This window comes from Benincasa hispida, chromosome 1 (genome assembly GCF_027475165.1).
Source record: "Benincasa hispida cultivar pf3 chromosome 1, pf3_genome.v1.1, whole genome shotgun sequence".
NCBI classification, from domain to species: Eukaryota; Viridiplantae; Streptophyta; class Magnoliopsida; order Cucurbitales; family Cucurbitaceae; genus Benincasa; species Benincasa hispida.
This window is the reverse complement of record NC_143478.1, coordinates 32,871,851-32,943,939: the sequence shown is the minus strand read 5'-3', so window position 1 is coordinate 32,943,939 and position 72,089 is coordinate 32,871,851. Positions and strand designations below refer to the sequence as shown.

The window sequence follows — 72,089 nt, the reverse complement described above, 5'->3', positions numbered from 1 at the left end:
AAATGTATCTATAAGGGGCCTTTTGTCTAAAGCTTAGACTGGGGTATTTAAGTTGACAGAAAATTAATATCCTTACCTAGGAACTGACTTGGAAAGGTGAATTAGATAGATTTGTTACAAGTATGCAATTATTGGTTAACGTTTGTTAAAGTGTTTAATTAACCTTAATAAAAAATTGTTTAACTATCCAAAGCAAATGTTGTTTTTGGGCAATAAAGAGTTTAACCAAATAATTGCAAATTGTTAGAGCTTATGATCTGTAGGTATATAAGATCCCTATACTAGCTCGTAATTTGGTTTAGTAAATTGAGTATTCTTGATGAGATTTGAAATTAGGATTTAGAATTTGAAATGTTCAAATTCAATTAGAGTTTCTATTAATTGTATTCGATTCAATTGAAATGTTTAATTTTATCAAAATGAAACAAAATGGAGAATCGATTAATCTTTAAATTATGATTTAATATTAATTATATGAAATTAAATTCATAGTGAAATTGGTGTTTTATTAATTTAATATTAGATATTAAATTAACAAAATTAATTAATTGAACTAATTTTTATAAAACTATTAAACAAATAAATTAGTTTATTTATTAAATTGATTTTAGAAATCAATTTTGAAAATACAATTTGAAAAACAAAAGGTAAATTTCCAAAAATTGAAAATCTCTACTAAAGGTGCAAGCACCTTATTTATCCAATTCCACTCAATTCATGAAGAAGGAGTTGGCCTTTATGCAAGCTTTGAGATTACATGTTGAAAGTTTTATAAATTGGAGTGCTAGGCTGAATGATTAGCCATGCATTCAGAATTCTACAAAAATTATGTAGAATTTGAAATCCTCAACAAAATCCTCTTCAGTTCTATCAAAACTAGCTCAATTTAATGTTTCCACCACACAATCCTTGCAAGAGAATAGTAGAGAAGATCTTTATGGTGGTCTACTTGAAGGTTGAAGCATCTTTTCGTGGAGTTCAGTTGGTTTTCAAGAAGATTCATCAAAGGTATTGTGTTCAACAAACCCTCTTGTGAAATAGTTTTTCTAAAGCATGTTTTAAACTCAAATTAAGTATAATTAGAGTGCTTATTGATTCTGATTTTCTCCGTTGCATGTTAGTTTACTCTATTAGGTATTCTATACAAAGAAGTTTGTATAAGACTGGACTACGAAATGACTAGTCTCATTATATAAGCCGTTCATAATAGAGATTTACATTTCACCAAGATGATCATAGGTACCATGACCTAAATCCTAAGTGAGTTGTGAACTCCTACTCATGAAGGCGATCCTTTTATTTGTATAGGTGAGAGTGACTATAGGTAACATGATCTGAATCCTAAGTGAGTTGTGAATTCTTGCTTATGAAGGTGGTCCTTTTATTTGTATGGGTGAGAATGACTAGATCGCTGACTTAATAAGCCTACTATTTTGGGGATTCGTCTGATTGGGGAGCTAGAAACACAACTACACAAGAAGGAATTCACTTCTTTCCCAACGTCGGGGTAAGTAGATAAATTGTTTCCTTAAGGGTTGATTCCAAGGCTTGAATGTGACACCACACCCTCTCCTGGCTCGAGAGAGGTTTGGTCATAGTTGAACTATGATCTATTGTTGATTAGAGGGATCAGTGGTACTTGAGGAGTTAGATGTAACTATAGAGACAAAAACGATAATTTTGGCTTAGCTGTACTTACGAGCAATTTGTGAAGGGTCATTGTACTATTGACTGGTTTTATCCAATGGAGAAAGAAATATATCTATAGTGCGAAGAGTGCAACTGTCAGTCTTTAGTGGAGTGCTCTACAGTTAACGGATGGTGAATAATTTAATTAATTATTTACGTACGGTTGAAGCTTCAAGCTATAAGTCCATGAGCTCCCCTTTGTGGCTCAATGGGAATTAATGAGACTAAATGTAACAACCCAAGTATGTATATAAATATTACGAAAATTATAAATTTTAATTTTAAATTAAAGACTAGTTGGAGAAGACCAATTTTAAATTTCATCGTTAGATCAAAAGTGGTACATAAATAATAAGGAAAACACACAAAACATTAGTTTGGTAATTAAACAAATAACAAAGTAATAAAATTTCTAAGAAATAAAATAATGATGATATGGGATGATTTTTAAGCAAAAAAATCTAGTAAGTTTAAGAACAAAATAAATATAATAAAATAACTAAGAACATTTGAAAAATATCTAGATAAGTTAAAATAATAATAACAATAATAATAAATAATAAAAATTGAATTGAGTTGAGTTGGTTAGAAAAGAGATAACAAGAAAATTTTAAATAATAATAATAAAAATATAAATAAATAAATAGATAAATTGGTTAGTAAGAGAGATAAATATAAAAAAAGAAAAAAGAAAAGAAAGAGAGAAAGTCAGTTTGATAAAAAAAAAAAAAAAAAAAATGGGCTGTGGAACACTCCTATAAATAGGAGTGGTGGGTTGAAAATTTGAGTATAAACATAAAGGTTAAAGCAAGTTTTTTTTTTTTGGGAGTTGACTAATTTAAGTAAGTCTTCTTCTTTAACATTTAAGAATTTCTTTTTTTTTCTTTTCTAAAACTTTAATCATGAAAGATAAAATAAATCAACAATATTATTAAGGTAATAAAGTTTCTCTATAAATTACAAACATCAAAAGAATAACTTAACAAAATGTATGAAATTTCCTTACTACTACTATTATTATGTTATATACTATTAATATCACTATAACTAATATTATTAGTACTATTACTATCAATATAAATATTATTACTGTTATCAATAATATGATAATATTATTGCTATTATTATTACTGCTACTATTATATTCTTCTTCTTATTATTATTATTATAATTATTACTACTATTAATACTACTACTACCAACATGACTACTATTAATATTGTTATTATCATAATTGTTGTTGTTGTTGTTGCTGCTGCTGCTGTTGCTGCTATTATTATTCTAGTACTATTACTATTACTATTATTAATATTTTACTATTACTATTTCTATTATTGTTATACTAAGACTATTATTATCATTATCATTATTATTATTCTACTACTACTAATATCATTATTATTATTATTATTCTATTGTTACTATTATTATCATCATCAGCATCATCATCATTATCATTATCGTCATCATCATTGTTAAATAATTAAGCATAGTTATATTAGTATTCCAAAGATTTAATAATTATAATTCTAAAAATAAGTAAACTATGTTCATCAAATTTCCTAGTTCAATAGTCTTAAAACTAGTTTTAATCACAAGTGTTCTTTATGAAATCTATAAGACCAAACCATAAGGAATAATTATGATCGCAGCCGATGTAAGTAGTTTATCTCACCCTCTCTTTAAGTGTTTTATAGTAGTGTACCTTTATTATGTTGCATAATTATGTTATTGTTATGTTGCATTACATGTTTAAAATACATCGGCAAGGGACCCCATGCATTATGTTTATTCACGATGATGAAATAAGATTACATTTTAATTAGATAAAGGTTATGCTTCCCGGGCTAGCAGGGCATGTATGGTTGCACCCTCTAGACCCAATTCTATGTCAAGATTATGCTAGGGACTAGCAGGGTATGTATGGTTGTACCCTCTAGTCCAATCTTACGTTTATGCTAATGGTGGATGTTGAATGTGACTCTGGCCCCTGCATGACCCGCTAATCATCAGATGTGTTAGTTTTCGCTTAAGTCCTCATCTTCCTACCAGGATGGAGGAATTTACGTTGGAAGCGTAACCGACCACCTCATGTTATGATATGTTTTCGGTCCCAATCATATGTTTTCATGACATGTTGCATGTGATTGTGCATTTGGTCACTAGCTTAAGTGAGAACTACTTACGGGATATATTATATACTCATCTTATTTTATAGACTTTGTAGGTAAGGATATAGCATAGGTGGCAGGACTGGACGTCGCTCAAAGGGCCAACCATTAAACTTACTATTATGGCCATATATGCATTTTGTATCACTACGCTGATGTTTTATGAATTCTGATGTTTTGTAAAATAAACATTTTATACAGTTTTCTACCTAATTAATAAAATTTTAGATATGTTCTTTTGAAATTTTTATCAAAAATTCATCTCATGATAGAAAAGTCTAAGTATGCATGTCGTAGCGGTCGGACCTTATTATGTAAAGGTCAGGTCGTTACAATAAATTTTTGGATTAACTTGAATTGTTCAAATTAATTGAGAGAATTAATTATATGTGATATAATTAATTATATATGATATAATTACTATAATGTATTTGATACATTATAATATAAAGTTTATTTGAGAGGAAATAAATATTTGAATATGATTCAAATATTAATTATGTGAATTGGATACATATAATTAAATTTAATATAAATGTGATTTATATTAAAAGCCATTGGTGAGAGATAATTGAAACTATAGGTTATAATGTATTTGATACCATTTAGAAACTATAGGTTATATGTTATATTTGATATAACATATAGTTTAATAGATATATTATATAATAAGGTAGTTATCATATAAATATATATATTAATTGATTTATTAAAAGTAAATATATATTATTTTATTTATTTTTTTAAAAAAAAATCATTTTGGGAGAGAGTTGTAACGTCCTCCTCTTCTTTTCTCTCTATCACGTGATAGTGGGGTAGGTAAGAGGGCATTTCTTTTTCTTGTAGTGTTTACACAGAAACAACACAAATTCACATAAACGTTCTGAGAAAATCTGAATCCCATCTTCTCCTTTCTTCTCTTAGTCTCTCAAACTCCCTCTTCCAAAAATCCGCAACGCCCACACACTCCTGGATTCTCATCCCAGAGAATACAGTAGAAATTTCGTGATAGTGTCCTATTGATCGAGGGATTCTTCTTGAAGAACGAATCTTCAAAGGTAAGGGTTTCTAAAACCCATTTTTCTATTTTTAAAATTCTCCAAGCATGTTGTGTTTTTTCAATTAAATGCATACTATTTCTATTTGTTCTCTGTAAATAAAACGTTCCATAAATTTTGGGATTTGGGTCCAATGGTTCCTTTAAGGGGGACGAATCTAAGGCGCCTTGAGGCCAAACATGAGTCTCATGTTGTCAACTAATGATGAAGACTGTGGGATGTGTTGGCACACATCTATTACCCACTTACTATAAATACTTTCTCTAATTCACCTTGATAGTGACCCATGTAAACACCATTCGTAAAGGGACATTGTAAGGGATCGGATCCCCTAACGGATGTGTTTCGACGAGGAACACATTGCATTCCACGATTCGAGTTTAAGCTAATAGAATAAATAAACACGTAAATTAACATACTTTTAGGAAAAGGATTAGAACGATTCTTACCTTTGTAGATTCCCTAATGCCACGAGTGAGTCTCTCCAAGGTTCCAACGAACAAATCTCCAAACGGTCTTGATCACGAGTAACTCCTTGAACGATCTTGAACACTACCACGAGAGAAACTTCATTATTCTCTTAGGATTCCAGTAGAGGATAGGTGGTATCCAACTATTGGGAAAGAGAGAGAAGAATAGTGTTTTTTTGGAGAGTAGAGAGACTTAGAGAAAATTCTGCATAATAATACTAGGGAGTTGTGTATTGTCAGAGTTTCTCTACATGAGACTATAATGTGTGTATTGCAAAGGGCCATAGAGAGGTCTTTATATAGGGAAGGGTCAAGGCCTTTCCCTAATATATTTTTCTTTTCCTAATATATATTTTTATTTTCTATAATTAATTAAATAACACTTATTTGATTAAATAATACTTATTTGATTATTTAATTTTAATTTGCACAATAATTAAATAACCAATTATACAGTAAACCCAATTTAATGTATATATTTAATTATCATATACATTGCATATATATGTGCAATACCTCTCTATTAATTAATTCTTTATGAATCTAATTCACTTGAATTAACTAATCTGAATCTTATTCAAATATTACTTTCCAATTTAATTAAAGATCACATCCATAATTAATTATATATTAATCACATTAATATATAGTTTCCTCAAATTAATTTGAATAATTCAAATTATCTCTTTTAAGTATCATCTAGTGAGCTAATGAGGGGACCTGGTGGACCTATAGATTAGAAGCTCAAATGATATGAGATTAATTAAGTAAACTCATTAACCAAATTAATCAATATCTATTAAATGTGGGTACACTTCACTAAAGACCCATAACTGCACTCTTCTCACTACAACTATATTTATGTGTCCATGGATATAGACCAATACTAGCAAGTTAGTACTTCACAAGTGTTGGTAACACCAATTGGGTCAAATTATCATTTTACCCTTGGGTTACCTCTGAGTTCTTAAGTACTAGTGCTTCTCTAATGAACAATCTGTTTATGGTCCAACCAATAAACATAAACTCCTCTCGGGCCAATGAGAGGGTAGGACTCTTTGTTCAAGTCCTAGAGATACCACTTAAGGGAACACTCATCTATTTACCCTTAAGGCGGGAGTGAGTGAATTCTATCTTGTATCGTTTTGTTCCCAGTTTTCACTCGGTCTTGTCCCCAAATGGTAGGCATATTGGGTCCACGATCTGGCCACCCTCACCCATACAAGTCAAAGGATAATCCCTCATGAATAGGAGTTAATAATATACTCAGGGTTAAGACTAAGTTGCCTAGGTCATCCAATTGAAATAGAAACCTAACTAGTTAATGGTGTTACATCTAGTGGTTACTATTTCACGATTCAGTCTTATGCAAACTCAATGCATAGGATACCCCCACTTGTGGGTCATCTACACGAACACGTTGGATCATTGCATTTGTATCAAATACAAAGTGAGTTGTATCTATAGTGTTACCAAGATAAGATACCCAACCTTATTCCTATACTATAGACCATTTAGGTTGTATCTTGAACATTGATCCTTGTATGTCTCTATATACAGTTCAAGATTCGTAGGACAACCTTGGATGTTAGTTTATTAGATTTAGGGTTATTAAGACAAAGTAGACAAATAACACAAACAATAGCCTTTATTGAATTAACAACGATAACTCTTTATTGATGACGGTCAATTAATAATGTTTACTATCTACGAGTTTTAGGGCATAAAACTCAACTGAGGCATCAAGGTGCCTCGAGGTCAAGCATGAATCTCATGGTGTGAATTACTCGAGAACGAAGGAGAATCAGACATATCATACTATATCATTTATCCTCCCACTAAGTATTATAGGATTGAAAGTTTATTACTTAGGTAAATTAGGCTAAAAGACTTATCTAGGTCTTGTTAAATTTGTCCAATATAACTCTTATATTGGATAGTTTAACAACGTACGTTTATCATTTACTAAAAATTTTAATAAATTCTAATAATCTATTGCATGCTTATAAAACATTTGACTAATTCAACTTTCAGGATGGTTCCCAAGTAGGGGTGTTCCATTTCCGTCAGCTTAAATACCCCAATCCTAGACAGAATGTTCCTCAGATCAATGATCCCTTATAGGCAAATGTTTTATAAACTTAATATTTTATTTTCTCATTTTAATCTTATCAAAAGAAAAATAAAAGATTTATTTTAAATCTAATCTTATTAGAAATAGAATTTGAAGATTAATTATTAAACCATTTAAAACAAATTAATTAACTTATCCTAATCGCAGTAAGCTAGCATACAATTAAAACATATGCATGTATTATTAACTAAATATAAAAATTTTATACAAATTAATAAAACCATATCTCATGCATATTACATTCATTAACATACACAATATAACTCTTATATTAATGTTAAATGAATAACTATATAGTAAGACATTTTTTTAATCAAACATTAAAACATATAATATAACACTTATATTATAATTAATCATGCAAACTATATAGTATGGTCATGTATGTGCATGCTTTAAAAATTAGTCTAGACTTTAAATATAGCAATTATATTTAAATATGATGCATGCTCATGTCTTTTCATTAATTAATATTAATGAAACTTTATGTCCACGCCCCAATCGTCCCCCTGGCGGAATATGTGCTTCTAAAAAAGTATGCTAATATATAATATAACACTTATATTAAAAAAAAATGCATGACATGCTTATTAGAACATGTAACCATATAATATAATACTTATATTAAAATGATGCATGAGTATGTATATCCTAAGGTGGGATTTAAACTATATGGCATATATTGTGCAACATATAATTAACATTAGTTTAATCATACATCATATGCAAAAATAAAATTAAACAGCAAAAATATACCAAATTTTGGCATCCTAAAAATTAATTAAATTAATATAATGAAATTATATTATTTTAATTGAAAAACAAATAAAAAAAGAAAAATGAAACTGTTGCAAAAATCGCTCCACTTGAGGCTTAAACCCACGACTTGGCAATCGTTTGCGGGTGCGTCTTAGCTTGGAGCATAGCAACGCTCTGGAGAGCGTAGCTATGTTGGTGTTTTGTTGTCGTAGCATAACGCTACGTTGCCTCCAACGTTGCTATGCTACAACTTTCCATGACAGACATTCAATAATGGACAACAACAGTATTGCTATGCTTTCACCTAGCGTTGCAATTCTGGGCCTTTAGTGTCGCAATGTAAAGCATTGCATTGCAACGCTCTGCTTTATGCTCCAATACAGAATGCTTTTCTCTGCTTCGTTCTTCGCCTGTTTTTGCTTATTTTTCATTGATCTTCTTATCATCTCTTGTTCCTCAATCGACGTACACTTATAGACTCGATTACAAAATAACATGCCCAAAACAACGGGCCCTTACATTGATCTTATCAATGCAAAACTGTAATCTAAATGCCAGAATTGGAAATTGCCTATTTTGCAAACCCATACATCAAATGCATAGAAAGTTACACACCTCTTCTCTATTTTCAGTCCAAAACAAAAATTAAAAGCACGATTTGACTCTAATACCAATTGAAGGATTCAAATTCCCTTAGTGGAAGCACGTAAATGCGTATGCAATCAAAATTCGTTTTGGAACTCGTGAAACATAGAGACATATACATTATAGGATAAACATAAAATAATATAGGCATGCTTTTACATAGAAGAAGGGATTAGAAAATCTAACCCTTGAAGACAATCTTCAATGCTTTCCTCTCCATGTCACAAACAATTTGTACCATGAACATTCCCCTCAAACTCTGATGCTCCCTCCAAGAACACAAATAGATACTACCACCGAGGAAGGGGAGCTAAAACTTCCCACCGCACATCTTAAAAAAAAAAAAAAAAAAAAAAAAAACTTCCTATTGGGATTTATTCTTAATTTATTTAATTTAAATATATATTAAATCTTATTTAACATATAACTAAAGTAATAATATTAATTAGTTAACAATTAGTTAATTAATAATTAAATATCACATATTTAATTTCATTTGATTCATATTCAAACCATATGCTCTCACATAACCTATAGATTTAATATGAATCTGATTCATATTAATTTTAACCTATAGTTTTAATATGAATTTCATTCATATTAATCCTAACCTATAATTTTATGTGAATTTCATTCATATAAATAATATTTGAATCATATTCAATTATTTATCTCTCTCATATTATAAAGTATAATTTTGAATCACGTCCAAAATTAACTTTTTTATATCTATATATTTTATTTCAAATTTTAAGTTTTAATTGTAGTAGCCATCTACTCCCTTTTCAACTCTCTTTTCTTTCATTCTCTTTGGTTGAGTTTTTTTGTCTCTAAATTGAAGATTTGTTAGGGGAATGAAACATGGATTTTGAAGAAAACTTAATTATAGATTTCTCCTCCTCCTCTAATTTTTATGTAAATTTGTGAGTGGATGTTGTCTTTTTCTCTTCTATTTCTCATTTAATTTTGTGGGTTTTCTTCTCCTCCTCCTCTTTTCCTTTATGGATTTTCATTTTCTTCTTATCTTATATTTTTAGATAGAATTGTTGGTTCTCTTCTTCTCTTCCTTTTTTTTTTCTTAGATGTGAATGAATTTGTAATTTTGAGGTGGGATTTGCCAAATTTTTTTTTAGGAGAATAAAGTTGAACGCCACACACTGAATGAAAGGGAGATGCGTAGAAAAGATGACCAACCCGACCTGATTCTACTAAGTTTTGATCCGATTATAATTGGGTCAAGTTGGGTTTTGCACAAAGCTGACCCAACTCGACCCATTTTCACCCACACTATTTATAGATTTCTATGAGTTATTCCTAATCTTATTGAATAACCCTTTGCAGAGATTTTTTTAATTTAAATATTTGAGAATATTTGAATAAAATATTTATCCAAATAATATCTCATATTTAAATGGTTTAAAATATTTAAATCATATTTAAATATTTGTCTATTGCAAAATCTTTAATTTGAATATCATTTCAATTAAATAATTAATTATTTGAATCTAATTTAAATTAATTAATTAATTCTCCCTCCAATTATTTAATTCAAATCTTATTTAAATTAAATGACTTAATTATATGGATCTTATCCAAATAATTAATTAATTATTTTAAAATCATTTTCAAATAAATTAATTTTCTCATCATCTATTTAATTCGAGTCATATTCAAACAAATTAATTCTTCATATTATAAAGTTATAATTTGAATCTTATTCAAATAAACTTTATAATAATAAATCATATAATTAATTATATCCAATACAATTAATATTTTCCCTCATAAGTTTGAACATTTCAATTTTTCTTTCAACATAGTTGATCCTTTTGGTCTGTGAGCTAGCAAAGGGACCTTATGGACCTAGAGATTATTAACTAGACCCATAGTTGAACCTTTATGCACTGTAGGACAAGTTGTGTCCATGGATATAATCAATATAAGCAAGTTTGTTTAAATTACAGCTGGGTCAAATGTCCGTTTTGCCACTGTAATTACATCTTTTCCATAAGTATCACTGGTTCCTCTAATGAATAATTTGTTTATGATTCAACCATAAACTAAGTCCCTTTTGGGCCAGTGAGAGGGTGGAACCCCTTATTCAAGACTTAAAATCAGCACTTAAGGAAATTGCCCATCTACTTACACTATGGGGGAAAGAGTGAATTCCATCTTGTGAAATTATGTTCCCAGCTCCCTATTTAGTCGAATCCCCAAAATGGTAGGCTTATTGAGTCCTTAGATCACTCTCACTCGTGCAAATCAAAGGACTGACCTAACAAACAGAAGTTCATAAATAACTCAGGATTAAGATCGAATCGCACATGATCATCCTATGAAATATTAATCTCATCAACTAACGAATTTACAAAGAGAGATTAAATATTTCACGGTCCAATCTTATACAAACTCTTTGTATAAGATACCTCACTCACATGTCTCCACATGAACGGTTTGGATCAAACCATTTGTAACTATCACGAAGTGGGTCATATCCGTAGTATCACAAGGATAAGACACCCAATCTTATCCATATACTATAGACCTTTAGGTTATTTCTTGAATATGATCCACATGTATGTAAACTACGTACATGTTTAAGACTTCATGCAATAACTTTAGATTTTTCTAGTTAATGGATATATTTATATCACTTAATTAACAACTAAATTAATCAAGTAATAAATTACGAGGCTTTAGGGCATAAATCCTAACAACCTTATCTATATACTATAGACTATTTAGATTATTACTTAAGCATGATCTATCTGTATGTCAACTACATACATGTTTAAGTTACATAAACAACATCAGATCTTTCTTTAATAGATTATTGCATAAAATAATCAACCATTATTTCAAATAATATATTAGCTACAAGGCTTTAAGGCATACACCCCAACAATCTCATTCTAGCTTGAGTTTCAGGATTTATCTCTATTTTCATGTACTTGTGAATTTTCGAACCGAGTTTGATTGTGTTTGTTAGATTCAATTTTGATATATATTATATTATGATCATATTATAAGACGCTTTGTGAAATTTTTGGTTATTGCTAGAGATGTCCATTTAACACGCGGGATCAGAGCCTCATGGGGCCCTCGACAAAGGTGGAGAATGGGGGAGGGAGCAGGGAGAAATTTCTCCCCATTGACCAACACACATATATATATACATATTAAACTCACATTGGGTGAGTTCACGATGAGTTTATATAAACTCACTGTGAATTTATTTTAATTAACTTTTTTAATTAGTTTACTTTAAAATGCTTCAACAATTATTTTCTAATTTTCTTCTTAATGTTTTTATACTTCAATATATGTATAATGTTTTTAATAATTAAGAATTTATTACTCTTAAGACCTAAATATTGTAATATTTAAGTGGAAAGCTTAAGCTTATAATTTTTTATTTTATTTTTTTAATTATAAGATTAGATATTTTAATTATATCTTTGCATATAAAATATTGTTGTTTTATTAAGAAATTTTATAGTGTTTATTTTTAATAAAAAAAAAGTGTATTGAAAATGACCCGATTTAATATACAAAATTTTATAATGTTCAGAATAAAATTTTACAAAATGAGTAAATTAAAAAATAAAAATGAAAAATTTTTCCACCAGGAAACCCGATCCTCGCGAATTTCCCGGAGGGAATCCCCGTTTCAATCCCCGTGGAAAATTTCACGGGGATGGGAATTGAAATAAGAGGGCAAAGCTGGGGACGGGGAAGGCTTCCCCATCACCGCCCCGCCCCATGGACATCTCTAGTTATTGCTTTAGATTAACATTTGATATGTGATATTTAATCTTATGTTGATCGCTAAGAAGCGATAAGTTATGGTAGCTTGCGAATCAAATGCAATAAGTATTATTCTAACCAAGGATTGAATCAAATGTAGTTATGTGCTTGAAAATTAAATGTTCAACTTAACTTTGTCCTAAACCTTAATGCAATTAGGACAAACTTAAAATTGCATGCTTTTCATCAATTCAATTTAGATTAATTAGTTGATTAGAATGATTGATTGGCCTTTTCAATTAGTTTGGTTAGGTGTAAGCAAATATTTTATTCTGGTAATGAGAATTCGATGATCGAGTGTATTGAATAGATTTTCATAATAACCCAAGCTAGGTCCTTTTCACATATATTTCAATTTTCACTTTGTTCTGTTTACTTTTATGCTATTTAAATTTTATTGCAATCAATCAATCTCAAAACCCTCCTTTCGATTATCTAGAATTGTAAACCATTTAATTTGAAAACTCTTCGTTATTTTGAGTTCGACCCGTGCTACCATTACTGTAATACTAGGTAGAAACGGTTATATTATTTGATCTAGAATTAGGTGACAAATTTTGCCGACCACATGGTCGGTTAATGATTTCAATCATTGTTAATTAGTTATAATTATTATCATTATCTCAAATCAATATATGGTTAACAATGATTCAACCTTTTTGTTAAAGAAAAACCAGCAATTCAACTAATTTAGACATGTACAAGCTAAAACATGAGAGCATAACTCTTTGCTATAGTTTGTTTTCTCAAAAAAAAAAAAAAGAAAAGAAAGAAAGAAAGAAAGAAACCTCATTTGATATAGTTTAACTACTATATATAATACTTATGTTATACCCGTAGATCAAATTTTCAGTTGAAATCTTGAAATTTCGATCTAAATTTCAATATCGCGATAGGCTCGAAATTTCGGTAGAGGGTCAATTTCGATTTTCTCCAAAAGTATCTAAATTTCGAAAATTTCATTGATATTTTAAAATTTCCATTGAAATTTCAAAATTTTGAGTTTTTTAATTAATTATTTATTTTTTTACAACAATTGACTATGTTAGCTCAAGTGAAATGGAAGAAAGTTATTTCTTTTCTACACTACAAAGAAATCACATATTTTCATCAAATATTTTCTATTGAATTTTCACATTATTTCACCTTAAATTTGAATGAATGTGAGTTTTCATTTTCTCTCAAGCTCTATCTACTTGTAGAGTTTTCTTTTTCTTATTTATTTTCCATTATGTTGTGTTATGTTTAATGTTATGATTTTTCTATTGTTATTATGTTATGTTAGTTTAATGCTATGATTTTTCATTTTTGTATCCACTTCATTTTATAATAAATAATTTATAATTATTTTATATGCAAATATTTTATGTCCTATAAATTTGTAATTAATTTTCAATAATTTAATATTAATTTGTAATTATTATTTTTTATTTTTGTAAATTTTAGCTCTCGCATCTACATTTACATGGATATTTTACAATATACATCTAAATATTGTCTTACTTTATAGAAATAGTGATTAAAAATGGTCAATTATAGTCTAATTCAACCACAATTAAAGTTCATTATCTAAATATAACAAATTCCATAAATTTTTATAAAGTTTTTTTAAATTTTCATCGATATCGATATTTCCATCAATATTTCTATAAATTAGGACCTCGATATTTCCATCGAAATCAATATTTCAAACCTTGGTTATACCTTAATTAGTATTTGAATCTGTGTCTCTACATTTTTAACCAAATAAAACATCTCGACAAACAATGAAATATGAAAATGAAAGATTATCACATGAATTAAATAAAAAAAAAAAATACTATTATTAAGCAAAATAATTGACAGAATCTTGATGAATAGTTATCTATGAATTATTAATTGGATTCTCTGAAGATTTTTGTTATCTAAGTTAACCTTGGTGATATGTAGATTTTGTTAAAGTAACAAACTTCCAAAGAAGGAAAATGAAGGGAATGCGCAACACATGTTCATGTTTAATTAAAATGTCCAAATTTAGGTATATAATCCATCAACTGAAAACAAACAACCTCTTTCAGAACTACCTTAACTTATATCTAAAATCCTCTTTTATGTCTTTGGTTTTGCTTTTCCCTTGACGCGTTGTTTGGTTATAGGAAACTACTTATCTAGCAAACCCAATTTGAAAGGACGCCAACTTTGAAACCAAACAACACAAAGCTTTTTTATTTTTTTGTTCTTGCTCTTCCTTCTGATCATCTCTGTGTTATTTATTGCCTTTGTGTTATCTGTGGGGAGAAGAAGAAGAAGAAGAAGAAGAAGAAGAAGAAGATGAAGATGCATTCAAGACAAGACTTCAAACCGAATTCGATCTCGAATTCAACTTTAACTTGTATATATCTTCCACCTTTCACAAACTCAGGTGGTTTGTGGTCAAACATCCACAGCCCTCATTGGTGGCTCAATAATTCCTTGCCTCTCTTGGAGTTACAATTGGTCATGTTCTGTTTTTTCATGGCAATTGTTCATCTTCTTCTCAAGCGTTCTGGTGTCTCCAAAATTTCCTCTCAAATCATTGTATGTATAATTTTCATCTGTTGTCAGATTACTATATATATATACGCAAACAATAATAACATCTGGTTTGATATTTGCAATGGAAACAGACTGGTTTGATATTTGGTTGTTCATGGGGCAAGTTGGACAAAGGAAAGTTCAAACTTTTCAGGGTAGAGAGTGAAGAGATCCTGGGATTGTTTTCACATTTTGCATACATGCTGTTTATGTTCATAACAGCAGTGAAAATGGACGTGAGAATGACAATGAAAACAGGGAAAAGAGCATGGATAATTGGACTGCCTTCAATTCTTGTGCCTCTAACTTGTGGTCTTTTGGTGAGTTCTTTTCTATTGGAAGGGCTAGAAATTTCAGAAATAAGGAAGCTGCCTTTAATGGTTTCAATACAAAGTATGATCTCATTTCCAGTGATTGCTAGTCTTCTAAGTGAACTGAAGATTGTAAGCACAGAACTCGGTCGCTTGGGGCTATCCTCAGCATTAGTTGCAGACATGTTCAGCCAATGTGCAGTAGCCATTGCAAACCTAATAAGAATATCAAGAAAGAATGCTTCAAAAGGGTACTATTCAATTGGAGGATTATGTGTGCAAGTGTTTTTGGTGTCATTTTTGTTTAGGCCTGCAGTGCTTTGGATTGTGAAACAAACACCAGAAGGGAAGCCAGTTAGCCGCGGTACTACTCAAACTGTTTTTCTTGTGGTTCTTCTTTCTGCTGTTGCATCTTCTTTATTGGGACAACCAGCAATTGTCGGACCTTATTTGTTGGGATTGTCTCTTACTGATGGAGGTCCAATGGGATTCTCTCTTATTGAGAAGTTGGAATGCTTTGTTTCAGATATTTTCATGCCGGTTTTTGTGATTACTTGTGCTTTACAGGTTGATTTGTCTCAGATGTTATTCATTGCATATGTGGATAATTATACAAGAGTTAACATCATTCTTGCTCTTGTAACTTATTTTACCCAATTCTTCTGTTCCTTTCTTACTTCATTATATTGCCAGTTGAGCTTTAGAGACTCCTTGGTGTTATCCCTCCTTCTCAGCTCCAAAGGAGTTGTTGAATTGTCCTTCTGCACATTATTCACTGAATACAATGTATTATTCTGTCTTCCTCCCCTTTTCTTTTTTTCCATTTCTCTCTTTCTCTTTCGTTAACTAACTAAAGTTAAGAGACTTAATAGAAATTTTCTAAATACGGAGGAGATTAAACTTGAAAGAAAGACTACCTAGTTTTCATTTTTCTTTTAGTTGTTCATAGTGTAACGTTGTGTTTTTTTTTTTTTTTTTTAATGTGTTTGCAGATTATAAGCGATGGGATTCTAGCATGGTTTACAGTATTCTTATTACTACTTTCAATCTTTGTGCCAGCGACAGTGAAATGCCTGAATGATATTTCAAGGAAACAAGCAGGCAAACAGAACAGGAATATCATGCATTTGAGCCAAAACTCAGAGTTCAGAGTCCTTGCATGTGTTCACAAGAATGAAAACATCTATGGCTTCATTCATCTTCTCAACATCTCATGTCCAACACAGGATAATCCGATCGCAGTTTATGCTCTCCATCTGATCGAGCTGGTGGGGCGGACAGCTCCGGTGTTCATTTCACATAGAATAGAAAACAAGCCAATTGGGGATCAACCCTACTCAGAAAATGTGCTCCTTTCATTTGATCACTTTGAGAAGGAGAATTCAGGGTCAGTGTATGCTGAATGCTTCACCTCAATCTCACCACTCAAGTTCATGCACAATGATATATGCAAATTGGCAATGGACAAGATCACATCCCTCATAATATTGCCTTTCCACATAACATGGACAAGTGATGGACTTATAGACCAAGAAGACAACACAATGAGGAATTTGAATTGCAGTGTGATTGAGAAAGCGCCTTGTTCGGTAGCCATCTTAGCAGACAAAGGGCATTTAGGAAGCATTCCTTCAATGGCATCTTCAGGAGTGAAATGTCAGTATACAGTATGTGTGATATACATGGGAGGGAATGATGACAGAGAGGCAATTTCATTTGCAAAGCGTTTAACAAAGGACACAAGGATTGAACTAACAGTGCTGAAACTTGGGAGTTGTATGGAAGATCAGGGGACAAGTAAGTGGGAGAAAATGCTTGATTCAGAGGTTATCAAAGATTTCAAAATGACATGTTTGGGAGATGGGAGAGTGAGATTTTTAGAGGAAATAAGTGTAGATGGACCTCAAACAGCATTGAGACTTAGAGAAATGGTGAATGTATTTGATCTTATGATTGTAGGCAGAAGAAAAGGGTTGGAATCATCATCACCTCAAACTTCTGGTCTTAGTGAATGGAATGAATTTCCAGAGCTTGGAGTTCTTGGGGACTTGATTGCATCACTAGATAACAACACAAGAACTTCTGTCTTGGTAATACAACAACAGAAATAACTAATATATCCTCCTAAGTTCATGATCCAATTTTTTTGCAGTGGTGTGCTAACTTTGTAAACATCTTATAAGTTAATGAAAGGAAAGTTTATCTTCTCAGTTTAACTCATTTATATGGCATTATGATAGACAAATCCATAGATATTGGTTAATTTAATGTACCACAAAAAAAAAAAAAGACAAATGATTTAACAAGAGCGTCACGTGACAATGTAATTAAAATATTTACAGTTTTTAATGATCACTAAATATAAAATTTCGAGATATTTGAATCTCATACATGTAACCATACTGATGATTATATTTGTCACAAACAAGTGGATAAATAGAAACATAACCGCATGTCCTCATGTTTTAGCTGTATTTCTTAATGAAATCTGTTAAAAACAGACATACAAGAACATTTTGGCTGTCAATTTGAAAATAAAAATAACTGTCAAATCCCTTTTTGGAAGGGGCTTTTTTTGGGTTGCTTAACTTTCATGTTTGTTAAAAGACAAAAGCAAATTATATAAACAAAAAGAAGAAAAAAAAGACATATGTTGAATATATTATTTTGAAAGCAAAACCAAAATTTTGGTTGTTGGTTACTGATTGTGATGGGGGAGAAGATGATACAGTTGCATTCAAATACGACAAGTGCAATTTGTATAGATCTTCCACCTTATATAAATTCAAATGGTTTATGGGTTAAATTTAATGATCCTCAATGGTGGTTGAAGAATTCTTTGCCTCTTCTGGAGCTTCAGTTGATTTTGTTCTGTTTCTGCTTTGCAATTACATATCACCTTCTCAAGCGTTTTGGGGTCTCCAAGTTTTCCTGTCAAATTCTTGTAAGTATAAAACAACTTCCAAATAATTTTCTTTTTTCTTATGCAAAGAGGTTTAGTTGAAGGTGCGAATCCAAATATAGCAATCAGGCCATACCCAAAACATTAGCAGATATAGCACAATACAAAAGATTTTACAGATATAGCAAAGTTTAGATCTAGCTCTTGGAACATATGACCGATAGATTTTTTCATATTTGCAATTCTTTAAAAATGTTGCTATACACTTAGGTAACGTTTACGACAGGTGAAGCATAATACATCATTAGTAATCTGAAAAGTGGGTTCCAATTGATTTCGTTTGTTGTTAAACCTATGTTTCGTAATCTTAATGAACTATGGGGTCTGCCTCAAAACCTGTAATAAAAATGTACAATCTGATTGAGGAACAAAAAGTGCTCAATCGGATTGTGTTTGAAAATTATGTGGAACCAAATATCTTTACCATTACCATTATAGATGTTGTTATTGTAACAGTAGAAAAATTATGAATATTTCACATTTATTATTACCTTTACCATTATTGTTACAATTACCGTTAGGGTCAAATAACAAAGATAACAGTAACGGTAAAGATAACAATAAACGTGACAGATTTATAATTCTAAGTAAACACAATAAAAAACAATCCAATTACGTTCATGATTCAAACCCATTACAATGGATCCAATACCAAATTTCATTACGTGTTGCTAAACAAATTTCATTACGTGTTGCTAAACATTGCCTTAATTATTAGCCCTAAAAATGTTATCAATTACAATTAGTCTTAATTTTTAGTCCATGAACGAATCAGGTCGGGTTGGCTTTCGGGTTGTCGTGGAATGAATGGGAGGAGGCAAAACTAAAGTATTTGAACATGGAGGGTCAAGAAGTGCTTGTTTTACTGTCAGATTTGGGGTATTCATTGTACGTATTTCTATCTGTAGCAAAAGTTGATATAAGAATGGCAATGAGAACAAGAAAAAATTCATTGCTCATTGGAATTTCAGCCTTATTACTCCCTCAAATCATACAGAAATTGGCTAAAAGTATGGTTATTGATGACGACTGGGGCTTCACAAACGAACAAAGAGCCTACCTCCCCATGATGATTAGCTTTCATGCAATAACTGCATTTCCTACTGTTGCTTCACTTGTAAAAGAGCTTCATATTATGAACTCAGAATTGGGGCGTTTAGGCCTTTCCTCTGCCTTGGTCTGTGACATTTTTGGTTTCTTCCTTTTTACCATGAAAACCCGGATCGCACTATACCATATAAACCCTTCAGGCACCACAACTGAAGTGAGTTACCTTATAATGCTCATACTTGTGGCTTTCCTTGTGCTAAGACCTATAATGTTTTGGATCATCAAACAAACGCCTCAAGGAATGCCTGTGAAGAGGTTTTACATTGAAGGAGTTGTTTTCTTAGCTCTTTTATACGCTGTTTTGGGGACTTTTACAGGTCATTCTCCCATTATGGGGGCTTATGTTTTGGGGATGGCTATTCCTGATGGAGATCCTTTAGCATCAACTCTTGTGGATAAAATTGAGTGCCTTGTTGAAAATGCGTTTATGCCTATTTTTGTTGTTACCTGTGCTTTGAGAGCTGATTTGTCAAAGATTTCAGCCACTACGTTTGATGATCTTTACAATAAATTCCACATAATTCTGCTTTTTGTGGCCTGTACTGCCAAATTTTTAGCTTGTGTTTTGTCTTCTAAGTATTGCAAGTTGCCTTTCAAGGATGCTTTGGCACTCTCTCTCATTTTCAGCTGCAAAGGTCCTGTGGAATTGTTTTCCTACACAGTGTCCAGAGACTACCATGTATGTATATATGTATATGCTTCTTCTTTCATTCCTCATTTCTTATCTCTCTCTCTCTCTCTCTCACTTTCAAAATGTGCTAATAATTGCAGCGTTTATGGGAATTTCAATCAATTAATGCAGGTTATTGACAATGAGCTTTATGGATGCATCGTTGTTTGCATATTGTTTCTTGCAACCATGGTGCCAATTGCAGTGAAAGGGTTGTATGATCCTTCAAGGAAATATGCTGGTTATCAAAACAGGAACATCATGCATTTGAGTCGCTTCTTCGCCGAGCTTGGAATCCTCGCCTGCATTCATCATAAGGAAAACGTTCATGCCACTGCTCATCTATTGAATCTCTCGTGCCCTACAATCGAGAACCCGATCGCCGTTCATGTATTCCATCTCATCGAGCTCCCTGGTCAAATTGCTCCCATCTTCATTTCGCACAAACGGCAGAACAACCCCTTCGACAGCCACTCCTACTCCAGACACATCGTTCGTTCTTTTGATAAGTTTGAGAGAGACCATCATGGGACGGTGTATGTCGAATGCTTCACTGCAATCTCACCATGCACGGTCATGCACGACGAAGTATGCACCTTGGCGCTCGACAAGGTTGCATCGCTTATAATACTTCCTTTTCATATAACATGGACCGTGGATGGTTATATCGATAAAATTGACAACAAGATAAGAACATTGAACTACAGCGTCCTCGAAAGGGCTCCTTGTTCAGTCGGCATCTTCATCGACCGAGCAAAATTAGGGCGTATCGGAGCAAGGACGTTGTCATCGAGAATGGAAAGTAGATACTCAGTGTGTGTGATTTTCTTGGGAGGGAAGGATGATAGGGAGGCACTATCATATGCAAAACGCATGGTAAATGACTTGAGAGTGGAGCTAATGGTGCTCCGACTGCTAGCGCCACTAGAAGATGAAAATAGATCAAAGTTGGACAACAGTTGGGAACATATAATGGATGAAGAAGTTGTTAAAGATTTTAAAGGAAAGTGTTTAGGAGATGAGAGTGTTGTGTTTGAAGAGGAGGTTTGCAGAGATGGACAAGAAACAGTATTCATACTTAGAAAAATAGTAGATATGTTTGATCTTATGATTGTAGGAAGAAGCAATGGCTTAGAGTCACCTCAAACTACCGGTCTCGATGAATGGAATGAATATCCAGAGCTTGGACATCTTGGAGATTTGATTGCCTCAGCTGACTTCAACACTGGAACTTCTTTGTTAGTGTTACAACAACAACAAAGCTCACATGATACATCCAAACACATTCTTTAGAAAACAGTTCCTTTTTTTTCCCCATTTTTGTTATTATGACACTAAGGAAGATTTTAATTTCCAAGAGAAGAAATATATGCCAACTAAAACTAGCTAGGTCATGAAATGAATTAGGACATTTTTTAGTTAAGCCTAGTCAAAGAGAGGTGTGTTTATTTGTCTTTAACATTCATATAAATTCATTCATTATTTCATTTATTTTAATTCAAGGTAGTTGTAGGAATAACATTTTTTCCCTCGTTAGTGCATAACATGCATATATCAATAGTATATTTGATATAGTTTATATCTGATATATTACTCAACTGATATAATTTTGAAGTATATCAATTATTGTGAAATTAATTTGAATGGTTCAATTTTTTTTTGTAACCATTTTAAATGAATGTTGATAAGCCATTACAACATTAATGTTACACTTAAAGTTAAATTTTGAACGAATGTTAATATACTACTTATATACTTGAACAAATGAATTTCTTAAAAGAACTAAAATATTAATGATACAACCACTTTGAACGATTGTGTAACATATGTTCATTGATTTCAAGCTATACTAAACTTAACATCGGTAAGATGAATGATTGTCTTCTTCCAATATACATTTTTTTGGCTTGCTCTAAACTCACGAAAAAACTCAAAGTTGAAAGCGATCGACTAAGTTGTTGTAACGAAGTTGAAAGTGAAAGCATAATGTATAGACAAGCTAAAAGTAATCGCTCATTACTTGTCCCATGATTGATATCAATAACATTGAATGTTGATGGTATAATGGTTCGGTAGAGAATAGATGTTGATAGAGAATTGAACGACATATTGGTGTTGCGTTCAATGAAGTATTGTGGTTATTGAAGAGGAAGAACAAAAGAGACAAAAAGAAGACATTGAGAGTGAAACATTTAATATTGAGGGTTAAACTGGTATTTCACGTCTTAAAGGGTTAAAAAAAAAAAACGTGTTTTTAAAAAAGAGGTCAATGACATGGTATTGGGTTAGTTTGGGCAATTTTACGTAACTGTAGGGTTTTTTTTTTTAATTTCCTTTTTATTTTCACCATTTTATCCTCTCTTACTTTAGTCTTAAATCCAACTTAATGTTTCAATTTTAACCTAAAATGTGGAGAAAAATATATTAAAAGCCATAACCATATATTGGTGGCTATCAACCATTATAACAAAATTTTGAAAATTAAAAAATCTTCTCTTTTCATAAAAAAAACAGGCCTTTTTTCTTAATTGTCTTTTTATTAAAAAAAAAAAGGAAAATTGTAGGTTAAAAAAAGTATGGTATAGTAAAAAATCTTTTTTTGATCATTAATGATCTACCAATACTATAGTGATGGTCGAAAAATTCCATTTTTTGTATAGAAAACATAAATGTCTTTTTGTTCTTTTTTTTTCCTAATCCCATTAAACAGTACACCATAATTTGTGGTAAATTATTGAATGAAATTGTCATATTATTGTTGTCTCATAATTTCAGTTGTATTTCTAGATCAAATCACTTAAAACAAGGCATAAAATCATGAGTTAAAAGAAACCCATATCGCTGTCAATTTCAAATTACATGACTGTCAAATTCCTTTTTAGAGGGATGTTTTTTTCATCATTAGCTTTGTTGTTTGTTCAAGGAAAAAAACAAAAACAAATTATCTAACCAACACATAACATGTAAAAAAGACATGTTAAATATATAAATTTTGAAGAGCAAAACCAAAATTTTGTTTGTTCGTTTGTCATAAAAAAGACAATGCAGTTGAATACAAATTTGACAAGTACAATAATTTGTATAAATATTCCACCTTATATTAATTCCAACGGTTTATGGGTTCATTATAACGATCCTCAGTGGTGGTTCAATTCCTCTTTACCTCTTCTTGAGTTTCAATTGATTTTGTTCCGTTTTTCATTGGTATTTACAAGTCATTTCCTCGAGCATTTTGGTATCTCCAAGCTTTCCTCTCAAAATCTTTCAAGTAAAAAAACCACTTCCAATTCTTCCCTAAATTTCAATTCATTTTCTTAAATGGGTTTTCTTTTACAGATTGGATTGGCTTTTGAATGTTGTTGGAATCAATGAGAGGAAGGAAAAACAAAGGTTTTGAATGTGGAAAGTCAAGATGTGCTTGTATTACTTGCAGATTTTGGGTATACATTGTTCTTATTCATTAATTAAGATTCAATGATTCGTTTACAGACCAACAAATCAAATAATTAAGATTCAATTATTCATTTACAGACCAAGAAGGCAACACAATGAGGAATTTGAATTGCAGTGTGATTGAAAAAGCGCCTTGTTCGGTAGCCATCTTAGTAGACAAAGGGCATTTAGGAAGCATTCCTTCAATGGCATCTTCAGGAGTGAAATGTCAGTATACAGTATGTGTGATATACATGGGAGGGAATGATGACAGAGAGGCAATTTCATTTGCAAAGCGTTTAACAAAGGACACAAGGATTGAACTAACAGTGCTGAAACTTGGGAGTTGTATGGAAGATCAGGGGACAAGTAAGTGGGAGAAAATGCTTGATTCAGAGGTTATCAAAGATTTCAAAATGACATGTTTGGGAGATGGGAGAGTGAGATTTTTAGAGGAAATAAGTGTAGATGGACCTCAAACAGCATTGAGACTTAGAGAAATGGTGAATGTATTTGATCTTATGATTGTAGGCAGAAGAAAAGGGTTGGAATCATCATCACCTCAAACTTCTGGTCTTAGTGAATGGAATGAATTTCCAGAGCTTGGAGTTCTTGGGGACTTGATTGCATTACTAGATAACAACACAAGAACTTCTGTCTTGGTAATACAACAACAAAAATAACTAATATATCCTCCTAAGTTCATGATTCAATATTTTTGGAGTGGTGTGCTAACTTTGTAAACATCTTATAAGTTAATGAAAGGAAAGTTTATCTTCTCGGTTTAGCTCATTTATTTGGCATTATGATAGACAAATCTGTTGGGCTTGATATGAAAATTGGGATGAGAAATCACTGCAAACTTAAAACTGAAATTGATCTTTGCGCTTAATGAAAAACCAGGCCCGATGATGAAAACCAGATACCACCTGAGGAAAAACACTGAACTCAAACCAGTGTGCTGAAAGCACAATCCGTGTGAAGAATAATCTTTACCTTACATCTTGATGGTCGAGATTAGAGTTATGCACTTCTGAGATTTGAAGACCTTTAATGACTATTCCTTTCTTTTCTTTGTTGCAGAGAGAAAACGAGAGAACCTGAGGGAGAAGGCTGCCAGAAATTGCCTAGACGATGGAGGCTGCTATCGTCTAGTCGATTAGAGGTAAAGTAGGGAGTCGTCTAGATGATAAGGGAAGATTCGTCTAGACGATGAAGGCTTTACTGAAGATCATTTAGACGATGAGGTTCGAAGTCGACGATGGTCTACACGATGGAAGTTATGAGGCACACGATCGATGGCTAAATGGTATACGATAGTGTTGGGCCTGCTTCTTGTTGAATGAATATTAAAAGCCCAAATGATGAATACAGTGGCCCTGGTTTGATGATCCAATTCGTGAGTCCAAGAATTATGCCCCAAAAATGAATTTGGTTTGGTAGAGTTCTTGGCTATTGTTTGTTCATGAACTTCCAGCTGATGTGCTCCACTAACCTTTGCCTGATAGAAGTGAAATGAAAACTTATTCTAATGGGAATTTGTACAGAATTAATTTCTCTCTCTCTCTCTCTCTCTCTCTCTCTCTCTCGTTCTCTCTTTCGATATTGCAGAGCTTCTCTAACCCTAATCTTTTGTTTGTTTCGTGCGACTGCTTGAGTAAACGATTGGAGATAAAGAGCATGCAATCTTGTAAAAGAAAGGAGGAAGAAGAGTTCTACACAACGATATACGTGGTTCGGCAAATGATGCCTACATCCACGGGAAGGAGAGGAGAACTTATTCAAGAGCTAAGTCACATCTTTTCTTTTTACAGATTTCAAGCTTTCTTGAAGCTATTGCATGTTGTATGCTATGAAATTTATAAATGATGAGTACTTATACTATTTTCTGATACAAGTAGTTACAATAACAAACTGTAAAAAGTTAAAGAAATGTGAACAACTATTGAATATGTTGAATGTTTGAGCTTATTTTCTTAAGATAGAGTAAAGAAGATCAGGGAAGAAGATGAACACGATGTTTTACGTTATTCGACCAAGGATAGCCTATGTCCATGGAGAAGCTGATGATTTTTCTTATTCGAGGAGTTACAAAGATTATTACAAGATAAGTCTGATAGCTTTCTTGATCACTCTGTAATTTTTCACTCTCTTGCTTGTACATGTAATTACAAAACGTACATAAAGACAGCTTGTATGTAATTGATTTCTAACAACCTTGAAGTTGTTTTCATTTATCTGTAATAACAATCTCCACCTTGAAATAAACTTCAAGTGTTTCTTCAGCTTCTCTGAACTGATTGTCTTCTTCTTTAACCTTTGTCTCTCAGCTCAAACCCTATAATATCAAGGCACTTCTGAAGTTTGAGCTGAATGATAGTTTTTGTCAACATGTCGGAGGCATTCTCTGAGGTATGTACTTTCAGAACTTCAACTTGCTTTGCTTCTATCTGTTCTAGAATGAAATAATATTTAACATCTATATGTTTTGTTCTTTTGTGGTACTGTGGGTGCTTAGATAAATATATGGTGCTCTGATTGTCACAAAAGATTTTCACTGTATTCTGTTTGATCCTGAAATCACATAGGAGACCCTTTAGCCATAAACCTTCCTTTACTATCTCTAGAAGAGCAATAAACTCTGCCTCAGTAGTAGAAAGGGCTACTACTGATTGTAATGTAGCCTTCCAGCTTAGGACACACCTTCCATATAGAAAGATATAGCCTGATAAGGATCTTCTCTTGTCTAGATCTCCAGCATAGTCAGAGTCAACATACCCAATCAGCTCTGGTCTCTATCTGGAAGCTGTTGGTACATTAGTTTAGCACTAGAAGTACCTTTAAGATACCTCATTATCCACTTAGTTGCCTCCTAGTGCCTTTTACTCAGATTAACCATATATCTACTCACCAGACTTGTAGCATAGGCAATATTCGGCCTTGTAGACACCATTAGATACATTAAGCTTCCCACAACTTGAGAATAGGGGATAGTTGACATTACCTTCTGATGTTCAATTTCAGATTCTTTAGGTGAATTCTTTGCTGAGAGTTTGAAATGGTTAGCAATAGGAGTAGATATTGATTTTGCCTCTGTCATATGATACTTCTTAAGCAATTTCTGGTAATACTATGACTGATCAATGCTTAGAATACTTGCTTTTCTTTTTCTGATTATATCAATGCCTATTATGTTGGGGTTGATGCCCTAAAGTCTCGTGTCCTGTAGTTTATAAACAGTATGTACGAACACTTGTGTTGTTAATATATGATATTTACTTCACATCTTGTATTTTGCTCGGTTAATTGTTTTATTTGCTTTACCACAAACCAATAAACATAAAATCCCTAGTTATCTGTATGTAACTCAAGCATGTATGTGGTGACATACAATTGGATCATGTCTTGAGTGATAACCAAAATGGTCTGTAGTAAATGGATAAAGAAAGGAAACCTTATCCTAGTAACGCTACGGACACAGCCCGCTTTGTGAAATGGTCACAAGTGTTATGACTTGTCACAGATGGTCTGATCCTGATCATTCATGTTGGGGACATGCGAGTGGGGGTGTCCTATACAAAGAGTTTGTATAAGACCTGACCACGAAGTGTTAACGTCTCGTTATATAACACCATTCATGACAAAGACTTCACTTCACTAGGATGACCATAGGTAACATGACCTCAATGTTGAGTGGGTTGGGAACTCCTGCCATTGAGGGCGGTCCTTTGATTTATATGGGTGCGAATGGCCAGGTCACCGATTCAAACCTACCATTTTGAGGATTTGTTTGATTTGGGATTTGGGGACTCAGCTACACAAGATGGAATTCACTCCTTCCCTGAGGCAGGGGCAAGTAGATAGATGGCTCCCTTAAAAGCTGATTCTGGGGCTTGAACAATGTGGCGCCACACATCTTTTCTTGGCCCTAGAGGTGTAAACACATAGTTGGACTATGTTGTATTGTTCATTAGAGGAATTAGTGGTACTTAAGAAGTGAGATGTAACTACAGGGACAACATGGTAAATTGGCCCAGCTGTACTTACGAGCATCTGTGAAGGATCATCATACTCATGATTGGTTATATCCGATGGACACAAAAATATATCTGTGGTAAGAAAAGTTCAGCTATGGGTCTTTAGTGGAATCATTGACAGTTAACGGATGGTGGATCTCGTGGCTAAAGAGTTTAGTTACTATTCACGTACCGTTGGAGCTTTGAGCCACAAGTCCATTAGGTCCCCTGGGTAGCTTAGATAAAGTTAAAAACCAGTGTTTGACTTAATTTGAAATGTTCAAATTGACAAGAGGAAGTTCAATTATATATGATATAATTGGGATGGTTAATTATATATATGATATAATTGGCTAAATATATGAGATACATTATTTTGGAGGAAATTAGATATAAATATGATTTATATCAAGTAGAAGAGAAAATACTATAGTAGATATGTGATATCAAACTATATGATATAAATATAATATGATTATATTTATTAATTGATTGATTGATTAATTATATGATAATTAACCAATTTTTCCACGTTCGGATGTGGCTAATGGGCAGCGTTGGTTATGGTAACCGACAGATTAAAAATGAAAAGAGGTTTTCATTTTACATCGCGCATTTAATATTTCTTCTACTGCCCAAAAGAATTCGTGAAACGATTGCCCGATAGCCTATACGATAGTTGCTTCTCCGTTTAAACGATCGTCTACCTCATGATTTATCTAAATGATCGTATACGTTTTTCCTAAACAATCGTTAAGTTTTTCCTACAAGATCGTGTAGCTCCTCTATGCGATAAGCACTTCTTCTATACAATAGCACTGTTTTATCTCCCACTTGCTTATCATCTACACGACTCATTGTCCTCCGTCCTTTACCAAATTCACCAAAGCCCACCCTTTGGGTTTTCACTCCGAGAATACCCAGGGTTAATTAGTGGTGGTGTCTCGTTTCCGCGTTCGTGTTTCCATTGATCGTGCTGTTGCAGTCGAGGTTCTCGCTAGGTGTTGGTAGATTTATTAGAGGGATCCGCTGCATTGGGATTCTGAAGATCGAAGAAAGTCTTCAACTGTTATGGAACCCTTTCCCTTTTATTTATCTTGTTCTGGGCATGCGATAATTAGATTTATGTGCATAACTGTATGTCTTGAATGTATATCATTTGTATTTCGGTCACTGTGAAATCGGAGCGATCTGAACAGCTCATGGAACTCTTGGTATGAGATCCTTTATAGTATTCTTTTTTAATTGCCCATGTCTTTCATTTCAAATTCTTACTTGAATAAATCTTTGACTTTATTTAACTCTTTCATAGTTGCTCCTGATAATAGCATGTCATCCACATAGAGTAACAAGTAGATAGGATGAGTATAGATATCAGTGTTTATGTAAACACAACTGTCATAGGAGCTTTTATTAAAGCCATTTTTCTGCATAAAGTCACTAGATCTTCTGTTCCAGCACCTAAGGGACTGTTTAAGGCCATAGATAGACTTTTTAAGTAGGTAAACATAGTCTTATTTCCCTCTGACCTCATACCGGCTTATATAGATAACTTCCTCTAAGAAGCCATGTAGAAAAGCTGTTTTAACATCAAGTTGCTCCAACTCTAGGTTATTCTGAGCCACAATAGACAATAATAGTCTGATAGAAGTCTGCTTGACCACTGGAGAAAATATCTCATTGAAATTAACACCCGACCTCTATGTAAAACTCTTAGCTACCAACCTAGCTATATATCTAGGTCCTTGATCATCAGGGAAGCCTTCTTCAATTTGTACACCCATTTGGATGCAATTGGCTTGCAACCTTTTGGCAAAGGTGACAACTCCCAAGTGTTGTTTCTTACTAGTGAATCAACTTCTTCATTCATTGCTTTTATCCACAACTTAGCTTTAGGATAGCTCATTGCTTCTTCAAAGGTTGAGGGTTCTGAATCATTACATAAATCTGAAGCATTTAAAGCTAAGTAGTCATCATACCTTGAAGGTGGCACAATAATTCTTCTTTGTCTATCTCTAGCTAGGCTGTACCCCTTCAAATCTGTTCTTCTTGCTCAGGATCAGTAATAGCATTTTCTACTTCTTCTTCAAGATGAGGTAGTTGATCAAAAGGTGATTCAGAGTTGGAAGGATCAGATCATACCTTGAAGGTGGCACAATAATTCTTCTTTACCTATCTCTAGCTAGGCTGTACCCCCTCAAATCTGTTCTTCTTGCTCGGGATCAGTAATAGCATTTTCTACTTCTTCTTCAAGATGAAGTAGTTGATCAAAAGGTGATTCAGAGCTGGAAGGATCAGAACTAGGGTTAAGAACTTGCACCATCTCAATTTTATCATTTTTCTTTTGAGGTGATGTAGCATTAGAGTTAGATCCCTGCATATACGTTTCATCCTCCCTGAAAACAACATCTCTGCTGGTTATACATCTCTTCTCTGTAGGGTGCCACATTCTAAACCCCTTAACACCTTCTGTGAAGCCTAAGAACATACATTTCACAGCTCTGCCAGCTATTTCCCTTTACTCTGATGAACAAAACCAGTGCAACTAAACACCCTTAGGTTATTTAGGCTAGGAGGATGTTAGGTCCACCTTTCTTCAGGGGTTAGAAGGTTAAGAGATGCATGGGGTCATCTGTTTAGTGTATAGACAGTATATGAGGCTGCTTCTGTCCAAAATTTCTCAGGAAGTATAGCATCTGCAATAGGCTTCTTACTCTCTCCATTATAGTTCTATTCAATCTCTTTGCCACCCCATTTTACGGAGGTGTATACCTAACTGTCTTGTGTCTAGTAATACCATGCTGTCTACAAAAAGCATTAAACTCCTTTGCACAGTACTCAAGCCCATTATCAATTCTTAGACACTTAATTTGACAATTAGATAATTTTTCACCCATAATCTTCCATTCTTTGAACTTTTCAAATACTAAATCCTTAGATTTAAGGAAATAGATCCAACACTTTCTAGAATAGTCATCAACAAAGGTTAAGAAATACCTAGCTCCACTAAAGGATTGGAAAGGTGAGGGACCCTATAGGTCCGAATGCATATAGTCAAGGATGGCCTTGGTTGTGTGCTGAGCCTTCACAAAACTTTGTATTGTAGTCTTCCCTATCATACAATGTTCACAAAAGGATAGGCTCTGATGAATTCCCTTAGGTAGAATTCCCTGACTAGCAAAAGCTTGTAGACCTTTGGTACCAATGTGTGAGAGTCTTTTGTGCCAAAGATCTCCTTCAGTGGGCTGCTTCTGAGTCACAATCAAAGTTGAGTGTATTTTCTAAACTCCTTGAACAACATATACACTATTAATCTTTACCCCTCTGAGAATAGGCTTACTGTTCTTCAAAACTTCACAGTAGCCTTCCTTTCCCCTTTATTCACAGCCAATAGAATCGAGCATGCCTAGTGAAATCAAATTTATCTTCAGCTTAGGCACATGTCTGACATTCCTCAATAGTTTGTCTGTTTCATCTTCAAGTTTAAGTGAAACAGAGCCAATCCCAACCACTGGACATGAGTTATTATTACCCATGTAGACAGAACCTCCATCCAACTCTCTATAAGTACTGAACCAGTCTTTGTAGGGTGTCATGTGGAAAGAAGGCCCTGAGTCTAGAACCTAATCTAGGTTCTTATTAGTTTCTTTATTTGCCTTCCAATTTTAGGTAGCTAAAGCATCTGAAAAGAAGTAAGAATCCTCCCAAACTGAGGCTTCACCTGGCTAATTAGGTTGGACTTTCTGTTAAGGTCGTGGTTGTCTGTTTTTTTGCTCATTCTTCCACTTTGAAGTTCTTTGTAATATTTACATCTAACCTTGGATTTTTCTTTCCCCTCTTCTGTTGAGTTTTGTTTTCCTTTTTCCTTATTATTCTGCTTTGACTTACCAAATAAACCCTCAACACTAGGCTTATCTTCCTTGCTAGTCAGAAGCTCCATCTATATGATTTTAAGAGTTGAAATGATAATATCAGTAGTTAGGGAGTCTCTCCCATATTTAGGGTAGTCTTTACATCTTTGTAGGAATCCGACAATGAGTTTAGAAGCACAAAGGCTTCATTATCTACCCTAATCTCTTCTCCTTGAGTCTTGAATTCAGTAGTTATCCTTTTGAAGTCATCTAGGTTCTCTGTCAAGGATTTAGAAGCACTTATCTTGAAGGTAAAAAAACCTTTCCCATAGGAAAAGCTTATTGGGCAGATTTTTAGTCTCATAAAGCTCATTTAACTTGCTCTACATCTTGAAGGCTGTTTCTTGATCGATCACTTGTCTTAGAACACTGTCAGACAAATTTAAAACAAGTGTACCATGATCAATTAGCTCCATGTTCTCTTTTTCTTCTTCGGTTGCAGTGATTTGGAGCTTGGCTGGATCCTCAAAGGCCTTATGTGCCATTTGTTGTCCCAAGATGGCCTTGATCTTGGCTTTCCACAAGCCAAAATCTCCTTTCCCATCAAACTTTTCAATGTCATGCCTTGCTATTACCATGTTTGTTTCAAATTTTGTCTGAAAAGCTCCAAGATTTTGCTTCTTTAGAATCTTGACTAATCTTGAAGTTTTCTTGCAGGCTCTGATACCACTTGTTGGGCTTGATATGAAAATTAGGCTGAGAAATCACTGCAAACTTAAAACTGAAATTGATCTTTGGGCTTAATGAAAAACCAAGCCCGACGATGAAAACTAGATACCACCTGAAGAAAAACACTGAACTCAAACCAGCGTGCTGAAAGCACAATCCGTGTGAAGAATAATCTTCACCTTACACCTTGATGGTCGAGATGAGAGTTATGCACTTCTAAGATTTGAAGACCTTTAATGACTATTCCTTTCTTTTCTTTGTTGCAGAGAGAAAACGAGAGAAAATAAAGAGAGAACCTGAGGGAGAAGGCTGCCGGAAATCGCTTGGACGATGGAGGCTGTTGTCGTTTAGTCGATTGGAGGTAAAGTAGGGAGTCGTCTAGACGATAAGGGAAGATTAGTCTAGACGATGAAGGCTTTACTGAAGAACCTCTAGACGATGAGGTTCGAAGTCGACGATGGTCTACACGATGGAAGTGTTGAGGTACACGATCGATGGCTAAATGGTACACAATAGAGGAAAGAAGATCAGGGAAGAAGATGAACACGATGTTTTACGTGGTTCGGCCAAGGATAGCCTACGTCCATGGAGAAGCTGATGATTTTTCTTATTCGGGGAGTTACAAAGATTATTACAAGATAAGTCTGATAGATTTCTTGATCACTCTATAATTTTTCACTTTCTTGCTTGTACATGTAATTACAAAATGTATATAAAGACAGCTTGTATGTAACTGATTTCTAACCACCTTGAAGTTGTTTTCATTTATCTGTAGTAACAAAATCTATAGATATTGGTTAATTTAATGTACCAAAAAAATGACAAATTATTTAACAAGAGCATCACGTCACAAGGTAATTAAAATCTGTACATTTTCTAATAATCAGTAAATATAAAATTTCGATATATTTGAATCTCATACATGTAACGGTGGAAAAGGGGTAACCATACTGATGATTATATTTGTCACCAACAAGGGGATAAATAGAAACATAACCGCATGTCCTCATGTTTTAGCTGTATTTCTTAATGAGATATGTTAAAAACAGACATATAAGAAGAACCCTTTTGGCTGTCAGTTGGAAAATAAAAAGAATTGTCAAATCCCTTTTTAGAAGGGGCTTTTTTTGGGTTGCTTAACTTTCATGTTTGTTTAAAGACAAAAGAAAATTATATAAACAAAAAGAAGAAAAAAAAAAGACATATGTTGAATATATTATTTTGAAAGCAAAACCAAAATTTTGGTTGTTGGTTACTGATTGTGATGGGGGAGAAGATGATACAGTTGCATTCAAATACGACAAGTGCAATTTGTATAGATCTTCCACCTTATATAAATTCAAATGGTTTATGGGTTAAATTTAATGATCCTCAATGGTGGTTGAAGAATTCTTTGCCTCTTCTGGAGCTTCAGTTGATTTTGTTCTGTTTCTGCTTTGCAATTACATATCACCTTCTCAAGCGTTTTGGGGTCTCCAAGTTTTCCTGTCAAATTCTTGTAAGTATAAAACAACTTCCAAATAATTTTCTTTTTTCTTATGCAAAGAGGTTTAGTTGAAGGTGCGAATCCAAATATAGCAATCAGGCCATACCCAAAACATTAGCAGATATAGCACAATACAAAAGATTTTACAGATATAGCAAAGTTTAGATCTAGCTCTTGGAACATATGACCGATAGATTTTTTCATATTTGCAATTCTTTAAAAATGTTGCTATACACTTAGGTAACGTTTACGACAGGTGAAGCATAATACATCATTAGTAATCTGAAAAGTGGGTTCCAATTGATTTCGTTTGTTGTTACTTACCTATGTTTCGTAATCTTAATGAACTATGGGGTCTGCCTCAAAACCTGTAATAAAAATGTACAATCTGAGTGAGGAACAAAAATTGCTCAATCGGATTGTGTTTGAAAATTATGTGGAACCCAATATCTTTACTATTACCGTTATATATGTTGTGATTATAATAGTAGGAAAATAATGAATATTTCACATTTATTATTACCTTTACAATTGTTGTTACGGTTGTTGTTAGAGTCAAATAATAAGGATAATAGTAACGGTAAAGATAACAATAAACGTGACAGATTTATAATTCTAAGTAAACGCAATAAAAAACAATCTAATTACGTTTATAATTCAAGCCCATTACAATGGATCCATCAATAGAATCTCATTACTACACCAAATTTCATTACGTGTTGCTAAACATTGCCTTAATTATTAGCCCTAAAAATGTTATCAATTACAATTAGTCTTAATTTTTAGTCCATGAACGAATCAGGTCGGGTTGGCTTTCGGGTTGTCGTGGAATGAATGGGAGGAGGCAAAACTAAAGTATTTGAACATGGAGGGTCAAGAAGTGCTTGTTTTACTGTCAGATTTGGGGTATTCATTGTACGTATTTCTATCTGTAGCAAAAGTTGATATAAGAATGGCAATGAGAACAAGAAAAAATTCATTGCTCATTGGAATTTCAGCCTTATTACTCCCTCAAATCATACAGAAATTGGCTAAAAGTATGGTTATTGATGACGACTGGGGCTTCACAAACGAACAAAGAGCCTACCTCCCCATGATGATTAGCTTTCATGCAATAACTGCATTTCCTACTGTTGCTTCACTTGTAAAAGAGCTTCATATTATGAACTCAGAATTGGGGCGTTTAGGCCTTTCCTCTGCCTTGGTCTGTGACATTTTTGGTTTCTTCCTTTTTACCATGAAAACCCGGATCGCACTATACCATATAAACCCTTCAGGCACCACAACTGAAGTGAGTTACCTTATAATGCTCATACTTGTGGCTTTCCTTGTGCTAAGACCTATAATGTTTTGGATCATCAAACAAACGCCTCAAGGAATGCCTGTGAAGAGGTTTTACATTGAAGGGGTTATTTTTTTAGCTCTTTTATACGCTGTTTTGGGGACTTTTACAGGTCATTCTCCCGTTATGGGGGTTTATGTTTTAGCGATGGCTATTCCTGAAGGAGCTCCTTTAGCATCAACTCTTGTGGATAGAATTGAGTGCCTTGTTGAAAATGCGTTTATGCCTATTTTTGTTGTTACCTGTGCTTTGAGAGCTGATTTATCAAAGATTTCAGCCACTACGTTTGATGATCTTCACAATAAACTCGAAATAATTCTGCTTTTTGTGGCCTGTACTGCCAAATTTTTAGTTTGTGTTTTGTCTTCTAAGTATTGCAAGTTGCCTTTCAAGGATGCTTTGGCACTTTCTCTCATTTTCAGCTGCAAAGGTCCTGTGGAATTGTTTTCCTACACAGTGTCCAGAGACTACCATGTATGTATATATGTATATGCTTCTTCTTTCATTCCTCATTTCTTATCTCTCTCTCTCTCTCTCTCTCAATTTCAAAATGTGCTAATAATTGCAGCGTTTATGGGAATTTCAATCAATTAATGCAGGTTATTGACAATGAGCTTTATGGATGCATCGTTGTTTGCATATTGTTTCTTGCAACCATGGTGCCAATTGCAGTGAAAGGGTTGTATGATCCTTCAAGGAAATATGCTGGTTATCAAAACAGGAACATCATGCATTTGAGTCGCTTCTCCGCCGAGCTTGGAATCCTCGCCTGCATTCATCATAAGGAAAACGTTCATGCCACTGCTCATCTATTGAATCTCTCGTGCCCTACAATCGAGAACCCAATCGCCGTTCATGTATTCCATCTCATCGAGCTCCCTGGTCAAATTGCTCCCATCTTCATTTCGCACAAACGGCAGAACAACCCCTTCGACAGCCACTCCTACTCCCGACACATCGTTCGTTCTTTTGATAAGTTTGAGAGAGACCATCAAGGGACAGTATATGTCGAATGCTTCACTGCAATCTCACCATGCACGGTCATGCACGACGAAGTATGCACCTTGGCACTCGACAAGGTTGCATCGCTTATAATACTTCCTTTCCATATAACATGGACCATGGATGGTTATATCGATAAAATTGACAACAAGATCAGAACATTGAACTACAGCGTTCTCGAAAGGGCCCCTTGTTCAGTTGGCATCTTCATCGACCGAGCAAAATTAGGGCGTATCGGAGCAAGGACGTTGCCATCGAGAATGAAAAGTAGATACTCAGTGTGTGTGATTTTCTTGGGAGGGAAGGATGATAGGGAGGCACTATCATATGCAAAACGCATGGTAAATGACTTGAGAGTGGAGCTGATGGTGCTCCGACTGCGAGTGCCGCTTGAAGATGAAAATAGATCAAAGTTGGACAACAGTTGGGAATATATAATGGATGAAGAAGTTGTTAAAGATTTTAAAGGAAAGTGTTTAGGAGATGAGAGAGTTGTGTTTGAAGAGGAGGTTTGCAGAGATGGACAAGAAACAGTATTCATACTTAGAAAAATAGTAGATATGTTTGATCTTATGATTGTAGGAAGAAGCAATGGCTTAGAGTCACCTCAAACTACCGGTCTCGATGAATGGAATGAATATCCAGAGCTTGGACATCTTGGAGATTTGATTGCCTCAGCTGACTTCAACACTGGAACTTCTTTGTTAGTGTTACAACAACAACAAAGCTCACATGATACATCCAAACACATTCTTTAGAAAATAGTTCCTTTTTTTTCCCCATTTTTGTTATTATGACAATAAGGAAGATTTTAATTTCCAAGAGAAGAAATATATGCCAACTAAAACTAGCTAGGTCATGAAATGAATTAGGACATTTTTTAGTTAAGCCTAGTCAAAGAGAGGTGTGTTTATTTGTCTTTAACATTCATATAAATTCATTCATTATTTCATTTATTTTAATTCAAGGTAGTTGTAGGAATAACATTTTTTCCCTCGTTAGTGCATAACATGCATATATCAATAGTATATTTGATATAGTTTATATCTGATATATTACTCAACTGATATAATTTTGAAGTATATCAATTATTGTGAAATTAATTTGAATGGTTCAATTTTTTTTTGTAACCATTTTAAATGAATGTTGATAAACCATTACAACATTAATGTTACACTTAAAATTAAATTTTGAACGAATGTTAATATACTACTTATATACTTGAACAAATGAATTTCTTAAAAGAACTAAAATATTAATGATACAACCACTTTGAACGATTGTGTAACATATGTTCATTGATTTCAAGCTATACTAAACTTAACATCGGTAAGATGAATGATTGTCTTCTTCCAATATACATTTTTTTGGCTTGCTCTAAACTCACGAAAAAACTCAAAGTTGAAAGCGATCGACTAAGTTGTTGTAACGAAGTTGAAAGTGAAAGCATAATGTATAGACAAGCTAAAAGTAATCGCTCATTACTTGTCCCATGATTGATATCAATAACATTGAATGTTGATGGTATAAGGTCGGTAGAGAATAGATGTTGATAGAGAATTGAACGACATATTGGTGTTGCGTTCAATGAAGTATTGTGGTTATTGAAGAGGAAGAACAAAAGAGACAAAAAGAAGACATTGAGAGTGAAACATTTAATATTGAGGGTTAAACTGGTATTTCACGTCTTAAAGGGTTAAAAAAAAAAAACGTGTTTTTAAAAAAGAGGTCAATGACATGGTATTGGGTTAGTTTGGGCAATTTTACGTAACTGTAGGGTTTTTTTTTTTAATTTCCTTTTTATTTTCACCATTTTATCCTCTCTTACTTTAGTCTTAAATCCAACTTAATGTTTCAATTTTAACCTAAAATGTGGAGAAAAATATATTAAAAGCCATAACCATATATTGGTGGCTATCAACCATTATAACAAAATTTTGAAAATTAAAAAATCTTGTCTCTTTTCATAAAAAAAACAGGCCTTTTTTCTTAATTGTCTTTTTATTAAAAAAAAAAAGGAAAATTGTAGGTTAAAAAAAGTATGGTATAGTAAAAAATCTTTTTTTGATCATTAATGATCTACCAATACTATAGTGATGGTCGAAAAATTCCATTTTTTGTATAGAAAACATAAATGTCTTTTTGTTCTTTTTTTTTCCTAATCCCATTAAACAGTACACCATAATTTGTGGTAAATTATTGAATGAAATTGTCATATTATTGTTGTCTCATAATTTCAGTTGTATTTCTAGATCAAATCACTTAAAACAAGGCATAAAATCATGAGTTAAAAGAAACCCATATCGCTGTCAATTTCAAATTACATGACTGTCAAATCCCTTTTTAGAGGGATGTTTTTTTCATCATTAGCTTTGTTGTTTGTTCAAGGAAAAAAACAAAAACAAATTATCTAACCAACACATAACATGTAAAAAAGACATGTTAAATATATAAATTTTGAAGAGCAAAACCAAAATTTTGTTTGTTCGTTTGTCATAAAAAAGACAAGGCAGTTGAATACAAATTTGACAAGTACAATAATTTGTATAAATATTCCACCTTATATTAATTCCAACGGTTTATGGGTTCATTATAACGATCCTCAGTGGTGGTTCAATTCTTCTTTACCTCTTCTTGAGTTTCAATTGATTTTGTTCCGTTTTTCATTGGTATTTACAAGTCATTTCCTCGAGCATTTTGGTATCTCCAAGCTTTCCTCTCAAAATCTTGCAAGTAAAAAAACCACTTCCAATTCTTCCCTAAATTTCAATTCATTTTCTTAAATGGGTTTTCTTTTACAGATTGGATTGGCTTTTGAATGTTGTTGGAATCAATGAGAGGAAGGAAAAACAAAGGTTTTGAATGTGGAAAGTCAAGATGTGCTTGTATTACTTGCAGATTTTGGGTATACATTGTTCTTATTCATTAATTAAGATTCAATGATTCGTTTACAGACCAACAAATCAAATAATTAAGATTCAATTATTCATTTACAGACCAAGAAGGCAACACAATGAGGAATTTGAATTGCAGTGTGATTGAAAAAGCGCCTTGTTCGGTAGCCATCTTAGTAGACAAAGGGCATTTAGGAAGCATTCCTTCAATGGCATCTTCAGGAGTGAAATGTCAGTATACAGTATGTGTGATATACATGGGAGGGAATGATGACAGAGAGGCAATTTCATTTGCAAAGCGTTTAACAAAGGACACAAGGATTGAACTAACAGTGCTGAAACTTGGGAGTTGTATGGAAGATCAGGGGACAAGTAAGTGGGAGAAAATGCTTGATTCAGAGGTTATCAAAGATTTCAAAATGACATGTTTGGGAGATGGGAGAGTGAGATTTTTAGAGGAAATAAGTGTAGATGGACCTCAAACAGCATTGAGACTTAGAGAAATGGTGAATGTATTTGATCTTATGATTGTAGGCAGAAGAAAAGGGTTGGAATCATCATCACCTCAAACTTCTGGTCTTAGTGAATGGAATGAATTTCCAGAGCTTGGAGTTCTTGGGGACTTGATTGCATCACTAGATAACAACACAAGATCTTCTGTCTTGGTAATACAACAACAGAAATAACTAATATATCCTCCTAAGTTCATGATCCAATTTTTTTGCAGTGGTGTGCTAACTTTATAAACATCTTATAAGTTAATGAAAGGAAAGTTTATCTTCTCAGTTTAACTCATTTATATGGCATTATGATAGACAAATCCATAGATATTGGTTAATTTAATGTACCACAAAAAAAAAAAAAAGACAAATGATTTAACAAGAGCGTCACGTGACAATGTAATTAAAATATTTACAGTTTTTAATGATCACTAAATATAAAATTTCGAGATATTTGAATCTCATACATGTAACGGTGGAAAAGGGGTAACCATACTGATGATTATATTTGTCACCAACAAGGGGATAAATAAAAACATAACCACATGTCCTCATGTTTTAGCTATATTTCTTAATGAGATCTGTTAAAAACAGACATATAAGATGAACCCTTCTGGCTGTTAGTTGGAAAATAAAAAGAACTGTCAAATCCCTTTTTGGAAGGGGCTTTTTTTGGGTTGCTTAACTTTCATGTTTGTTTAAAGACAAAAGAAAATTATATAAACAAAAAGAAGAAAAAAAAAGACATGTTGAATATATTATTTTGAAAGCAAAACCAAAATTTTGGTTGTTGGTTACTAATTGTGATGGGGGAGAAGATGATACAGTTGCATTCAAATACGACAAGTACAATTTGTATAGATCTTCCACCTTATATAAATTCAAATGGTTTATGGGTTAAATTTAATGACCCTCAATGGTGGTTGAAGAATTCTTTGCCTCTTCTAGAGCTTCAGTTGATTTTGTTCTGTTTCTGCTTTGCAATTACGTATCACTTTCTCAAGCGTTTAGGGATCTCCAAGATTCCCTGTCAAATTCTTGTAAGTATAAAACAACTTCCAAATAATTTTCCTTTTTCTTATGTAAAGGGTTTAATTTAATCCATGAATGAATATCAGGTCGGATTGGCGTTCGGGTGGTCATGGAACGAATGGGAGGAAGCAAAACTAAAGCATCTGAATGTGGGGAGTCAAGAGGTGCTTGGATTACTGGCAGATGTTGGGTACACATTATACATATTTCTAAGTGTAGTAAAAATTGATTTAAGAATGACAATAAAAACAGGAAAAACAGCATTTCTCATTGGAATTTCAGCTTTATTACTCCCTCTAATCACAGAGACATTGGTTAAAAATATGTTTTTGACGAGACTTTATGAAGACTGGCAAGTAACATTCAAACAAAGACGATTCCTCACCATGTTGATTAACTTTCATGGGATGACTTCATTTGCTGTTGTTGCTTCACTTGTTTGAGCTTAAAATTATGAACTCGGAAGTGGGGCGATTAGGCCTTTCCTCTGCCTTGGTCATTGACGTTTTTGGTACATTCATTCTGATCATAAAAGCACAACACATACAATACCAAGTAAACCCTTCAAGAGTCGCAGTTGAAGTGGGTGCCTTAATAATGCTCATACTTACGGCTTTCTTTGTGATTAGACCTGCAATGTTTTGGATCATCAAACAAACACCTCAAGGAATGCCAGTGAAGAGCTGTTATATTGAAGGGGTTGTTTCTTCAGCTCTTTTATATGTTGTTTTGGGGACTTTACAGGTCAACCTTCACTTCTAGGGGCTTATCTTTTGGGGATGGCTATTCCTGATGGAGCGCCTTTAGCATCAACTCTTGTGAATAAAATTGAGTGCCTTGTTGAACATGTGTTTATGCCTATTTTTGTCACCACCTGTGCTTTGAGAGCTGATTTGTCAAACATTTCATTTGATGCTCCTTACACTAAATTGAACATAGTTCTGATTTGTGTGGCCTGTACTGTCAAATTTGTAGCTTGTTTTTTGTCTTCTAAGTATTGCAAGTTGCCCTTCAAGGATTCTTTGGCACTTTCTCTCATTATCAGCTGCAAAGGTCCTGTGGACTTGTTTTTCTACACAACGTCCATTGACTACCATGTATGTATATATGTATATACTTCTTTTCTGTGTTTTGGCTTGGATTAATGTGGGAATTTCAATCATTTAATACAGGTTGTTGACAATGACCTTTTTGGATGCTTCATTGTTTGCGTATTATTTTTTGCAACCGTGATGCCAATTGCAGTGCAAGGGCTGTATGATCCTTCAAGGAAATATGCCGGCTATCAAAATAGGAACATCATGCATTTGAATCGCCACTCCGACAAGTTTCAAATTCTCGCCTGCATTCATCAGAAGGAAAATGTTAATGCCATTGCTCATATTTTGAATCTCTCGTGCCCTACAATCGAGAACCCAATCGCCGTTCATATATTCCATCTCATCGAGCTCCCTGGTCGGATCACTCCCATCTTCATTTCACACAAATGGCAGAACAACCCCTTCGACGACCACTCTTACTCCCGACAAATTATTCAATATTTTTGTTGATTTGAGAGAGTGAATGAAGGGACGGTGTACGTCGAATGCTTCACTGCGGTCTCACCATGCATGGTCATGCACAACGATGTACGCACATTGGCACTCGACAAGGTTGCATCACTTATAATACTTCCTTTCCATGTAACATGGACCATGGATGGTTTTGTTGACAAAGTTGACAACAAGATCAGGACATTGAACTACAATGTCCTCGAAAGGGCTCCTTGTTCAGTTGGCATCTTCGTCGACCGAGGAAAATTAGGGCGTACCGGAGCAAGGACGTTGTCATCGAGAATTAAAAGTAGATACTCAGTATGTGTGATTTTCTTGGGAGGGAAGGATGATAGGGAGGCACTATCATATGCAAAACGCATGGTAAATGACTTGAGAGTGGAGTTAATGGTGCTCCGACTGCGAGCGCCGCTAGAAGATAAAAATAGATCAAAGTTGGACAACAGTTGGGAACATATAATGGATGAAGAGGTTGTTAAAGATTTTAAAGGAAATTGTTTAGGAGAGGAGAGAGTTGTGTTTGAAGAGGAGGTTTGCAGAGATGGACAAGAAACAGTATTCATACTTAGAAAAATATTAGATATATTCGATCTTATGATCGTAGGAAAAAGCAATGGCTTAGAGTCACCTCAAACTGCTGGTCTCGATAAATGGAATGAATATCCAGAGCTTGGACATCTTGGAGATTTGATTGCCTCAGCTGACTTCAACACTGGAACTTCTTTGTTGGTATTACAACAACAAATCACATAACACATTCAAACATATTCTTTCAAAACAGGTTTTTGTTTCCAGAGAAGAAACATATGCCAACTGAAACCATACATGAAATGTATTAGTAATTTTTTGAGTAAATCCTATGCAGAGATAGGTGTGTTTATTTGTATTTTACATTCATATAAATTCATTTATTTAATTCAAGGTAGTTGCAAGAATAGCAAATTTTTGCTAATATTGATAGTGTATTTGATACAGGTATATGACTCAATTGATATACATTATATTAGATATATCAATCAACTAATATACTTTTAAAGTATGTCATTTATATTTGTCAAATTAATTTAAAATCATTATTAATTTGTTTTAGAGTATATATATATCAACTTATTAATGTCGATTATTGAAATACCAATATTACATTTGAAATTGAATCATGAACGGGATGTTAATATACTACTTATATACTTGAACAATTGAGTTCTTTAGAAAAACTAATATATTAATGGTACACAGATATTATACTTCAATTTTTATTTAGAATGAATGTTGATACACTTTTGATACACTAATGATATACTTCAAATTAGTTTTTAATGACTATTAATACACTAATATTATATTTTACATGAATTTTGAAAGAGTGCAGATATTACCAATACACTAGTGATATATTTGAATTAAATTTTGAATGAGTATTGATATATTATTGATACACGAATGTTATACTTGAAATTGATTTAGAATGAATATAAAAACTATTGATATACTAATGATATATTTGATACAAATTTTTAATGACTATTAATAGATAGATTAATGTTATCTTATACTTAAGTTTTGAATGAGTATTTATAAACTACTAATACACCAATGGAATACTTAGTATTGTATTTTGAATAAATGATACTATACTATTCACATAACAATAATGTACTTGAAATGCATTTTGAATTAATACTAACATACAATTGGAATACCGATCTAATATTTTAAGTATATCATTCATTGATATACTTTTTTTCCCTCTCTAAATATAGTATATCGGTCCAAAGTATACTTCGTATACAAACGATATACCAAATTAAATCTAACTGATATATCATCAAAATCATATCATAATTTTGAAAATATAACAGATTAACTAATATTTTTTTATATATATTTGGTATATCAATTGACATAAATAATGCATTTAAAATATAGCACTAAATCATATAAAATATTCGAAAACATAATAAAATTGACATTATTATAAATATTATAATTATAATAATAATAGATGTCCATTAACGACGATAATTATTTGTCATGGGTGCTTGATGCCGAAATCTACATGGATGCTATGAATCTTGGAGAGACTATTGAAGAAAAAAATACGACATCCAGTTAAGATAAAACAAAAACTATGATTTTCCTTCGTCATCATCTCCACGAGGGATTAAAAATAGAGTATCTTACAATAAAATATCGCTGTATCTTGTAGAAAAATTTGAAAGAAAGGTATGATCATAAAAAACACAGTTATTCTTCCTAAAACTCACTATAAATGGATGCACTTGAGGCTACAAGATTTCAAATCAGTAAGGGATTACAACTCCGCATTATTTAAAATCAGTTCAAAATTGTTGTTATATTGAGAGAAAATTACTGATACCGATATGTTCGAGAAGACATATTCTACATTTCATGTCTCGTATATACTCCTATAGTAGCAATATCGAGAGAAGGGTTTTCAATAATATTCTGAACTAATTTCATGTCTTCTAGTGGTCGAACAAAATAACGAGTTATTAATGAAAAATCATGAATCTCGACCAACCGGAATGACACCATTCCCTGAAGAAAATGCTGTGAATTTTAATAATAATTATGGTCGAAGTCGTGGTCAAGGTCGTGACCATGGCAGAGAAAAAAATAATTATTATTTTTGTGGTGGTCGTTTTAATCATTCAAATTTCAAAAGAACCACACAAAATGATAATCACAAAGGAAAAATTCCACAAGATAAGAGTTCAACAAGTATTGAAAATAAATACTTCTAATGTGGAATGACTGGGCATTGGTCACGTATCTGTCTACATCAAAACATTTAGTTGATCTCTATCAAGCCTCCCTAAAGAAAAAAGAGAAAAATGTGGAAGCAAGTTTTGCATACCAGGATAATGACATATTTGACCCATCCCATATGACAAATTTGGATGTGGCAGACTTCTTTGAATCTCTTGAAGAGAAAACTGACAGAATTGATAGAATATCGAATATTTCCTTTGACTTTGAAAATATCTAGATTTAATGTTGTTGTCTTCTTTATCTTCATTTTTTTTTTTTTTTTTGTCTTAGTATATGTTTACCTTTGTATATTCCAAATATTGTTTTTTTATTATAATTATTTTCTTTCAATGAAGAAACCTGGATCATTTTCATATGTTGGGTGACTAAAAAATAAGTAAAGAAAATCTATGTCTTGCAGACAGTGCTATTACACATACAATATTTACAAGTAGAAAATATTTTTCCAAACTAATAATGTTGGAAACAAAAGTCCATATGATATCAAGTTCTGTAAACCTGATTGAAGGTTTTGGAAAAGCAAATATTATTTTACATAGAAGGACAAAATTTACAATTGACAATGCATTGTTCTCTAGTCAATCAAAGAAAAATTTACTTAGTTTTAAATATATATGTTGCAATACTTATCATATTGAGACTAATAGTAAGAATAATGTAGAATATCTATATATCATATCTACTATCTCAAATGAAAAACATATACTAGAAGAGTTGTCTGCTTTATCTTTTGGATTATATTATACTCATATACGAGTAAATTGAAACATACGCATCAATGAACTTGAAGTTTATGAATCCAGACATATTTACAATTTAGTATGACCGATTGGGTCATCTAGGATCTATAATGACGAGGAGAATTATTGAGAATTGAAATGGACATCCATTGAAGAGCCAAAATATTCTTCAATTTAATGAATTATCATGTGATGCTTGCTCTCAAGAAAAATTGATAATTAGACTATCACCAGCTAAAGTGAGGATTGAATCACCTACATTTTTAAAACGAATTCATGGTGATATATGTGGACCTATTAACCTACCAAATAGACCATTTAGATATTTTATGCTATTAATAGACGTATCTAGTAGATGGTCACATGTGTGCTTATTATCAAATTAAGTTAAGAGCACAATTTCCTCATTATACAATTAAGACCATTCATCTTGATAATACTAGTGAATTTACATCTCAAGTTTTTAATAATTATTGTATGTCAATTGGGATAAGTGTTGAACATTATGTAGCTCATGTTCATATACAAAATGGTTTAGTAGAATCATTCATAAAACGTTTGCAGTTAATTGCTAGACCGTTGCTTATGCAAGCTAAGTTTCCATACATCTGTATGGGGATATGCTATTTTTCATGCAGCATCACTTGTACGCATTAGGCCAATATCTTATCATAAGTACTCACTATTACAAATAGTTTATGGCCATGAGCCAAATATTTTCCATCTAAGAATTTTTTTGTTGTGCAGTATATGTTCCAATTGCTCCACCACAACGTACTTAGATGGGTCCTCAAAGGAGGTTAGGAATATATATTGGATATGATTATCCATTCATTATCAAATATTTTGAACCCTTAATGAGTGATGTATTTACTGCACAATTTGTTGATTGTCATTTTAGTGAGACAAATTTTCCAATATTAGGGGGAGGAATTAAGAAGTTGAAAAAAGAAATTATATGGAATGCATCATTATTGTCTCATTTAGATCCCCGTACAGATCAAGGTGAACTTGGCGTTTAGAAGATAATTCATTTGCAAAATATAGCAAATCAGTTACCAGATGCATCTATAGATGCAAAGAAAGTAACTAAGTCACATATACCAGCTGCAAATGTTCCATCGAAAATTGATATCCCAACACATCAAGTTGTCGCTATGAATCTGGAACATGCTAGAAGCATGGTAGACCAGTGGATTCTAAAGATAAAAATCCTCAAAAAAATAATTAATAGTCAAAAAGACTTGGTTGAGGATGTAAATACGTATGAATAAATCCTCGACATGACTAATGAGGAAGGTGAAATACCTAAAGATAATAATGAGATTTCAATAAACTATGTCATGACAAGAAAAAAATGGAACCGAACTAATATTTATTGACAACATTTTTGCATGTAATATTTCCCTTGATATTATATATGAAAATGAGGATTTTGAACCAAAATTTGTTAAAGAATGTCGACATAAAAAAGATTGGTTTCAGTGGAAAGAAGTAATCGAGGTAAAATTAAACTCACTTTCAAAATTTTGAGTTTTTGGACTAATAATCTAAACACCAGAAGGTGTCAAACTTTTGGGATACAAATGGATATTTTTGAACATGTTTAAGTTACAACGATAACCATGAATCTTAGTTTATTGGTTTGTGGTTAATGCAAGTAAAATATCAAATATTTCATAGACAATGTGAATAAAATATCATATATCATAAATCATAGAATGTTTGTTCATACAAGTGTTTACAAACTACAAGATCCTACGAGATGTAGGGCATCAACCCCAACAGATTTAAGGTATCTGAAACATATAAATAAAATTCTCGAGAATTGTATTCGATAAAGTTACAGTGATTGCTATATGGATTGAAAAAATCAGGACGAATGTGGTACACTCGCCTAAATGGATATTTGTTTAAAGAATGATATCAAAAAAAATCCAATATGTCTATGTGTTTTTATAAAGACATCACAGTTGGATTTATTATTATAACTGTATATGTTGATGATTTAAATATAATTGGAATTCCTGAAGAGCTTTCAAAGGCAATGGAATATTTTAAGAAAGAATTTGAGATGAAAGATCTTGGAAAAACAAAATTTTTTCTTGGCTTGAAAGTTGAGCATTTAATAGATGAGATATTTGTTCATCAGTCAACTTATACAGGAAAAGTTTTGAAAAGATATATGGAAAAAGTACATTCATTGAACATTCCAATGGAAGTTCGTTCACTAGATGTGAAGAAAGATATATTTCGACCTTGGGATGATATTAAAGAACTTTTTGGTCTTGAAGTATCATATCTTAGTGCAATTGCTACACTTATATGTATCTTACTAATAATATAAGACCAAATATTGCATTTTCAGTAAATTTATTAGCAAGAAATAATTCTTCTCCAACTAAAAGACATTGGAATAGAATTAAGCATATACTCTGTTATCTCCGAGGAATGATTGATATGGATTTGTTTTATTGAAATAAATCAAATTTTGATATTTTGATCTAGTTGTTTATGCAGATTCTAGATTTTTATCTGATCCACAAAAAGCTAGATCTCAAACAGGTTATTTGTTCACATGTGGAGGAACTGTTATATCATGGTGATCAGTGAAACAGAGCATAACAATAACTTCCTCAAATCATGCTGAAATTCTTACAATTCACGAGGCTAATCGAGAAAGTGTATGGCTAAGATCAATAACTCAACACATTGTGAAACATGTGATTTGTCTTCTAGTAAAAATCTTCCAACGATATTATACTAAGGCAACACAACATGAATATCACAAATCAAAAGAGGATATATTAAAGAAGATAGAACAAAACATATTTCATCGAAACTTTTCTACACTTATGATCTTGAAGAAAATGACAACATCATTGTACAACAAATTTGTTCGAAAGATAATCTAACAGATTTATTTACAAAAGTATTACCTACCGTAACCTTTAAAAGATTGGTGCACAACATTGGAATGCGGCGACTCAAAGATCTTAAGTAATGTTGTCACGAGGAGGAGCAAATATATTCCTTTAAAAGTATAAATTATATGAAATATGTAGTATTTTTCCTTCACTAGGAACTTTTTTTTTCCATGGGTTTTTTCCTAGTAAGGTTTTAATAAGGCATATTTCATATATATAATGGACATCTAAGGGAAAGTATTATAAATACCATTACAATAATAATAGATGCCCATTAATTCCATGCTTAGTGTCCAATGCCAAGTGTCATTTTTTCATTACTACATGTTGGCCATGAGTCATTCAACTACCTATGCATAATGTTCAAGTGTGTCACTTCCTACTTGCCAAAATTTTCTATAAATAAATGGCCATTTGTAGATTTTATAGATACACATACTGTTGGGGTTGATGCCTTAAATCTCGTGGGTCCTGTAGTTGTAATTGTAATGTACAAACGGTTTATTTATTTAATAAAATCCAAGATATTTTATTCGACATTTAGTAGCATTAACCCACAAAATCAATAAACTAATATCTGAGGTTGTCTTTTGTAGCTTAAACATGTATGTAGAGATATACAGTTGGATGATGTTTAAGTGATAACCTAAATGGTCTGTAGCAGGTAGATAAGGTTCGGTACCTTATCCTGGTGACACTACGAATACGACCCATTTTATAGTTGTTACAATTATTGTAAAGTGCTACAAATGATTTGATCCTGATCATTCACATAGAGACATGTGAGCAGGAGTGTTCTAAAGAGGTTTACATAAGATCGAACCATGAATTGATTAGTTTCATTATATAACACCATTAATAGTAGAGACTTACATTTCACTAGGATGACCATAGGTGACATGACTCGAATCCTAAGTGAGCTGTGAACTTTTGCCTATGAAGGCGGTCCTTTAATTTGTATGAGTGAGAGTGACCAGATTGTCGACTCAATAAGCTTACCATTTTGAGAATTCGTCTAATTGAGGCGCTAGGAACACAGCTACACAAGATGAAATTCAATCCTTCCCTAATGTCGAGGTGAGTAGATAAATTGCTCCCTTAAAGGCTGGTTCCAGAACTTGAACAATATGGCGCCACACTCTCTCTTGGCCCGAAAGGGTTTGGTCATAGTTAGACTATGACTTATTGTTCATTAGAGGGATCAGTGGTACTTAAGGAGTTAGATAACTACGAGGGAAAAACGATAATTCTTGGCCTAGCTGTACTTATGAGCAAATTGTGAAAGGTCATCGCAATATTGACTAATTATATCCAATGCACACAGAAATATATCTGTAGTGTGAAAAGTGCAGCTGTCAGCCTTTAATGGAGTGACCGACAGTTAATGGATGTTGAATAATTTAATTAAAGGGGTATAATTAATTATTCAAGAACCATTGGAGCTTCAATCTACAGGTTCATAAGATCCCCTCTGTAGCTCAACTGGGATTATTGAGAATTAACTATGAATTAATTTGAATTGTTCTAGTTGAGGAAATTAATTATATATGATATAATTAGTTTAAATTAATTATATGTGATATAATTAGTTTAAATTAATTATATGTGATATAATTAATATAATGTATTTTATACATTATAATATAAATTTTATTTGAGAAGAAATAAATATTTGAATATGATTCAAATATTAATTATGTGAATTGGATTCATATAATTAAATTTAATATTAAATACCATGAATTATCGAGAAAATTTAAATAAATTTTATTATATTTGATATAGTGTAAACTATAAATTATATGTTATATTAGATATAAAATATAGTATGATATATATGTTATACATTAAGGTGTTTAATGTATAATTATGTGTGTGTATATATATATATATATATATATATATAAAATAAATTAAAGTTGGTTTTAATTTATTTTTGAAATTTAAATGGAGGGAGTTATTTTCTAACTCCCTCCTCCATTTTTCTCTCTAAGGACGTGGAAGTTGAAGATAGAGATATCATCTTCTTCCTTTTGTGGATTTCGGTGGTAGATGACAGAACAACATTCTAGAAAAACTCCCTCTCTTAGATTTCCTCTCAAGAAAACTATCCCTTAGAAACCAACAGAATCCTCACCTCCTGTTTGATTCTCTACCGAAAGGAGAATACAAATGGTTCAATATGTGGCGGTGTTCTTTTTGCTTATTCTAGGATTCTTGGTTTGAGAGTTTAAGCCAAAAGATTATTAGCAGAGAAGAGGATTTTCGTGAAGATTGTATCTTCAAGAGGTAAGTCTCCAAATCTCTATTTCTCTTCTTTGTAATGTTTTAGAACCTGCTGTAAAATTCCTTTTAGAATGCATGATTTAGGTTTTATATACGTTTTAGTTTTATGTAAAATTGGGAATTTGGATGATCCACTTCCTCTACGAACCTCACGGTTCCTTCAATTGGTATAAGAGTCAAGTTCCAATACCCAGTTTTTAAATTTTATAGAATTAAAATGCAGATCCGTTGGTGGGTTTTGTACATTTACTACATTGATGGTTGATGAACGTATGTGAATTATGGATGTTTTCAAAATTGGGCTTTAGATTTTATTGCTTTAATTTCATAAATTGGTTTATAAGGGCCCTTTCTTTTCTAGAATTAATTAAGCAATTGAGTCTATAATTCATTGTTGAGTTGCTCATGCTGATTCTAGTGGTTTTCTGGAGAAAACGAGGCCCAAATTAGAGTAGAAATGAAAAAGTTTGCGTTTGTACAGTAAACGAGTATACAATAACTTCACGATGTTGTGCCCTAGTGTTACGACGCTGTGATGCATCAGACAGAGATGATTTTTCATAGCATTGCGACGCTCCCAGACAGAAACTTCACGAGATTCGCAAGCAGTTTGTGAAGTCTAGCAGTTCGAGTTTTGGGCAATCCGGTTTGTACGGTTCAAGATCTGGTTCACCTGTTTTGAACCGGTTTAGCTATTATTTGATGTAATAGTTAGTTTTTCCATTATTAATATAAAGGTTATATTAATTTAATTAATGATTTACGAGTCCAATCCCTGTCCATAAATTGTTATTTAAATTATGCATTTGATGTATGGTTTATTTTATTAATATATGCCATAATGTATGTTATATAGTAAATTTCCACCATAGATTATACATTAATTATGCATTATGAATATTATAAATGTTATAATATAGTTGCATGATTTATTTTATAGCATGCTCATGCATCATATTGTTGGGATTGGTGTCCTAAATATCTTGTATTCTCGTAGTTTATAAACATTGTATAAACAAATTGTTATTAATAAAATAATCGTTATTTTATGTGTATACACTTAATCCAATAAACTACAGGTGGATTTTGTTTAAATATCCTATGTTATTTTATGTAATTTAAATAAGTATGTAGAGACATACAGGTGGATTTTGTTTAAATAATAACATAAATGGTCTATAGTAGATAGATAAGGCTTGGTACCTTATCCTGGTGACACTATGGATATGACCCACTTTGTAGATGTTACAATTTCTGTAAAGTGCTACGAATGGTCTAATCTTGATCATTCATATGGAGATATGTGAGCGGGGATATCCTATACACAGAGTTTGTATGAGACCGGATCACGAAATAGTTAGTCTCATTATATAATACCATTAATAATAGAGACTTACATTTCACTCGGATGACCATAGGTGACATGACCTGAATCTTAAATGAGTTGTGACCTCCTGCTCATGAAGGCGGTCATTTGATTTGTATGGGTGAGAGTGGCCAGATTGCCAACTTAATAAGCCGACCATTTTGGGGATTTATCTGATTGGGAAGTTGGGAACACAGCTCCACAAGACGGAATTCACTCATTCCCTAATGTTGGGGTAAGTAGATAAATTAATCTCTTAAGGGATGATTCCGGGGCTTGAACAATGTGGTCCTCTCTTGGCTCGAGAGGGACTTAGTCATAGTTGGACTATGACTTATTATTCATTAGATGAATCAGTGGTACTTAAGAAGTTAGTGTAACTACAGGGGCAAAACGGAAATTGTGGCCCAACTATACTTACAAGTAATTTGTGAAGGGTCATCGCCCTGCTGATTGGTTATATCCAATAAACACATAAATATATCTGTAGTGTGAATAGTGCAATTGTCGGTCTGTAGTGGAGTGACCGACAGTTAATGGAAGTTGGGTAATTTAATTAAAGAGTTTAGTTAATTATCCAAGTAGCATTGGAGTTTAAATCTACAGGTCCATAAGATCCCCTCTATATGTGATATAATTAATATAATGTATTTGATACATTATAGTATAAAGTATTTTGAGAGGAATTTGAATATGATTCAAATACTAATTATATGAATGAGATTCATATAATTAAATTTAATATAAATATGATTTATTAAATACCATAATTAGTTGAGAGGAATTAAATTTTAAATATGATTCAAATATTAATTATATGGATGAGATTCATATAATTGAATTTAGTATAAATATGATTTATATTAAATATAATGTAATATTGAGAGAAAATAAAACTATAGATTATATTGTATTTGATACAATATAAAATTGTAGGTTATAGGTTGTATTTCATATATCATATAGTATATATGTATGTAATAAGGTGGTTATATATATATATATATATATATATATATATATTAATTTAATTTTTATTTTAATTAAAGGGAGGGAGTTACCATTCCCCTAATTCTTTCGGCACTTTATGTACAATAGGTGGTGAAAAATCAGATTCAATCATCTTCTTCCAATTTATAGGATCTGAAGAAAAAAAAAATCTCATACTCTCTCTGCAAAAGTTTACAGAGAAGAAATTTTTCTTCTCTCCCTCTCAATCTCTTCTCCCTTCTTCCAAATATTATGTAGAGCCTACAACTCCTGCCATATTCTCAACCCTTGAGAATACAGAAGATTCCAGTTGTGGTGGTATCCAGATCAGATAAGAGATCGATGTCCGTTCGAGGGAAACGTGAAGAAATTGGCTTCAAGGATATGTAATATTTCTTCCCCATTTTCCCATAAGAAGCTTGTTGTAAAATATAGATTTATTTATGCATAATCTCCTCTCTTTGTATCATTTTGGAATTTGGAATTCTATAAACTAAAATTGGGATCGATCCCCGCTTCCGCCACGAAACCGTCATTGGTTTCCCTTCACATATAATATAAGTGTTATAATATATGTTTGCATGCATAATAACATTGTCATGCATCATTTATATTATAAGAGTTATAATATATAGTTGGATGTATCTATGAATATTAATATTTTTATTTCATTACTTTAGTATATAATTGTTATGTATGTTAAGTAATGAAATGGAGATTACATGGAGCATGACACTACTCTAGATAATTTTATAAATATAATAATTTTACTAAATATGTCATTAAATGCAATACATGGTTTTAATTTGTTTCATTTATTTTATAACAGTTATAATTAAATGAAATTAGAAATTAAAATCAATAATTCAGAATTGCATGCAAACATAGGTTCAAATCAATTTTTAAATAGTTTAAAATATGATTCACATAGACCTAAGTTCACAACATTTTTAATAAGATTAGAAATTAGTTTAATCTTTTTAATCAATTTAATAGGATTAAATTGGTTTTAATAAAAGATTAAAATTGTAGCAAATGTATCTATAAGGGAACTTTGTATAAGGCTAGTTCTGTCTAGGCAGGAGTATTTAAGTTGATGGAAATGGAACACCCCTACCTAAGAACTGGGCTAGGTAAAGTGAATTAGATAGATTTGTTGCAAGCATGCAATTGTTGATTAAAGTTTGTTCAAATGTTTAATAAACATTAATCAAAATTGTTTAACGATCCAAAGTAAGTGTTACTTTTGAGCAAATTTAAATAATCACTTAGTAAAAATTCACGTTTCTCCCTCATAATTCATACCGTGAGAACTATACTTTGCCTCGAGGCACCTTTGTTTATGTTCCCCTACTGTTGGTGTTTGTATAGGTCAATACCAAAGTGAATGGAGAGAGTATTTATAGTAAGTGGGAGCGGAACGTGTGTCAACACATCCCACAATCTCTCTCATTAGTTTGTAGTAAATTTTCATACTCGGCCTCGAGGCACCTTTACTTGTGTCCCCTTACAGATGGTATTTGCATGACCATTTACTCAATCTTCAGAAATAGATATAGTTGCTTTAGTATTTTCCTCAATCATTTTTTTCCCTACGGTTGGTCATTGGGGCGGAACTCTAGAATCTAAAATGAGGGGTTACATTTACAAGAAAATGTTAAGCTATTTAACATTTATGGAACGAATAATGGTGATTGATATTTATAAGAACAAAGAGTTGTACAATATATTGGTTGAGATGGTCTCATTTCAGTGAAGAGGTACCTGATCACCCTACGGTAGCTTTTACCCTGCCTCACTGAAACATCATTGCAAAATAGATGTCACATAGGGTGTATTAAATTATTTTGCTACATTTGATTGGTTTTTCAAACTGGGCAATGCATAGATTACTAATATAAATAAATTGTATATTTTAGAATTTTATCAATATGACTTCTGCAACATAAAATATGCTCGCCGCCAACAAATTAACTGTGATAATTACATCACCTGAAAAAACACAACCAATACAGTTCTGATCATCAATGACTTAAGATTTGTCCTGGTGGAGGAATGTCCTCCAGTCCCAACTCCAAATGTCGTTTGAAATATTTGAGACATATGAGCGTTGGGTATGGGCAAATGAAAAGGCCCGAGCATATATCTTGGCAAGAATTTATGAAGTCTTGGCCAAAAAGCATGAGCCCATGCACACTGCCCGTGAAATCATGGAGTCCCTGCAGGGAATGTTCGGACAACCATCCGCACAACTTAGGCATGACACTCTTAAATTAATCTTCAATGCCCGTATGCAAGAAGGGAATTTGTTCGAGAACATATTCTCAACATGATAGTCCACTTTAACGTCGTTGAAATGAATGAGTCTATCATTGATGAGGCCATTCAGGTTAACTTCATCTTGGAAACTTTACCTAAAAGTTTCCTACAATTTCATAGCAATTTGTTATAAACAGGATCGACTACAACCTGACCACCTTGCTCAACGAGCTACAAACTTTCCAGACCTTGATGAAAGTCAAGGAATAGAAGGGTGAGGAAAATGTTGCCTCATCCTTTGAAAAGTTCTTAGAGATTCGACCTCTAGAATTAAGTCTGTGCCTTCCCTTATCCGGCACAAAAAGTGGAAGAAGAAAAAAGGTGAAAAAGGGAAAGTTAACCCACCACCTACTGCCCAGTAGAACAAGAAGGCCAAGGATGCAAAAAGAATTTGTTTCCATTGCAATCTGGAAGGACATTGCATGCGTCCTAGAAATAGGATATTGTGGCTAAATGCACCGAGAAGTATAACTTGTGATTATGAGTAAGTGGCTTGAACATGTGGTATATGCACTGCTTAGGAAGTATTAGTAGATATTTCATTTATTGGAATCTTACAGTTCTCTCCACATCTTGCTTTCCTTTAACTATGTTACTCATCACACCCCCTTTCACGCATTTTAGTAATAGTGATAGAATAGAACCAATTATTTTCATTATTGACAAAAAGTTACTTTAAGATCAAAACAAGCATTTCATCGCATCTTTAGAAAGAAATCCTTAAGTTTGACCCTAGACTCACCAAGACTCTAATTAAACTTACAATTGAATTTGATTAGACAAACCAATGCGTTTACATAATTAAAGAGACCAAGCAAAAAATCATTTCATCGCATCTATAGAAACACCTCGAGATTTTGTTGTCCAACTCATGTGCTAATGAAAAATCCCAAAAAGTTGGAACCTCGTTTGAGATGCCTATTTGTAGGCTACCTCAAGGAAATGAAAGGTGGGTACTTATTTGATGCAAATGAGAATAAAGTGTCTGTGTCGATAAACGTTAACTTTTTTTAAGAAGACCTCATGAAGGACCACAAACCACGAAGTAAAATAGTTTTAAGTGAGACTTCTAATGATCCTACAACAAGAGCTTAAGAGGCTAGTACGTCAACAAGGGTTGTTGATGTCGATTCATCTAGTTAAACACATCCATCTCAAGAGTTGAGATTGCATCGACATAGTGGAAGTAACTCACCTGTTCACTACATGAGTTTAATAGAAGCCTAAGACATCATATCTGATGATGGGGTTGAGGATCCATTGTCTTACAATCAAACAATGGAAGATGTTGACAATGATGAATGGGTTAAAACTATGAATCAAGAAATGGAGTCTATGTACTTCAATTATGTCTGAGAGCTTATAGATCAACCTAATAAGGTAAAACCTATAGGTTATAAGTAGATCTACAAGAGAAAAAGGGATGTAGATAGAAAGGTACAAACCTTTAAAGCTAGACTAATGGCAAAAGGTTATATCTAGGTTGAGGGAGTGGACTATAAAGAAACTTTCTCACATGTTGTCATGTTAACTTTATATGAGTTCTCTTGTCCATAGTCACATATTCTCTTGTTCATAACTACATATTATGACTATAAGGTATGGAAAATGGATGTCAATACTGCATTTTTTAATGTTATTCTTGAAGAGACCATCTACATGAATCAACCAAAGGGATTCATTGAGTAAGGTCAAGAGTAAAAGTTTTGCAAGCTTAAACGGTCCATTTATGGACTGAGACAAGTATCTCGATCTTGGAAGATAAGATTTGATACCGTGATCAAATATTATAGCTTTCATCAGAATGTTGATGAGTTTTGTGTTTATAAGAAAATCATCAACAGTTCAATACTTTTCCTTTGTATTGTATGCGAATGATATCCTACTCATTAGGAGTGATGTAGGCTTATTGACAGATAAAAAGAAAAGGCTAGCCGCCCAATTCCAAAGGAAATATTTGGGTGAGGTGCAATTTGTTATAGGGATCTAGATTATCAAGGATCGTAAGAACAAAATGTTGGCTTTGTCTTAGGCATCATATATTGACAAAATGCTTGTCAGATATTAGATGCAGAATTTCAAGAAGGGTTTATTACCTTTCAGGCATGGAATTATTTTGTCTAAGGAACAGTGTCCTAAGACTTCTCAAGAGATTGAGGAAATGAGATAAGTTCCATATGCATCGGCTGTTGGCAACCTTATGTGTGCAATGTTATGTACCAGACCTGACATTTGTTGTGCAGTAGGGATTGTCAGTAGATATCAATCCAATCCGGAATTAGATCACTGGTCAGCTGTAAAAAATAATTTTGAAGTATCTACGGAGAACGAGGGACTATATTCTTGTGTATGGAGCTCAGGATTTATCCTTATAAGATACATGAACTTTGACTTTCAAACTAATTGGGATTCTAGGTTATCCACATCAGGGTCAGTGTTTACTCTGAATGAAGGAGCTATAGTCTGGTGAAGCATCAAGCAAGGATGCATCGCAGACTTTAATATGAAAGTTGAATACGTAGTTGCTTGTGAAGCTGCTAAAGAGGTTATTTGGCTAAGAAAGTTCCTTACTGATTTGGAAGTCATTCAAAATATGTCTTTACTCATCACACTTTATTGTGATAATAGTGGTATTGTGGAAGGAACCTAAGAGTTATAAAAAAGGCAAACATATTGAGAGAAAATATCACTTGATTCGAGAGATTGTGCAACAAGGTGACGTGATTGTCATGAAGATTTCTTCAAAGCACAACATTGTTGATCCGTAAGGCTCTCAGGGCTAAAGTGTTCGACGGTTATCTAGAATGTCGGAATCTACAGGATATGTGACATATTGTCTAGGACAAGCGGGAGATGTTACTAGGGTGTAGTGTATGTGCTAGTTTATTGTATTATATACTTTATTTATATGTACACTTCACTCCCATAGCTTTAGGACAAGTTGGAAATCGTATTCTCGTAATTTGTAAACCTCTGTAAACGAATTGTTATTAATAAAATATTTGTTATTTTATGTGCAATAACTTTTGGGATTGGTGTTCTAATTCTCCCGGAGTCTTGTTGTTTTGTAAAGATACACATTATTTAATGAATAAAATAATTGTTATTTAATTATAGCATTTACTCATATCCAATAAATAAAGATCCTTGGTTATCTTATGTGAACTTAAGCATGTATATATGATATACAAGTGGATCATGCCTTAAGTGATAACCTAAATAGGTCTGTAGTATAAGGATTAAGGTGGGATACCTAATCCTGGTGACACTACGGATATGGCCCGCTTTGTAGAGGTTTGCAAGTGTTATAAACTACTACAGATGGTAGATCCTTACCATTCATGTGGAGACGTACGAGCGGGGGTGTCCTATACAAAGAACTTGTATAAGACCTGGACCACGAGATGACTAGACTCTGTATATAACGACGTTGATACTAGAGACTTGCATCTCACCTAACCAACCATAGGTGACACGACCTCAATCCTAAGTGTTTTGGGAACTCCTGCCTTTGAGGGCGGTCCTTTGATTAATATGGGTGAGAGTGGCCAAATTTCCAACTCAACATGTCTACCTTTTTCGGAACTTATCTGATCTAGGAGTTGGGAACTCAATCCACAAGATAAAATTCACTTCTTTCCCGAAGCAGGGATAAGTAGAGAGATTGCTCCCTTAAGGGCAGATTCCGGGACTTGAACATAGTGGTCACAACTTCTCTTTGGAAGAGAAAACTTAGTCATAGTAAAACTATGACTTATGTTCATTAGAGGGATCAGTGGTACTTAAGAAGACAGATGTAACTACAGGGGCATAATGACTATTGGCCCAGTCGTACTTACGAACAATCTGTGAAGGGTTGTCGCACTGTTGATTAGTTAAGATGGATACATAATATATCTGCGGTAAGAAGAGTTCAACTGTCGGTCTTTAGTGGAGTGTCTGGCAGTTAACAGAATGTGGATCTCGTGACTAAAGAGTTTACTCAATTATTCACGTACCGTTGGAGCTTCGAGCTACAGGTCCATGAGGTCCCCTTGGTAGCTCAATGGGTTCAGTTGAGGATCAATTCTTGGTGTTGATTTGAAATTTTCAAATTGACAAGAGGTATTTTGATTATATATGATATAATTAGTTTGATGTATGAGATACATCTAGTGGAGGATTGATGTAAATGAGATTTAAATTAAGTACCATGGAATAGAAAAAAGAACTATGGTTTATATGTTTCATGAGATTAAATATTAAAATTATAGGTTATAAATATAGTATGATAAGTTGGTTATCATTTATATTTATAATAATATTAATTATTGGATAATTAATTCTTTTTCTCTAATAACCAAGTTAGTGGGTGGTTATTGGATTCATGGTAATCGTGAGTTTAAAAGGAAAGTGGTTTCCTATGTTCAAAAAGAAAGTTTTACAAAACGATTTTGGGTTTTCTCTCTTGCGTAAAAAAAAAAAAAAAAAACTTACGAAGTCATCAAGTAAATTTGGATTTACTAAACGACGGTTGCACGAGCTAGACGATCGTGCAGTGGCGAGCTAAACGATCGTGCAGTATTTACAAAACGATCGCATAGCTTTGCTAGACGATCTGCCCGAAGTAAGCGATCGTGTAGTGTCTGTAGGTGAAAGTTTGAGCTAAACGATGAGCTAAACAATCACATAGCTTTTGCTAGATGATCGCTTACTTTATCTAAACGATTGGGCATCAACCTATACGATAGGTCTCCGCCATCTCTCATTTGCCCAATCGTGTACGTGATCGGTGGTTCCTCCTTCGTCTGCCTTATTCCAAGTCCGAACAGAGCCCACCCTCTGGATTATCACACTGAAAATACCAAGGTAGCCTTGTTCGTGGTGTCAGACTCAACTCGACACCGTCGAGGTTTTCTAGAGGTCGTTCGTGGTACTGTGGAGGCCATGCTGTTGCTGAGGAGTTCGTGACCGAGACGATCATTGAGGACGAGCGTGAAGTGTTCGTGCTGTGTTCGTTGCTATGTTGCGGTCTTGTAGATCGAGCATTCGTGGTTGCTGATTGTTCGAGCGATCGTGCAACGGAGCGTGGAGACGCTTCTGCAAATGTTCGTAGGTTTTTCTATTTGTGCATTTGAGTTTTCATACTGTAATTTCTGCATTTTAATTGTATAACCGTTTTTTTGAAGTTGACTGTAAATGCATTGTTGATTCATGATTGTAATTTGGAATAATCTATCTGATATTCCAAATTACAGATCTGAATTGAATGCATTTGTGGTGGGTTTCTACTTTTGTGGTTAACCATTTTCTACATTTGTGGATGAATTTATGAACGTTTCGGGTTTAGATTTCCTTTTTGTTAAAGCTTTCAGTATTACAAAGTGTTAATTGTAAGGGTCCCTGTGTTTTTGGGCGAAATTAACATCGCAATCGAGTCTGTAATTCAAAAAGTTTGAGTTCGTCGAATCGTTCGTGATGAAGCTTCGACGCATGAAGATACAGTTCTCAACGAAGAAAAAGACCAAGCATTGGTCGGATAGTGTAGCTTCAGGTAAATGAACGTTGGGATTTTACTAACCGATCGTTTAGTAGTCTTTTCCAGACGATCAAGTAGTATTTTCTAATCGATCGTTTAGCTAATGTTAAGCAATGGGGCAAATCATTTACCATATCGCATAGTGTTGGTTGCGCAATCGTGTAGGCACTGGAGGTAGACAATCGTAGTGGGAGCATGCGATGATCGTCGTTTAGTAGAAGGCGTGCACTAGACGATCGCATAGTTAGCAAGTTTCATCGCTTAGTTACTACCTATGCGATCGCACGTATACGATACGGTGGTGCTAGCTAAGCGATCGCTTAGGCGATGGTGCTTCGCGACATCGTAGTCGTTTAAAAGATCGCGGAAGGTGGGCGTTGTGCGGTGCATGCTAGGCGATTGTGTACTTCAAGCTTCATCGCTTTATAAAGGTACACAATCGTGTTGTAATAGCTAAACGATCGTTTGGATTTTTCTAGACGATCGTGTAGTAAATGCTAGACAATCGTTTAACTCTGGGAGTGCTGGGTACTTAATACACGATAGATAGTCAGAAAAGCGATGCTTTGTCGAGCTGTTCAAGACCCGGTTCGTCTGTTTAAATCGGAGACTCCTTATCTTTGTAATAGTTAGCTTTTTTTTTGTTTTTTTAAGGCAATTTCACTTGATACATCAACTTTGATTATTATACATGTGATGTATGGTGCTTATATGTCAAAGTCTTTGTCATATAGTTAAAAACTCACCTTAGGTTGTGCAATTTATCATGCATCATGTATTATAAATGTTATAATCGAGCATGAAGAAATTACTTGAAAGCATGCTCATGCATCATGAAATATAAGAGTTATATTTTGCATGCAGTGAGCATTATCATGCATCATCCTTTTATTATAAGTGTTATTGTCTAAGGGTGAATGGAAACATGTTTTGCTTGTTTCATTGCTGTTTTGTATAAGTGTTATATAAAAGAAGTAGCAATGAATGGACAATGCATTGAGCATGACACTCAGGCTGTTTATAATCATTATGAATTCCTTGCAAGTGTTAGCTTGGCATCGTGGTGGTTGTTTCCATTTATAAGTGTTATAAAGGAAATTAGACCTAAAATCGATAATTAAGAGTTGTATACAGACTTAGGGTGAACTCAATTCTTTTAAAAGGGTTTTAAAATTGGATTGAGATAGACCTAAGTTCAAATGGTTCTAAAGAGTTTAGTAACCTAGATTAATCTTTTAAAATCGGTTTAATAGGATTAAATTGGTTGAATAAAAGATTAAATTTGTTGTAAATCTATCTATAAGGGACCTTTTGTCTAAGGCGGGTTCTGGCTAAGCTGGGGTTCTTAAGTTGACGGAAATGTAACACACCTACCTGGGAACCTACCTAGAAAGGTGAATTAGATAGATTTTCAACAAGCATGCAATGATTTAGTCAAAGATTCTGTTAAAGAGTTTAATGGATGATGATCAAAAGTTGTTAAAATCCTTAGCCGTGTTTTTTCTAAGTAAACTAAACCCTAGGTTATAAAATATTTAGTGGGAGGAAAAGGCGTATCAGATATGTCTATGATTCCACTCACATTTCTCTCTGTATGTTCACACTGTGAGATTCATGCTTGGCCTCGAGGTGCCCAGGATGCATCCCCCTTCGGATGGTGTTTACATGAGTCAATATCAAAGGGGACGTATAGTGTATTTATAGTAAATGGGTAAAGGGTGTGTGTCAACATGTCCTATGGTCTCTGTCATTGGTTCACACCGTGAGATCATTCTGTACGCCCTCGTTTCACCTTCAGAGCATTTCCCTTCGGATGGGTTTTGTGAAGTTGGTCAATATCAAGGTAAACTCTAGAAATGGATAGGGTTGCTTTAGGTTTTGCCCCAATCGGATTTTTTCCCTTCTGATTGGCCTTTTGGGATGGGCCTTTAGGACTTAAAATGGCAGGTCACACTTACGGGAGATTGTTAAGTAAGTTAATGATCTCTTGGCCAAATCAATGATGGCTAGTCATTATAGGAACAATAGTTGTTCTGGTACTAATGACTGGTTGAGAACTTCTCAATTCAAAGGAGGGATAACTAACCTTCCTCCGGTGACTTTTTTCCTAAACCTTTGAAGCGTCATTGTGAAACTAGATGTCACACGGGGTTCATGTTAGTTTTGCTAAAACCTTATTGGATGTTGTTTTGTTTTATAACGGGTATTTGCTTAAAACCTAACATAGGTCAATGTGTTTTTCTTTTCAGCAACTCGTTAGTATTTCCATTTAAAGCTTTTAAAAATGACCGATCACTTATAGTGGAAAGAATCGTGTGAAACGAATTTCATGGCAAACGACCTCGATCCCACTACTCTCCAGCAGAGGAGACAAGACAGTAAATATGATTTATTAGTCTTGGAGACATGTCTGGTAAAGAATGATGATTCGCTTAGATCCTAGATTCAGGTGCTACCAATCATGTCAGTTCCTCTTACCAAGGATTCAGTTCCTGGCAAACGTTGCCACAGGGAGAAATGACTCTTCGAGTCGGTACTGGTGAAGTTGTTTCAGCTGTTGTTGTAGGCAGGCTGAAGTTATTTGTTGATAAGAAACATTATCTGTTACGGGATAATATTTTTGTAGTTCCTCATATTAAGAGGAAGTTAATCTCGGTTTCTTGTCTCATTGAACAAGGCTACACCGTCTCTTTTTCTGATAATAAAGTGTTTATTTTCAGGAATGGAATGGAGATTGGTTACGATTCAATGAAAAATAATTTATATGTACTAAGGCTGTTAGTCATAAAAGCCTTGTTTAACACTGAAATGTTCAGTACGGCAACAACAGCTAAAAGACCAAAGGTTTCTCCAAATGAAAACGCTCATTTTTGCATCTAAGTTTAGGTCACATCAACCTCAATAGGATTGAGAAGTTGATGAAAAGTGGACTTCTAAAGAGTTTAGAAGAAAACTCCTTGTCGGTATGTGAATCATGACTCGAAGGCAAGATGACCAAACGACCTTTTACTGGAAAAGGTTACAGAGCCAAGGAATCCTTGGAGCTTGTACATTCAGACCTCTGTGGTCCGATGAATGTTAGAGCTCGAGGTGGATATGAATATTTCATCTCTTTCATAGAAGATTATTCAAGGTTTGGGTATCTCTTTCTAATGCAACCTAAGCCTAAAGCCTTTGACAAGTTCAAGAAGTATAAGGCTGAAGTTGAAAACTTGTTAGGTAAGAAGATAAAAACACTATGATCTGATCGTGGTAGAGAGTATATGGACCTCCATCCAAAACTATATGATAGAACATGGGACTACATCCCAACTCTCGGCCCCTGGTACACCTCAGTAGAATGGTGTATCAGAAAGGAGAAACATAACCTTGTTGGACATGGTTCGGTCTATGATGAGTTATGCTCATCTTCTAGGCTCATTTTGGGGTTATGCAATGCAGATTGCATGTTATATCCTAAACAACGTTCCCTCAAAAAGTGTTTTTGAAACATCTTTTGAGTTATGGAGAGGCTGTAAAGGTAGTTTACGCCACTTCAGGATTTGGGGCTGTCCTGCACATGTACTAGCAACTAACCTAAAGAAGTTGGACCGCGTTCGAAGGTTTACCTCTTTGTAGGCTACCCTAAGGAAACGAGAGGAAGATACTTCTATGATCCGAGTGAGAACAAAGTGTTTATTTCCACTAATGCTATCTTCTTGGAAGAAGACCACGTGAGGGATCATAAGCCACAAAGTAAGCTCGTTTTATGTGAGATCTCTAGTGATAATGAGACTGATGAAGGTTTAACAAGAGTTGTTGAATAGACCAACAGATCAACAAGAGTTGTTGAGGTCGGAATGTCTAGTCAACCAGCTCAAGAGTTGAGACTGCCTTGAGGTAGTGGGAGGGTTATGAAACCACCGGATCACTACATGGGTTTGACTGAAGCTCAAAACGTCATTACAAATGATGGGGTCGAGGATCCATTATCTTTTAAGAAAGAAATGAAGGATGTTGACAAAGATGAATAGGTTAAGGCCATGAAGTAAGAAATGGAGTCTATGTACTTCAATAATGACTGGGAGCTTGTTGATCCACCTGATGGGATAATACCTATTGGGTGTAAGTGGATCTATAAGCGAAAGAGAGGTGTAGATGAAACGGTGCAAACCTTTAAGGCTAGACTCGTGGCAAAGGGTTATACCCAGGTTGAGGGAGTTGACTATAAGGAAACTTTCTCACCTGTTGTCATATTGAAGTCTATCTGGATTCTTCTGTCCATATCCACATTTTATGATTATGAAATATGGCAAATGGACGTCAAGACTGCCTTTCTTAATGGTAATCTTGAGGAGACCATCTATATGACTCAACCAGAAGGTTCATAGTTCCAGATCAAGAGCAAAAAGTTTGCAAGTTTAATAGGTCCATTTATGGGCTGAAACAAGCATCTAGATCTTAGAACATCAGATTTGACACTGTTGTTAAGTCATTTGGCTTTGACTAGAACATTGATGAGCCTTATGTTTACAAGAAGATCATCAATAGCTCAGTAGATTTCCTGGTACTGTATGTGGATGATATCCTACTCATTGGGAATGATGTAGGGTATCTGACTGACATTAAGAGTTGGCTAGCTGCCTAGTTCCAAATGAAAGATTTGGGTGAGACACAGTATGTTCTCGGGATCAATATTATTCAGGATCGCAAGAACAAACGGTTAGCCCTGTCTCAGGCATCGTACATTGATCAAATGTTGATCAGGTATAAGATGCAAGATTCCAAGAGGGGTTTATTACCCTTCAGGCATGGAATCGTTCTGTCTAAGGATCAATGTCCTAAGACACCTCAAGAAGTTGAGGAGATGAGACGGATTCCCTATGCTTCTGCTGTAGGAAGCTTGATGTATGCCATGTTGTGTACCAGACCCGACATTTGCTATGCAGTAGAGATTGTCAGTCGATATCAGTCAAATCCAGGATTTGATCATTGGGCGGCGGTCAAGACGATCCTCAAGTATCTTCGGAGAACGATGGACTACATGCTTGTATATAGAGATAAGGATTTGATCCATACATGATACAACATTGCTGATCCCTTTACAAAGGCCCTCACGGCAAAAGTGTTCAAGGGTCACCTGGGTAGTCTAGGTCTGTGGGACATGCGATATCTTGTCTAGGGCAAATGGGAAATGATACTGGGATATGCCCTAGTTTATTGTATATTATATATTTTTATATTTTATTGTATATTAGTCTCCCGAGTCATTAGGACAAGTGGGAGATTGTTGGGATTGATGTTTTAATTCTCCTGGAGTCTCATTGTTTTGTAAAGATACATATTGTTTAATGAATAAAATAATTGTTATTTAATTCTAGCATTTACTCATATCCAATAAACAAAGCTCCTTGGTTATCTTATGTGAACTTAAGCATGTATATGTGATATGCAAGTAGATCATGCCTTAAGTGATAACCTATATAGGTTTGTAGTATAAGGATTAAGGTGAGATACCTGATCCTGGTGACACTACGGATACGGCCCGTTTTGTAGAGGTTTGTAAGTGTTGTAAACTACTACAGATGGTAGATTCTGACCATTCATGTGGAGACGTGCAAACGGGGGTGTCCTATACAAAGAGTTTGTATAAGACCTGAACCACGAGATAACTAGACTCTGTATATAACGCATTGTTACTAGAGACTTGCATCTCACCTAAATGACCATAGGTGACACGTCCTCAATCTTGAGTGTTTTGGAAACTCCTACCTTTTAGAGCAGTCCTTTGATTAGTATGGGTGAGAGTGGCCAGATTGCCAACTCAACATGCTTACCTTTTTGGGGATTTGTCTGATCTGAGAGTTAGGAACTCAATCCACAAGGTGGAATTCACTCCTTTCCCGAAGCAGGGATAAGTAGAGAGATTGCTCCTTTAAGAGATGATTCCGGGGCTTGAATGTAGTGGTCACAACTTCTCTTTGGAAGAGAAGACTTAGTCATAGTAGGACTATGACTTATGTTCATTAGAGGGATTAGTGGTACTTAAGAATACAGATGTAACTACAGGGGCATAATGGTTATTGGTTCAGATGTACTTACGAGCGATATGTGAAGGGTTGTCGCATTGTTGATTGGTTAAGATGGACACATAATATATCTGTGGTAAGGAGAGTTCAGCTGTCGATCTTTAGTGGACTGCCTGGTAGTTAACGGATGGTGGATCCCGTGACTAAAGAGTTTAGTCAGTTATTCACGTACCGTTGGAGCTTCAAGCTACAGATCCATGAAGTCCCCTTGGTAGTTCAATGGATTCAGTTGAGGATCAGTTCTTGGTGTTGATTTGAAATGTTCAAATTAACAAGAGGTATTTTGATTATATATGATATAATCGGTTTGATGTATGAGATACATCTAGTGGAGGATTAATGTAAATAAGATTTATATTAAGTACCATGGAATAGAAAAAGAACTATGGTTTATATGTTTCATGAGATGAAATATTAAAACTATAGGTTATATATATAGTATGATAAGTTGGTTATCATTTGTATTTATAATAATATTAATTATTGGATAATTAATTCTTTTTCTTTAATAACCAAGTTAGTAGGTGGTTATTGGATTCATGGTAACCGTGAGTTTAAAAGGAAAGTGGTTTCCTATTTTCAAAAAGAAAGTTTTACAAAACGATTGAAAAGGTTTTTAAGTTTTCTCTCTCGCACAAAAGAAACTCACAGAGTCATCAAGTAAATTCGAATTTACTAAACGACGGTTGGGCGAGCTAAACAATCATGCAGTGACGAGCTAAATGATCGTGCAGTATTTACCATACGATCGCATAGCTTTGCTAGACGATCGCTTGTCCGAAGTAAATGATCGTGTAGTGTCTATAGGCGACAGACCGAGCTAAACGATGAGCTAAACGATTGCATAGCTTTTGTTAGACGATCACTTACTTTATCTAAACGATTAGACATCTACCTATACGATAGATCTCCGCCATCTCTCACTTTCCCAGTCGTGTATGCGATCAGTGGTTCCTCCTTCGTCTGCCTCATTCCAAGTCCGAACAGAGCCCACCCTCTGGATTTTCACACCAAGAATACCAAGGTAGCCTTATTGGTGATGTCAGATTGAACTCGACAACGTCGAGCTTTTCTGGAGGCCATTCGTGGTGCTGTGGACACCGTGCTATTGTTGAGGAGTTCATGGCCGAGGCGATCGTTGAGGACGAGCGCGAAGTGTTCATGCTATGTTCGTTTCTGTGTTACGGTCGTGTAGTCGAGCGTACATGGTTGCTAATTGTTCGAGCGGTCGCGCAACGAAACATGGAGACGCTTCTGCAAATGTTCTAGGTTTTTCCCTTTGTGCATTTGAGTTTCATACTGTAATTTCTACATTTTAATTGTATAACCGTTTGTTTGAAGTCGACTGTAAATGCATTGTTGATTCATGAAGGTTGATTAATTTAATTAAAGAGTTTAATTAATTAATCAAGTATCATTGGAGCTTCAATCTATAGGTCTTAAGGTTTCCTCGTTAGCTTAATTAAGATTAATGAGAATCAAATTAATTTTGGATTAATTTTAATTATTCAAATTAATTAAAGGGAATTAATTACATAAGATATAATTATTGTAATGTATGTGATATATATTATATATATAATTAATTATATGAGATATAATTAATATAACGTATATGATACAAATTTAATGGGAGAAATAAATATTTGAATGTGATTCAGATATTAATTATATGAATATGATTCATATAGAAACTATAAGTTAAAATTAATGTGTATATGACTCATATTAATCCTATAGGTTATATGGGAGATTATTAAACTATAGATTTTATTAAATGTGATATAATATAAGCTCTAGATTGATATAACATATAGTTTTGTTAATATATAATAAAGTTATTATATATTTTTATTTAAAATTTATTTTATATTTGTCTTTTAAATAATTAGGAGGAAGTTATTTTATAGTTTCCTCCTCATTTATCTCTCAACTCCCTATATACGTGAAAATGGGTTTTCACGTTTTGATAGATTTTTTTCACTCCATATTCTTCCTCCAACACCTAGGCTTCGATGGTAGGCACACTATGAAAAATTCTCTCTGTAATTCTCTCACAAAAAACTTCTCATCCCTTTCCCAAAATTCATCCAATAGCGAGCCCACAACTCCATGGTGATTCTCATCTTAGAGAATAATGAGGAAGTCCTCGTGGTAGTGTCGTTTTTATTGCTACCATTATTATGTTCGTGGAGGTGAGACTGGGAACTTTGTCATTTGTGAGACCGGGAGAGGATTCGAGAAGATTGCGTATTCTATAAGGGTAAGTAGAATTTCTTTCTATTCTTTTCTCTAGCATGCTGAATCTTGAGTATGTTTATCCTGTATTTTTAATTCTTCTATGTATTTTCTGGTTGCATCTCATTGAAATTAAATTCGTACAGTGTTCACATGCTTCCATTTAGGATTCAATCCCTTTAGTTGGGTGATTGATAACTTGTAGAAATATAAGTTATTTTAGCCATTTATTTATAATAATCAAGGAAATTCATTAGAAAATGCATTAATTTGAGAAGAAAATCATGTAAAAGATGAATGCTACGTTCAACATTTATAAAACTTGTTAATCCTTAAATATTATAAGTTTAACATCTTAAAATGTAAGATTCAATGCAAAAAGAAGTAAAATTAACAAAGGAAACTAATGTTGTAGACATTAGACGCATAAGAGAATCAGATCAACTTAATCTTGCACACAAAAACGTACCACGCATCGAATAGAATCATGAAGACAGGAAAACAAGAAATTGGTGGCTTGTCTAATCAAAGTATAAGTTGGGAACTGACTTGAGATAGTCGTGATAGAACCAATGAACCTGTGATGTGATGAAATCGACGCAACAGGGCATGGTATTAAATGCAAAGGTGTCAGACAATCATTGGAAAGAAACTGAGGAACTTCCTTTTGACGCCTATAAATAGCCGAAATTCCACTCGTAAAAAAGGTTAGACCTTTAGTCAATAGATTGGTTAAAGCTCTGCCCCACTCTATGCTTGATTCTCCATCATCTTCCACCTTTCGATCTTCTCTTTGAGGAATTCTAAGTGAAAGCTCAGTCATTTTCTCTGAGTAGAGGCAGAACTACATCATTCTTTATCGCCAGCATAAGTGAAAGCAACTGACCATTAAAGCCAAAGGGAGCAAGAGATTGTGACCAACGACTTAGCACTTCCCTTTCTTAAACCTTAGTTCCTTTGTTTTTCATTAAGTTTGTATTAAGATATTAATATCGTGAAAAATTTATTCTTAATATAAACCATGATCTTCATCATCTCTATTCAATCCATGTGTTCTCTTCTCTCCATCATAAACAGTTAAATTCTTAATAGGTTGGGAAGAATAAACTAACATTCTCACGCGTTTTGCATTAGTTAAAGTTCATCTTGTTTAATGTGTGTCTTATCTATTGCTTGATTCCATCTTATCAATTGGTTTAAGTAGAAATAGCTAACTACTTGAGAGAGCAAGAGAGCAAGTGATTATGGAATTCATTAAATAAGGAAAGAAGTAGCTTTAGAGATAAAGTTAACCTTTCGTCCAATATTGACTTAGGCATACATCTTAGAGATAAGATGTATGTAGCATAAAATAAAGAGAGATGAGTTCTTTCATTTTGTAAGTCAAAGACATGAACGGATTCTTATGCATCACTTAGATGAATATTAATGAACCTTCTCAACCCTACCTTATTAACTGATTTTCAACCCATTTAATGCACGTTGTTTTCATTTGTGCCATATCTCTACCATAAGTACATCCCATTCCCTATCATTCAATACATCACCATCACACACACACCATCGACATATCACACTTCCACTATCACTCTCCCTATTCACATTCATTCATTTTTCCCTCTTACTTGTAGTTAGTTCTTTATTTTTTTCATGCAAAGAACATCATTCAAATTGATTGTTCTTATTTTGTAAAAATCATTTCAACCAATTTAGATTAATTCAAAAATCTTTGTGTTCAACCTTGATATTTGCCAGAAATCTCAATTTAAGCTTGCACTTGGGTTTAATTAGAGAAAATTTGTATTCATTCAAGATAGTTTGATAAATCAATATAGCACATACACGAAAGACAATAGTGACCTCTTAGAAATTTTCCTAGGAAGCATAATAATTTTATTAGAAAGCATGGGAGTGAAGACAAAGTATGCTGAAATTATCCATGTGATTCATTTAAATATGAGGGCAAACTAAGTATTTCACATCTCAAAAAGGAAAAAATTTTACGAGGGCCCCTAAAATTAGCCCCAAGCTTGAAAACCAATGAGTTTTGGTCTTCTGCTTATGTCAGCACTATATAAAATTACCATTTTAACCCTAAGTGCACTCTTCTTCATTCTTCTTTGATTTGCAACTTTTTTTAAAAAAAAAATTTAAATCTAATCTGCAACTTTTTTAATCTAATAGATTCTTTGATTCTTCTTCTTCTTCTTCTTATTCAACTTGTAATCTTTTTTGCAATCGATTCTTTGATTTTTCTTCAATCTGCAACTTTTTCTTCAATCAATTTAATCTTTTTCAATCGATTCCTTGGTTCTTCTTCCACTTAATATGCAATATTCTTTTTCGAGAAATAAGGAGAGCCAAAAGCGAGGAGTGAGAATATTTCTGACTATAAAAAAGCGAATTGAGAATAATGATAGAAGGAACAATGAGCGAGTAGCGAGAAAGGAGAAGATTTATGACCATTCAAAAGCAAATTGAGAAGGACAATAGAAGGTACAAGGAGCGAGAAGAGAGAAGATTTATGATCATAGAAAAGTGAATTGAGAAGGAGGATAGGAGGAGTAAGGAGCAAGTAGCAAGAAATGAGAGTGAAAATCCTGAAGCATGCATTATTGGATCAAAGTAGTAATTTCACATAATTCTGATGCAAGCAAAAGACCAAAAT

The 72,089-nt window shown here is 33.6% G+C and overlaps 2 protein-coding genes and 2 pseudogenes across 3 annotated transcripts; all 4 read left to right on the top strand.

Annotated features, from left to right (window-relative positions):
• Positions 1 to 14,910: 14,910 nt before the first annotated feature.
• Positions 14,911 to 17,800, top strand: LOC120067955 (cation/H(+) antiporter 4-like). The gene is made up of 3 exons (XM_039019609.2): positions 14,911 to 15,289; positions 15,379 to 16,383; positions 16,590 to 17,800. Exons 1-3 carry the CDS (start codon positions 15,044 to 15,046, stop codon positions 17,706 to 17,708), a joined length of 2,370 nt encoding a protein of 789 aa, XP_038875537.1. The 5' UTR covers positions 14,911 to 15,043; the 3' UTR covers positions 17,709 to 17,800.
• Positions 17,801 to 19,910: 2,110 nt separating this feature from the next.
• LOC150038390 (cation/H(+) antiporter 4 pseudogene) lies at positions 19,911 to 21,632 on the top strand (annotated as a pseudogene).
• Positions 21,633 to 33,631: 11,999 nt separating this feature from the next.
• On the top strand, positions 33,632 to 37,080 carry LOC120076736 (cation/H(+) antiporter 3-like). The gene is made up of 3 exons (XM_090312984.1): positions 33,632 to 33,865; positions 34,656 to 35,669; positions 35,795 to 37,080. The coding sequence occupies exons 1-3, from the start codon at positions 33,632 to 33,634 to the stop codon at positions 36,953 to 36,955; spliced, it is 2,409 nt and encodes an 802-aa protein (XP_090169110.1). The 3' UTR covers positions 36,956 to 37,080.
• A 3,317-nt stretch (positions 37,081 to 40,397) lies between these two features.
• Positions 40,398 to 42,934, top strand: LOC150038389 (cation/H(+) antiporter 12-like; annotated as a pseudogene). Its single transcript, XR_016529220.1, has 3 exons — positions 40,398 to 40,631; positions 40,710 to 41,720; positions 41,796 to 42,934. The product of XR_016529220.1 is annotated as a cation/H(+) antiporter 12-like (transcript).
• Positions 42,935 to 72,089: the final 29,155 nt, after the last annotated feature.

Bases quoted from the DNA above. Each gene is read 5' to 3' on its own strand.
- LOC120076736 (XM_090312984.1), top strand. From the start codon at position 33,632: ATGGGGGAGAAGATGATACAGTTGCATTCAAATACGACAAGTGCAATT. The intron at 33,866-34,655 runs GTAAGTATAAAA...TGAACGAATCAG, and splicing joins AGTTTTCCTGTCAAATTCTT to GTCGGGTTGGCTTTCGGGTT. The intron at 35,670-35,794 runs GTATGTATATAT...CAATTAATGCAG, and splicing joins CAGTGTCCAGAGACTACCAT to GTTATTGACAATGAGCTTTA.
- LOC120067955 (XM_039019609.2), top strand. From the start codon at position 15,044: ATGAAGATGCATTCAAGACAAGACTTCAAACCGAATTCGATCTCGAAT. The intron at 15,290-15,378 runs GTATGTATAATT...CAATGGAAACAG, and splicing joins AAATTTCCTCTCAAATCATT to ACTGGTTTGATATTTGGTTG. The intron at 16,384-16,589 runs GTATTATTCTGT...ATGTGTTTGCAG, and splicing joins CATTATTCACTGAATACAAT to ATTATAAGCGATGGGATTCT.